Source organism: Lactuca virosa, chromosome 5 (assembly GCF_052849685.1).
Source record: "Lactuca virosa cultivar CGN04683 chromosome 5, Lactuca_virosa_CGN04683_v6, whole genome shotgun sequence".
In the NCBI taxonomy this organism is placed as follows: Eukaryota; Viridiplantae; Streptophyta; class Magnoliopsida; order Asterales; family Asteraceae; genus Lactuca; species Lactuca virosa.
Window position 1 is genome coordinate 399,857,066 of NC_136430.1, and position 72,089 is coordinate 399,929,154.

The following is a 72,089-nucleotide window of genomic DNA, read 5'->3' on the forward strand; positions in this document are numbered from 1 at the left end:
TGGGTGTGCTTTTTTCGTAAGTCGTAGGCAACGTACTTTACACCATGGCGTGGTATATGGGTGTTGCGGCGTGATGGCCAAAGTAGCTTGTTATCATAGATTTCCAACGCTGTGTGAAAAGAAGGTGACCGCGGGATCATTTAAGCCACCACGACATGGTAAGGGTAAGATCGCGACATGGTTTCGAGGCTGATTAAATGATTGGATAAAGTTCTCTCAAACGCACACCTAAACCCTCTAGAGCATACCTCCGATGATTTGAAGGTTGAAGGAAGTTCTTAAGGCAATTAAGCTTGTTTGTGGCAAGGTTTAGGCTTCTAAAGCTCCTAAGGTAACCATATTCACCATTTTCAAGCTTTTTAGGGCTTTAATGGTGGTTTATGAGTTTGAGCTTGTTATGTAAGATTTCTTCAAGTAAACTTGTTATTAATGGTTAATCAAGTGTTTGGAAGCTTAATACTTAGTTTTTACAGAGATTTAATGGTTTAATTCTTGTTTTGATCATTAGGGTTTGAAACCCTAGAAATTTAAAATGGTGAAGTGATGTTTATGTGGTATAATCTAGTTAGATTAAGTGTATAAAAGCTTAATTGGAGTTGTTTAGCAAGTATTCGGACAAAGTATTGTCACGTTGGAGATTTTACCCAAAATATGAGTTTTTGGTTGAAATCTCTATTAATGTCTTAATGGTTTAAGAAATATGTAAAGGGATTAATGTGCATGAATAACATTGGTTTTGGAAAGGAAAAAGTTGGAGTCCTCCAAGAGAAACTTTGAAGAAGTTGGAATTAGGTTGTTATTCTACTACAAAAGGTGAGTTATACTATCATTTTAGAGTATGATAATGTGAAGTAGATTCATGTTAAAGCATGTGGAGATGTGTATGTAAATGTAGATTAAATCATCATTATATTGTGATATGTTGGTGTAGTGTGTTAGGATTGATTACGAACACAAATGATTAAGAAAATAAAAGCTATAAATGAACACAAGATGTAAATAAAGTATGTTTGGCTCGATTTAGTCTGAATGGGTACAAGAGTGAACAAGAGTACAATAGAGAATTCATCTAGTGTTCGAACATTACTCTACTCTATGCACCTACCCTCTTTATAAGGTACATCAGACTCACAAAAAGTTACAAGGACTAAACATGAAATTATCGAAATAACAATGCCTTGTAAAATCTAAAGAGTGTCGAAGTCATACAGCATTCGACACTTTACAAACTCAAAGTACATTCAACTCCTCACTATAGACATTTGACCCTAAAAATCCCCCCCTTAGTGAGAGTAGTCGAAAGTTAAGCAATCATCTTTAAAGTCTATAGAAGTTCTCTTTGAATCTCCATATACCATATAAATTGTTTTCCGAATCTCAGCTTTGTCTTCATTGTCATTCTTCTTGCAATTGTTGATTCGAATAAGGAGATTAGTATATTGAGAGTTTGTGTACCTCTCAAGATCACTAATTTGAAACAAAAACTTTTTCATTCTCCCTTTCTTGTTCTTTCCAAGATACACAACACCAAGAGGTTGATGAATAATTTCACCATCTTCATAATCATCAATATTTAGCTTTACCCTTAACAAAGATTGAGGGACTTTTGATGGCTTCTTAACAGCTGTGGCAAGATTAATATCCGTAATTGCCAAGTAGTCATAGTAGTTGTCAAGAAAGACTTTGATATGAGCAAACCCAATAACAAAATCATCCTTATTGGTCTCTTTTATCTTCGACACATCCACAGTTCTCAAAATCTTCGTGACCGTGATCAAATCATTCAAGTTCATCAATGGAAAATACGCTATTGTGAACCAAAAATCAACGTTATTTGCTCTTACAACAAAATAACGACAATTTTGTAACACACCTTCGAACACGCTATCACGAATAATGATCATCACTTTTATTATATTCACTGGAGACCACACCTCTTCTTCATTCTTCCCTATGAATGCGTGAAAGCGAATATTCAACTTTCTAAATTCTTCCTTATCTTTGAAGTTGTCTACAATATTGAATTGTGAAGAAGTGAACAACATATGATTGATCGGAAAGTCAAGCTGATTACAATCATAATTTTCTGTGTCGTAGCTCTTCTTTGGCACTTTTCGAAAAGCGTCATTTAATCCAATAGAAACAATATATTATATTGTTTCATAACACCACTGCTTGTTGAGATCACCCTTGTTCAATCCAGGTGGATCATTTGCTCTTCGCCTTAGAAAGCTATTTATCTTCCTTTGGTTTTCGATTTCGATGGCTAGTTGCTTTTTCTTCTCTTCTTCTGATAGAACAACTAAATATGAATTCCCGTTTATCATTTGGATCAACATTCGAAGTTATGTTAAGGATTAAACTCAAACCTCCTGCTCCTTCATTTATCAAGATTCCTTTTGTCAAAGTTCTCGTTGTTGTTGTTGTTGTAGGTGTTGAAGTTATGGGCTTCATTGAAATATTTGTTGGGATTTGAGTACTTATCACCTTTCCTACAACAACTCCAGAATTATCACCTGTATCATTCGACGAACTAACACCTCTTTCCCCTTTTGCTCCCCCTTGCGACACGTGCATTGCATGAGGAGCATTTGTTGGAAGTCGAAGAACTAACATCCCGATCGGATCCAGTTCAACCTTAATGTTTGTCTAGATATTAGAAACCATTTGAGAAATGGATTCTAAAGAAATCGTCGATTGAGCTGAAAGCATGGTTTTGATTTCGGTTAAGAACTCTTCAACTCTAGCAAATACTTGAGCATCCCCTTTCACCTTGTCTTGAAGACCAACCGTGTAATCTTTGTTGAAAGAAGTGATGTCTTCAATCAAGTGGGTTGCCGCTTCAGCTACCACATCCACCTTCTTATGTAGTGTCGAAAAACTTTCAGCAAAAATTTTAACTTCAGATTCCAACATCATTCGAATATCAGATACCTGAGTCTGTAAACAGACTTTCGTTTCCTCAAGCTGTTTTGCAAAAATCTCATGACGTTCTTTTGAAACATCATGAAGCTTAGAAACTTCACTAGTAAGATTGTGAGAATGATTGAGAATTCGTTCCGCGTTTCGTTTGTCAACATCATCTATGAGAGATTGCATTCGAGACTCTTGGGCTTTGAGAAGAGAATAAACTTCAATACTACTTAAAGAATTCTTGCTTCCTGTATCAGCCAAGAACCGTAATATCGAATTCATCTTGGAATTTAATTTTTTGAACTGTTTTCTTGACATGATCATTGTTGGGTTATGAGCATTCTAACACTCCTAAGTGTACATGCAACCCTAAATACCTTGGATCTATGTTTTCTCTATTATACATACAATTATGAACATCCAAGGTATTATCCTAATCTAGCATACAAAATAATAAATATAACAAGATAGAATACATACCTCTTTGATGTAGAATGTCTTCATGAAGCTTGAGTGCCTAGTGCCCCAAGTGTGACACCTCAAATGGTTCACACAACACCAAATACACTTGGAATAACTTGATAGAAACTTGAACACTCCTTGAAATCGTCTAGCCCTCACACTCACACATTAGTGCACGACTTCTTGAGCCATGGGATTCTTTTATATGGTGGCTATTAGGGTTACACCATGTAACTCATAACTTTACCCATTCCTTATGCTCCATGGATTTTAACCTCCATGGAGTATCCATGGGTCACCCCATGGACTTAGTCCAACATAAGGAATCTTGGATCACAAGCCCACATATATAAGAATGAATGATTTACACAATCAACCCATATATTTAATTAGTCTCCTTTTGATCACTTAATTAATTCCAAATTAATTCTTGATCAATACTAATTAAATAACCTTATTAATATATTAGAACTTATAATATATTAACCAACCTTAAGTGTTATTTCTCTCATTATAGTCTATCCAAATGCATGATGCCATGCAACCCAAATGGACCATGCCGGGTCGGGTCAAGTCTTACCAATTATAGTTATGGACTTAGACATTAATCCAACAGTCTCCCACTTGGATAAGTCTAAAACTATTATTGCGTATGACTTCAGGAACCGATCAACAATCGTAGCTCTCAAAAGCTTCTGTCGAACTCTGACCTTGTCGATGAACTCTGACATTTGTCAATGACTTGTCCATTAGATAAGGGATCATATATTCCTCCATTCTAGATATCATATGGACTGAGACATGGATTATCAATCATTCTCTCTGTCCATTTGTTGTTTCCCGATTTCCGACTCATGATGACTGACTGATTGAACAAATCAAATCAGTCCTGGCTTGGCCAAGCACTCACATGTATCATCTTTAAATCATCGAGGGGCCCACATATATCGCTTTTATCCCGAAGGTAAAAGGAATGGATAAACTTCGACTCATATGGCTTGTTCTACTACTTGTTGAATCATACACAAAGGCACGTTTTATAACATCGAGTTACCAATGCGGTTTCATGCAATCAATGTACAACCAACTCATAGTAACAACTCATATCTCTAGGTTTGAAGAATATAAGATATTATCATCTCATGATCACTCGTGATAAAATCCATGAAGTGATTCAAATGAGTGCGGGTTAAATCCAATACTCAGAACTTATGAGCACTCATGAGTGTTGTAGCACAACTTTGTCCACTAACTTGGACCTCTACAATCCAACCCATGACAGTCTTGATTCATATCTACTTCCAACATATGACCGACTGTGGATGGTTTTGAATAACTTAGTCATTCCGGAAGAATAACCTAGTTATTATGGAAGTCAAAACATGCAAAGTGAAACACAAGAATAAATGAATCTAATATGGTATCAAAACCTATGAATATAAATAAAACACTTTCTATTTATCACCATACTGATTACTCATTATTCATTGTTTCGGTTTTATCAACTTTATACTTGAATTAAAACACTAGGTGTCCCATGCTCCAAGCATGTACACTATGTTTTCTAAACAATAGCTTTGCCATACACCAAGTATGCACTCTATGTTTGTCTACGATCCTTACTTTTGTGAAATAAACCAATTGACCAAACTTTCAATGATTCTAATTTCACACTCCCAAATCGAAATCTGTTAGATTTTAAACTTAAATGCACTACCCTCTTGCAATGAATGTGTACAAAGTCACAAAGAGTTGTCAACAAGCATTACAGGGTATTCCAATGAAGACCTACTCCATGGACACAAAGCCTTATGTTCAAAGTATGCATTGCTTTGAACATGCTTCTTGCACTAAGTTTTTTCTAATCTTACACAGATTGCTTCCATCTATGGAGACAACTCTAAATTCCCATTTTGACTACCACTTCTGAATAAGAGTTGACTCTTTTCAGACTATGCCAATATGGTCCTTCCAATATTAACAGTATACTTCCAACTGTCCTTGAGCAACCAATCTTTGGTAAACCTTAGATTGTCCTCGACAATTGCTTAATCACTTTAGTCATATCCAATTCTAGACATTGTTCCCCTTAATGCCCCAAGGCATTTGGAAAATTCAGAAAGGATAAATATTATAGCACATGTAATCGATCTTGTACTCAAAGTAAATGAGACACGATTCATGATGTTTCACATAAAGACATGGTTCTAGACCAGTCTTTTGCCATAGTAATTTTTTGTTTGCCATATTCTCAAAATTTGACTATGAAAAGGGATGCCGTAATCATAATCAAATTTTGAGAACGCAATATATAGAATTTTCTTAAGTTGAACCAATCCAACATGAAATTCATATATATATTCTTGACTAAAGGTGATTAAAATATCAATATAAGCTCTTTAGAATGATTATAAACTCAATCTAAGCTTTTTAGAATTGAAATGAAGTATAATTTTCTCTCCCTTAATTATAGTAAAACAACTTTTTCAACCCCTGCAACCTCACGAATTGAAACTTTTGTTTTCTATAATTAACCTTGCTAACTTGCAATACTTATCATAATTATCATGCTCTCACTAACATGATGATTATTAGCATAACACTTATGCTCCCACTAGCTTTGACATGTATCCAGAAAACAGCTGGACCTCTAGAAGTCAATACTTTATTGACATTCTTACCAAAGTTCAGATTTCTGATACTAGATTGCTTTGATAAGACTTTATCAAAATCATACACCTTATCTTAGATAGATCACATGTGTGTCTAAACAATTTTAGAACTATGAAAAGGGATGCCGTAATCATAGTCTCAATTATTTAGACCATTGCCATTTCTCATAAGTCCATGTTAGTGTGCCGGTTAACCACGCACGCTCCACCAACGACTTTGAAACTGCAAATATCACAATTGCTATCTACTTAAAATCTACTTAGTGAAAGAATTTCCTCACCATCACTTCCATGAATCGGAGAGAAACCTTATGATACTTAGATTTTATGGTGTATGTGTTCTTATCCATGTGAATTTTTCAAACCATAATCACAAGACTAGGTTAGTGACAAATCCTAACTCATATGGATTGAACTTATGCAATCTTAACCTCTTGCCTCCTGGCAGCACAAGGGCCTGCCATTGCTTCCAAGTAGTTATACAAACAATTGAGAACATGTAGAACTCAAATATATATAGCCAACTTAACTGGAATAGGCACAGAAATGTCAACACGATAGGTTATAAACCTCTAGTTGTATGCTAGTGATGAAATACATGTTTTATTCTTGATTACTTCTTGAAACCCTTTCAGGATCTTTTAGACTCCCACTGTCTCCTTGACCTATAAGACTTTCTTGCCAAATATTCAAGAGATAGTGTGGATTCTAATCAAGACAAACACTTAACACAATTGGCCTAAGTTGGTCTCTGTTTTATCCAAAACATCACAACTTACCAAATTCAAATGTACAAGAGTAAAAAACCTTTTACTCTTACATTTCACTAGTGTTAATAAACCTTTTTTAAGATGTGTCACTCAAGTTACATTTGTGGTGGGCTTGATCAGTGCACAAGAATGTGTACTCGATCCCTTAGTCCTTTACTTGACTCACACATCCATGTGAACAAGTAATTAGTCTTAATTTTCCAATGCTTGAAAGTTCTCATTCATCATACTATACAACTTGCATGATACCAAGTTTCGGTCCAATTGAACCTTGGGTGATGAGAATCTTTCCTTATTTGGTAATATTAGACACTACCACAACCGAAAGAATCAAATCCATTTTTCCAATATTGCTATCAATGGAATCTTATAAGCAACAACTTTTCACAAATGCCATTGTAAGGATACTTAAAATAAATAAAATCAAAACTTTTTCTTTTATTTTAAAACTTTGCGGAAAAACTTATCCTTACAATCCATATGAAAACCTTGTTGTTATCTATTCCTAAGCAATATAAATATCATAACTCTTAAGTAATAGCCCAAAATTCTGATCACTGAACCATGCGATTGAAATCCATCTTCGCGATCAGAATCAGCATGTACTTAATAGAGTTAGACAATGGACTTTACCTGAAGTAGAGCCAAACTTATTGACTTTAACATCCTTAGGTAAATTTGGCAGCTTCGTAACCAATGCCCCTTCCTTTGGCAATAGTTACCTATGGACCCTTGATAATGGGACTATCTCAGACTTCGCCTCTCTCTTTACCATTGGGTCAACCGAGTTGACTATGGCAGATCCCTTTCCATTGGGAAGAGAGAGCTTTACTGGATATCCAATGTCATCATTGTCAATGTCCATAGCGTTTTAGGAAGTTGATCTTAGCAAATAGATAAGATCATTAAGGGTCTTGTCTTAGTCTGTTTCATAGGATTCCCAAAAGAACTCACTATGTGACTTAGAAAGTAGTTGAGCCACCAACTTTCTCAAGACTTTGACACCGAACTCTCCCGGCTTGTCAATATGTGACTACATCTCCAAGATGTGATCACACCTAGACCTTGCCTTGCCAATAGGGCTTGAGTGACCTTAAACTTTTTAGGAACTTGTGGGTTAGGGAGAATAATTGGAGGAGGTGAAAGAAGTATGATATCCATGGGACATCATCTTCATTTAGGAAAGTTTGTTTCAAGAGATTTGGGAAGATCATAAATGTCTAGACCAGACATCTTTTTGGGAGATATTCAAGATAGTTGATTTAAAGTCCTTAATATGACACCCAATATGAAATATTAAGGCTAGGACCCAACAAACTATTTTATAACTTAGAAGAGGGATGCCGTAATCCAAGCTATAAAATATTTGAAGGTAGGTGAATGACGATTCACCAATTTCCACCATGAAAAACGAAATAATTTATTAGGTTTTAATTGGATTTGAAAGTCCTAGATCTTTGAGATTCATTGAACTGTTCAAAGGCATGTTTCAATCTCGAGTGTGCCCTTCAGGTTTTGTGACTGGGATGCCGAGGATCACAAAACAAGGTGTGAATAACCATGCAAATATACTTGGTACCCTTAATATTTACCCCTTAATCAGTGTGCCGGTGAACCACACACGCTCCATCGATACTATGATAAATATTAAGTTACCCTTTGCCTACCTTGTTAAGTCCAGGTTAGTGTGTCGGTTAACCACACACGCTCCACTAACGACTTAAGCAAAGTGCAAAGTGTAATTTCATGGGTTAGCACCAAATTCACATTTTCCTAAGTAACTAAGATTGGGTATTAATAAGAGTTTAGTTACTTAGTATTTATCATTAATACTTTTAATGAAAGGAGAATTATAGTCCTTGTCCTACCCGTTCGGCTAACGACCCTCCACCAGTCAAGGAAGCGGTGGGTGAGAGTGGACACCCATTAAACTGCCATTTTATAGGCAGTAACCTTATACCCCCCTTATAGACCGGCTTCGTGAATGAGGCCTACTAACGGTAAGACTGACTTTACTCTTATACATATATATAAATATTATTAACTTATAATATTATAAAGTATAAGGGTTGAATTTTAACTTTTAAAATTCTAAGGGCTAACTTGGAATTAAAGTATTCATAAGTGAAAACTTTTCAAATTCCAAAACTTGAGGGCAAGTTTTGAAACTATTCAAAACTAATTAATTCCATAACTTATGAGTTTAAAGTAGTTTTAATTAAAAAAACTCTTCAAGTTCCATAACTTGAGGACAAGTTATGGAAGACTTTAAACTAATTAATAAAAAAAATAACTTTTTTTTTATTGTAACTTATGGAACTAATTAAGGTTACACTTTTGTTTTTTTAATTTAATGAAGAGACTCTTGAACCTCCATAACTTGAGGACAAGTTATGGAGTCATAAAACCATTTAATTAGAACTAGACTCTTCATTTTGTAACCTTTGCCAACTTTTATGAGTTTTATGATTCTTAAATGTGACTTTTCATATAACTTGAGGACAAGTTACAAAAACACACTTTGGAATCAACTCTTAGATTAAAATGGATTGAAAACAACTATTTCTATTAATCTAAGAACCTCATAAGAACAAGATAATTCAAATCATCAATCTTCAAGAAATTAGCATGAACATACAAACTAATACAAATCTTGAAATTATGACAATTATCTTAGAAATTGGATTAGCATGAACATTACCACATCAAAAACAAGTTTATAAGTCCAAAAACATCTTAGGGTAATGTTCCTAGTCCAATTCCAGCCAAAACAATCGAATATATGCATCCAACTCGATTTTTCAGCTACTTTTGCAAGTATAACAAGAAAACAAGCCTAGGCTCTGATACCACTGTTGGGTTATGAGCATTCTAACACTCCTAAGTGTACATGCAACCCTAAATACATTGGATCTATGTTTTCTCTATTATACATACAATTATGAACATCCAAGGTATTATCCTAATCTAGCATACAAAATAATAAATATAACAAGATAGAATACATACCTCTTTGATGTAGAATGTCTTCATGAAGCTTGAGTGCCTAGTGCCCCAAGTGTGACACCTCAAATGGTTCACACAACACCAAATACACTTGGAATAACTTGAGAGAAACTTGAACACTCCTTGAAATCGTCTAGCCCTTATACTCACACATTAGTGCACGATTTCTTGAGCCATGGGATTCTTTTATATGGTGGCTATTAGGGTTACACCATGTAACTCATAACTTTACCCATTCCTTATGCTCCATGGATTTTAACCTCCATGGAGTATCCATGGGTCACCCCATGGACTTAGTCCAACATAAGGAATCTTGGATCACAAGCCCACATATATAAGAATGAATGATTTACACAATCAACCCATATATTTAATTAGTCTCCTTTTGATCACTTAATTAATTCCAAATTAATTCTTGATCAATACTAATTAAATAACCTTATTAATATATTAGAACTTATAATATATTAACCAACCTTAAGTGTTATTTCTCTTATTATAGTCTATCCAAATGCATGATGCCATGCAACCCAAATGGACCATGCCGGGTCGGGTCAAGTCTTACCAATTATAGTTATGGACTTAGACATTAATCCAACAATCATTTCATCAGGAATATTCTCCACCCTTGGACCAAACTGAAGATCAACAAAAGACACCATGACAGCGTCATCATCAGATTCATTTTCATGTTGTGACTTTTCAGTGGATTGATATGAAAAGAGACTGGCAATAGGTTCTTGAATGATACCAAAAAATGTTGGTGATATAGTCGAAAGTGGAACGAAAGTTGGAATGGGTGATAATGGTAGTGGTAAAAGTTGTGGTAAAGTTGTGGTAAAGTTGTTGAAGTTGCAACTGTAGATGTGATAGTAGATTCATTGTTGTGTATCCATTCATCGATATTAACATTTGTGCCCTTATTAGATAAGTCCACAATGATGTCTGGAGTTTCGACCTCCTCCTGACTGGACTCGGTATTCGAAACCCCATATGGTTTGATAATTGGCTTCTCACGGATATTGGTGTTTTGTTGATCACTCAAATTGATGTTTGTATCTGTATTAGATACGTTTACATTGACATCAGGATTCCTTGTCTCCTTGAAATTCGACTTGAAATCCCTTCGAGGTGAACCAATATACGAATCCTCGATTTGAATATCTGACTTTTCACTGTCACTGTCGACTGTCGTGCTCAGTTCCGATTATCACGTTCTCAAGTGGAACTTGAACTTCATGTTTCTTCTTGTTTAACTTTTGAGCCATATCAATAGATCGATGCTTCTTAGAGGCTGGTGATCCAGGAACCGTTACTTCATGAAATAGAACACCCCTCATGGTAAATTGAGCTTTGCGAACCTTCTTTGGACCACCTTGAGAAGAAATAAGATTTGAAGATTCAACAGAATTGGGCTCAATACTTTCGACTATAGGTTCTTGTGTAGTTGTCTTGACTGGAGATTCAGAAGGCTTCTTTGTTGGGTTCTTCGTTCTTTTAAGAACCCCAGTTTTTGTGGGTATTGTTTCTTTGACAATTTCCTCCTCCACTGATTGTGGTATGTCAACTAGTTTCTTCTTCTTTGAAGCCTTTGAAGCTTTAGATGTTCCTTCTACCCCCTTTTATGGAAGAACCCCAGTTGGATGAGAAGTATCAATAGCGCCAAGTATTGCACCCGTAATTGATTTTTGGGATCCACAAGCTTGAGCATCGAATCGAAAATTCGAGCAACATTTGGAAAAACATTAGAATCATCCAAAAAAACCCTTGGAGTAGCCATTGTCGGAAACTCATGAGTTTCGACATCATATGGAACAAGAATATTCTCTTTAATATAAACCTCTTGTAAAATTAAGCTCCAAAATCGAGCATTCAAAACACCATTTGTTAGATTCGTGTGTGAGATTGAGGTTCCAAAATCTTCCCAAATATGTGAAGCATAATCCACATTCAGACCATAATAAAATCCTGCTATGACTGAATATACTTCAAGCTTAGCTTTGTCTAGCCCAGAGCTTCTTCCTGTTAAACACCATAGTACAATAGCAAACAAAAAGCTCCAAATACAAGGAAGACTAGACTTCTTAAAATGACTGATTCCAGTGAGAGTCAGTTGATGCCCCATTTCATTGAACATATAAACCACCTGATCATTCGTGACTTCATAGAATGTACCTGAAACTGGTAACTTCAGAATTTAGGCAAATTGCTTCCAAGTGAGCTTGTTGGTCGTTGAATTCGAGAGCTGAAACGTAACCACCTTAGTAGTTTTGTTGAACACTGCAGTTGAAGCAGCAATTGAAAGCCATTCCATCGAAATTGCAAACGAGGAGGAATGTGCAGTCGATAATACAGATTTGTTCAAAGTTTGAACAAGCATCCGTAATGCCTCCGGGTATTGATCAAGGGATGGAACTAGACGAAGATTAGTGGTTTATATCTTCATCATCGGTTGCGAAACTTCTTCATCATTAGTAGTTGTTCGATAAGCATTGTGATGAGAAGCAGCCATTGCAAAGAACTTTGGAGAAATTTAGTAATGATGAACAGTTAGGGTTCTTTGAGGTTTGATCAAAGAGCATAAAGTTTGATAAGGAAATAATCGTCTTCCTTTTATAATCTGTGATATTTTTTAATTTGAACCGTTATGCAATAAGACAGTGCCACATATTGTGTTGGTTACTTAACCGGCATCGTAAAAAACTCTATGTCATAAAAGTGATCATCACGTTCTCCTTGATTTCCGTGAAAATCCTGAACCGTCACATCCATTGGATCTTTCGCTGTTCCCAATTGGATAAGAACCGTCACAATTTTCATTCCTCAAACAAGTACACCAAGTAATTCGACACCAAGGTAAGATTAATCCTTCGACATGGAGGCTGGGCTCATTCGCGTTTGGGATTTGGAAGCGAAATCATATGCCATACTTTGTAAAATCTAAGTTTCGAGTTAGTAATACCCAAAACCTCAAGGATTTCAGTGTTTTTGTGTGCCAAAGAAGAAGATAGAAGCAAATAAAACAAAATGTGGATTTTGTGATATCAAATTTTCATTTGATACGAAAGAAAAATGATCCTGGGCAAAGATCTCTTCATTCGACATCAAGAGAGATGTAGAATTGCTTGTGAGGTATCCCGTGAATTACAATAGAATACGCATTAATGAGCATCGAAGGGCTTCTTTTGTTTTGGTTTCGAAGGCGGCTTCAATTTTGCACAACGACATAACTTAGCATAAGTGTGATTCAATTGAGAAAAATTACTTGGATGACCAGTGTAGTCATGAACAAGTATGGTTAGAATGAGATTTTAAATATCGAAATGGTACTAGGAAACATTTGTTTCGTGAAAATCTTGAACATTGTTGTTCACCGTCAATTCTTTGATAGTTAGGTTTGTTGGGTTTCACCATCATCACCGAAGAATGACTCAGGATCATAAACACAAATTTTTGACATATCTACATTCTAGTAGGTTTCGACCAGAGATGTTGAGGATATGTAGTGAAGTGTGTGATCGTGAATTTTTTTTTGATGAAAAAGATTTGGTGAAAGAACTCATTGTACCTCTGCTAAAAATTTTGACCAAGTAGAAAACTCTTGACTTATCATGAGAAGAGTAAGGTAGCGCTTCTACTAATGTGAATACAACCTGATTGGGAAGAAAATTTCGTGTGAAAATTTTCATTAAGGTTTCGAACACATAGAGTCTTTGAGGCTTAGAGGACAACATGCAACATCATGCTTCTAGGGACACTTAACTAATAAATAATTTCGAGTAATACCTGATCCCTTGATAAATATGTTCATTTGGCATGCAAAATAGCATCATGTTGTTACAATGAGATTTCAACAACAATATTTTTGGATTTTTGGATTTATCAAAGAAAAACAAATTTAAGAAAATCTTTTTGAATTATTTGATTTTTGAAAAAGTAAATACAAAAATAAGAAAATCTTTTTGGATTTTTGATTTTTGAAAAACAAATACAAACATAAGAAAATCTTTTTGGATTTAGATTTTTGAGCAAGCAAATACAAAAATAAAAAAATCTTTTTGGATTTTTGATTTTTAAAAAGCACAACAAAAACAAAAATAAACGAACTGAATATGCTACCTAGATGTGTTCGACCCATAGTCTTAGCAGTCGTCAAAAATAAGTTGAGCGTCGAAAGTCTGTCACCAGACGCGAACTCGGAGCCTAAAAACTCCAAAACTCATTGATTTTGCAGGCACTCTGTGCTTCAGAACAAGATACAACATGGTATATTGATAGTGCTTGTTCCATGCACATGACTGGGTAGAAAGACTTTCTGCGTGATCTAAAGCTTGCTCCTAACGTTGTTTATGTGACATATGGAAACAATTCAAATTCACAAATCTGAGGTTATGGCGTCTTTACCAATGGGTATTTCTCTGTCTCCAATGTGGCGTATGTGGCTGATCTTAAGCATAACCTGATTAGTGTAACTCAACTCACTGAAGCAAACCGAAGAGTTGAATTATGCAAAAAGCATAGCTACTTTATGATATAAGACCGAAAAGAATGTCTAATCAAATCAGATCGCATCAAAAACATGTATCCATTATACATCAACATGATCATCGGAAAGCCTTAACTTTGTGTTCTTTCAAAGGTCATTCCTAACGTTAGTTGGCTATGACATCGGATGATCGCTCATCTCAACTTCTGATACATGAATGATCTTGTTTCTAGTGAAATGCTTCGAGGTCTACCCCTCCTCAAATTCAAATGATCAGCTCTGTGATGCGTGTGAATGTGGGAAGCAATCCAAGAAAGGTCATCTTGTAATCATTGAAAAGTCAATTTTTGAACCATTAGAACTTCTTCATATTGATCTTTGTGGACCATCCACCGTAGAAAGTCGGAATCATAAAAAGTATATTCTTGTGATTGTGGATGACTACACAAGGTTCACCTGGGTCTTCTTCCTTAGGCTAAAATCAAAAACAACTTCTGGACTTATTAACTTTATTAAAAGAATTGAAGTTCTTGTCAAACTACCTGTTAGAAGAATCTGAAGTGACAATGGCTCTGAATTCACCAATGTCACCATTGAGAAATTCCTCTTCGATAAAGTCATCGACCATAATTTCTATGCTCCATACACTTCTCAACAAAACGGTGTGGTTGAAAGAAGAAACCGAACTCTCGTTGAATCCGATCAATCGATGTTGAACTTTGCAAACCTTCCTCTCTATCATTGGGCTGAAGCTGCGTCCACTGCCTGCTTCAGTGAAAACCAGAACATCATTAATCACCGTCTTAACACGACACCGTATGAAGCCATGAATGGTCACAAGCCAAGTATCTCATTCTTGCATGTTTTTGGTTTCAAATGCTTTATCAAAAACAACTGTAATCAACTCACCAAGTTTCAACCCAAAGCCGATGAAGCAATCTTTCTGGGATACTTATCAAAATCCAAAGCCTACAGAGTTCTGAATCGTCGAACTCATATACTTGAAGAAAGCTTTGATGTCACTTGTGATGATATTTTTGTTCAGAACTCTGGTCCAACCCATGTCACAACTTACATCATGGAGTCTGATGCTCCACCTCATGGGTCACCGAGTTCCCAAATTATCCATGAAGTCGACTTCGAAAGCCTGTTCAGATCATTAGAAACTACTATTGACTCGAAATCCTAATCAAGACCTTCCTCATCAGCTGAAGCTCCAATTTCTCAAAATGTATCTGGTCCGACACCCACCTTTCCTCCATTTGATTCCGATCCATTTCAACCTTCTTATGTTGAGGGGGAGAATAGTCATCCAACCCTCGAATCAAATGTTGATGGATTTCAAGATGCAACAGATCAATTCGATGAATTTGATCCCATTTTGAACAAAAATGAAGACGATGCTAACTTCTTTGACTTTCCGAGCGATGACGGTGTCGACATATCCGGTTCAGAAGTTCAGGGGGAGTATCATCCTCAAATTCAAATTGTTCATGGGGAGCAACACAACCCCATTATTGATATCGAATCATCCGTTGCATAAGAACTTCCGAGATTACACATCTGGACAAAGGATCATCCTCCAAATCAAGTCATTGGAAATCTCAACGCTAGTGTTCAAACTCGTTCTGCTACCAACATACAAAATGAATGTCACTTCTCGGCATTCATATCAATGGTTGAACCAAAATCAATCAAGGAAGCTTTAGAACATGCTGATTGGATTATGGCCATGCAAGAAGAATTAGCAGAATTTGACGGAAATCAAGTGTGGACTCTTGTCCCTCCTCCTCAGGATCACCCTATTGTTGGCACAAGATGGGTCTTCTAAAACAAGCTCGACGACGCCGAAGTTATAATCAGAAACAAAGCAATATTGGTGGCCAAAGGATTTACTCAGATCAAAGGACTCGATTACGACGAGACTTTTGCTCATGTTGCTCGTCTTGAAGCCATCCGAATCTTTCTCGCTTATGTAGCTCACAAAGTGTAACGCCCGTGTTTCTAGGCTAGGCATTAATATTGACGTGATAGTCTAGGTTAACCTTTGTAACTCATTTTGAAGAAATGAAAAGGAATTATGTGAATATTATGTGAAAATTATGTGTTTTATGCTTAATTATTAGGGTTTAATTAATTAAGAATAAAAATAAGCGTCGAAAATAAATATTAGATAAAGCCGATATCTATTAAGAAAGTTGTAGTGGTCGTGACAAGGATTACGAATATATAAAGAATACCGAAATCCGAGTTATAACGAAGAAGTTATGACCTGTCGAAGTTTCGCGACAAAACCGGCACGGTGTCGAATGACGTAAAAAGTGAGTTTTTGATAAAATACTTTTTAGCCTTAGTGATCTAAACGAAAGTCGTAGTGTTCGTTAAACCGATAGTATGTATAAAAAGAACGTCCAAATCTGACTTCGTATGAGGAAGTTATGATTTTTCTAAGTTTCAGCTTAGCAGTAGACAGCTAAAAACTCGAATTTTAGATCGAGTGATTTTTAGCCTACACAACCTAAACGAGAATCGAAGGTCTCATCAATAGTAGTACAACGGTAAAAAGACTGACGAAAACGGACGTCGGATGAAGAAGTTATGAATTTTTAACGGATTTCCTGTCCCGGTCTGTTAAAAATAATAATATAAAAATTAAATTCAAAATTAGCCAACGAAGTCTAAACGGAAGTTGTAGAGCGTAATTTTACCTACGCGTGCATATAAAGAACGTCAAAAACGGAGCCCGTATGCGAAAGTTATGGATTTTAGAAGTTTTGGCACAAAAATCGAGAAAAAATGCCAAATCCGAGAAATTTCGCAAGGTTTGACTTCGGCCACGTCACCCTCACTCATAACGCGCCACGTGTCCGAAAATGCTGAGTCACCGAGGCCAGCTGGCGAGGCGTGTCGGCTTCCCTCGCATCTGAAGTGCGGTCTAGTTGGAGTCCGACGCGTGCCTCTCCTGACGTATCCGAGCTTCGCATGGTGCGCCACGAACCCAACCCTCAGACCTAGACCTCGGTCCAATCAGAGGCCAACAGCTCATCCCTCGCATGTGCGATCCATCTGCGTGCCTTCGCCTCCTGCTGCCACGCGCCTTCGCTGCTGACTCACCTTTCTTAGCCGACCTTCGGACCTCGCCTATAAATAGAAGGCTACGAGCCTTCCCAGGTAACTTTGGAAATTTGCCACCTTTCACCCTTAATTTCATATTTTAGCTATTTTCACTTCCCCCAAAGCCCCGGTATTATACCAAACACCCGGAACACGCCCCGAAGTACCCGAAGACCCGAAAAACTTTATATTTTCGGTTTCAAAGCCCGACCCTCGCAGAGCCCGGTTTCTCAATAAAACTCTCGGTTTTATTAGAAACGATCGTTTTAGGAAACGAAGTGTTGCCCGATTATCAATAAATCATGTGAGTGTGTAGTTACTTTCACCTTACACATAGATATGAAGTATTTTATATAAAATACCTGTTGTGTGAATATATATTGTTTGTTTATTTGAGATGGATGTTGAAGGAATGATTTATACAGGTTTTTAAATAATTTAAACTGTATATGTATTTTTATCTACAAAAATGTTGGGTAAAACATGGGTAGATGAAATAGTGGGTGTGTGAAGAAAGATGAGTTGGATAAATGAGATGATCAGTGATATAGATCATGAGTTGAGGGTGAGTGGTGAATTATGAGAGAATCACTTACCTAAACGTTGGCCCCCGTCATTCAGCAGAGTATGAATGACAACCATGGACTATTCTAGATGATCTGTGGAACACTAGCAGGCTCACAACCTGTAAGTGTGTGAACTATATGTTCATCAGCTGTACTCTAAAAACCCATTGGCATGTATTGCAGGGGGGGATTCCCGTGAATAATATTGTCGATAAATAAGAGCTATGGACTTAGCACATGTTGTATAAACCTTGGCAGCTATGGACTTAGTGCCTGTTGTATAAACCCTGGCGACGATGTGACTTCGTGCCTATTCCTTAGGATGAATCCTTAGGAATGAGTGATAGTTGATTCTTAGGGTATATCCTTAAGAAATAAATAATATAATGGGGTTGGGGTAATTTGGTTGATTGATTGATGTTTAAGCATAATAAATTTATTTATTGTAGGTTGAAAACCCTATATGCTCACCAGGCTCCCAAGCCTGACCCACTCAGCTTTTTATTATTACAGGTAGTGGACTCCGAGCATAGTCGGATGATGATGAGAGATTTTTGGATTATAGGCCAGTAGTTGTAAATAACTGTTGTAAGGCTTATAATGTCTTGTTTATGCTTTTGATCTGTATCGGAACATGACATCCCGAGGTTTTGATATAAAAGTAAATTATATATTTCTTAAAGAAAGGTTTTGATAAACTTTTATCATGTTTTGTTTTGGGGACCAATTTTACAACATCTTTTAAAAGGATTTCTCTGATTTTATTTTAAAAAGCATAAATTAAATCGGTCTTTTCTGGCCGAGAAATTAGGGGATGTCACACAAAGGCTTTAAAGTTTACCAAATGGACGTTAAAAGAGCCTTTCTCAACAGTGAAATGGATACCAAAGTGTATCTTCAACATCCCCTGTTTTTGTAAATCTTTCATATCCAAGCTATTGTTACAAACTTCAAAAATCTGTTTATGGCCTCAAGCAAGCTTCACGCGCCTGGTATGACACTCTCACTGATTTTCTGAAGTGTTTTGGTTTTCAAAGAGGAATTCTTGATCCTACATTATTCCGAAGATCGAATTGAAACCATCTCATGTTAGTCCAAATATATGTTGACGGCATCATCTTTGGATCCACATATTCAATGATGGTTGTTGATTTCACAAAGTTAATGGTTAGTCGATTCCAAATGAGCATGAATCATGAATTAAGTTTTTTCATCGGACTCCAAGTCAAGAAAACGAACAGAGGAATCTGTATTCATTAAAAAAAATACATTTCCGAACTTTTGAAAAAATATTTAATGGACACTTGTGCCTCTGCAAAGGTTCCAATGGGTTTCAGACACAAGATCTTCTTGGACCCATCAGGTGTTGCTGTTGATCAGAAGAAGTGTAGGGGAATGATTGGATCGCTACTCTACCTTACTGCAAGTCGTTCGAACATCATGTTCTCTACATGCCTGTGTGCTAGATTTCAGGTTAATACAAAGATGTCTCATCTTCTAGCTATCAACCAAATATTTCGATATCTCAAAGGAACAAAGAACCTCGAAATTTGGTATTCGCAAATGGAAGTTTCCTTTTTCAGGCATATTCTGACTCAAACTATGGAGATCTTCAACCGGATAAAAAAATCACTTCCGGAGGTTGTCAATTTTTTGATGGAAGATTGGTTAGCTGTTCATCCAAGAAACATAAATGTATTGCGCTCTCAACAGGTGAAGCAGAATACATCGTTGCTGCAAGCTATACTTCGTAAGTTCTCTGGATGAAATCTCATGTAACACCCGTCAAAATTAGGTCAATAACAATCACATGTGATTATACCAATCATGTAATGTGATTTTGTCAAAACCGGTAATGTAGTAAACTCACTATGTATTTCATGATAATTCTAATATAAATATGAACTTTCATACATACTTTATAGTATAAATCAAAGTATACGTCCATACGATTCCAAAAATATAGAGAACATCTAAATCTGACTTCGCGTGAAGAAGTTATGATAAACCAAACACTATAAAATCTCTATAACAAGAGGAATTTAAAATAGGCTTATAATTAGCTATTGGAATCTAAAAGATAGTTGTAGTACTCAGAATTACCTACGCATGGATATAAAAAACATCAAAAACGGAGTTCGTATGCAAAAGTTACGACCTTCCGAAGTTACAGTTGTCTTAGAGCATGACACGTGGCAGGAAACCCTAGCTGTCTGGATTCACGACGTGAACATTAAATTCACGACGTGAAAGTAGTCCAGGACACATTTCAGAGCTAGAAACCACGTGCGAAGTCTACGGGAGTGAGGCGTTGAATCCTCACAACGTGAACATAAAAGACACGACGTGAAACTAGAATCGTGACACCTTCCGAAGCTAGGACGCAAATGGCAAGTCTACGAGATGATGCAGCTCAGATTCACGACGTGAACTTGTCTTGGACAGCCTATAAATAGCAAGTCCGGCCTCTTCTCTTCTTACCCCTGAATCTCCTCTCTTTCTCTCCTTTGCTGAAGCCCTCTTGCATCCCGAGCCCAGTGATCGCGAACCGTTGAACGTTTTCAGATAGATACTGTCAAAGCACGCTGCTAAAGTGAGTTTCACGGCCCCAATTTTAAATGTTTTCGGGGGAAAACGCATGCTAAATATTGTATTTAAGTTAATATTATGTCTATATGATAATATATTTGTATCAACATAGATAGTTATATTAACCGGGATATAGTTGTTTTGAATCTGATATTTTGAAAACATACAACTATCGTAAACTTGTTAGCATAATATTATACTAGTGTAGACCCTGAGTTATACTTGGGAGTTCTATATATATGTTATGTGCGATATAGTTCCATAGTTATACTCGGAAGTTCTATATGTTAATTGATAAGTATGTTGGTATTGTTGGTTTTATGTTAAGATAAAACCTGGTATGTTATATGTTGTTATTGTTAGTTTTATGTCAAGATAAAACTTGGTATGTTATATATTGTTATTGTTGGTTTTATGTTAAGATAAAACCGGGTTTTACCTCAAGTTATAGCTGTTGTACTGCCTAAAGTATTATGAACTTAGGAGTAATGTTTAAAAGCATAGTCTAGTAACTTAGGGTTTTAGACACGAATATGCTTTGTTGTTAGAGTTATATGAAGTCGACAAAGTCTACATGAGCTACCTCATTCATCAACTAAGATTGAGAATCTTAGTGGAAATCCTCTGACTTGTAATCGTTAATCCCGTGTGAGCGAGTAAGTTGTGTATGGATCTATGTAGGTTAACACCCCATCCGTGGTTGTTGGCTACAACCCAATCGGTTTTACGGTGGACTATAGATTTATGCGGGTGTACGATCCCACCCGTGGTTGCTAGCTACAACCCAACGGTCTGTGGGTGACGAACTGTCCTATTGATTGATATGGACCCATCGTCGATGAAGCGTACGGGGGAAGTATTTACCTTGGTGGAATCCTTTATGGCACCAATGGCGGTTTTATTGTGGCACCGATGGAGGAACCATTGGTGGGATATCTTTTAATCAGAGGTTTGTATGTCTAGCAGCGGTTACAGACTCATGGTAGAACAACTTTAGAAGCAGTATACTTTGTCGATATACAAGTATGAATGTTAAGTATAAGTTTCTCAAAGACTTATACTCTAAGTACAAGGAACTTGTAGGTATACTACTTGCTCATTAAGTAGACAATTATACCTAACACACTTACTCGTATAGAATTGAAATAGATTTATACGTAGCGGTTTTACTCGTATACAATTGAAATAGATTTATACGTAGCGGTTTTACTCGTATACAATTGAAATAGATTTATACGTAGCGGTTTTACTCGTATAGAATTGAAATAAGATTTATACGTAGCAACCTTAGTTTGTATGGGATTACAATCATTTATTCATAATATGTGAAACTTATAGGTATATCACTTATTTAATAAGTAAACCATTATACCTAATATATATACTAAATGTTGGAGAGTCAAAATTATACTTTCAAAACTATACTTTTGAACTTGAGAAAAAAGTGTTATTTTATATGGAGTCAAAACCTGTGAACTCACAAACTTTATGTTGACGTATTTTAAAATGCATGTGTTTTCAGGAAGTTGATACCTATGATACAAGAAATGACGTTACACTGCCCGGTGTTTCCGCCGCCGGCCGGGGTGTGACATCTTAGCTTCTGGAATATGGTTATCGATTTCAACAAATTCCAATCTATTGTTACTCTCAAAGTGTAATTGCGATTTCTCACAATCCAATTCAGCACTTCATGACCAAGCACATCGATATTCGGTACCATTTTATTAAAGATCACGTTTTAAAAGGAAACATCGAACTCGTTTTTGTTCCATCTGATGATGAAATTGTTGATGTCTTTACTAAGGCATTAGACAAAACCAAATTTAATGGGTTTCTCAACAAAATGGGACTGATGATGCCTGATCCACAATTCTTCCAAGAGGTTTGTACTCTCTGATGGAAACATTAGAAAGTAAAATAATTCCAAAGTCAAATTTATTTCTCCTCGGAATCGTTTCCTCACGGAAACTATAGGATCATCATATGTGTCTTTTTGTCTAACCTCTTCTTCTAGTTTTTAAGTTGTTCAACTTTCCTCATCCCTTGAAGCTTCTGAATGATTTAGTTACATCGGTGTACCTGCAATCATCTCATCTCAGAGTTTTTGTCAAATCAAGTGTGTTATAAAGTTCATCTCGGAATTCAAATCTGAAACAGTAATTTGAGTTCATCTCTTATCTTCTTCCGAGCTCTGTTCCTTCAATTCTCGGAATCTCAATCTTTTTAAACTAGTCCTCTAAGATCTTCATGCATTTTTACCTCTAATATTCAGTTTGAGACTGTTCCATCTTGAACTCTATACTATGTACTAATGATGTGTTCATATTCCTTCCGAAGTATCTTATGACATCTCATTTTGGAATCTAATTGTTTAGAGATCCTCAGTCGTAAAAGAATTTTTAGGGTTTCATTAAAGTTTTTAATCCGAAATGTTTTCTCATTTATATATTAACGATAATTTTTCTTGATGATTATCCTTTAATTCTTAATAAACGTGCTTTGGCACACGTTCCAATAAAGTGCATTACAAATCATAATTGAGACGACAATTTTCTCTTTTGGAATAAACGGACGTACCATCTTTTGTGTGCTATAGTTGTTAAGGATGTCGTTTTCGGCAATACATTAAATGCAAACCATTTCGTGTTCGGGTATCATCATTACTTTCTTCGACCCGACCCTAAATATCCAACCTATAAAAGGATTTTGAATCCTAATTGTTCCCACTTTTCACTTTTGCTATCGTCTTCCTAGAGCCTTTCTATCTGTACTCTGTTCTTCGAGCTCTCAAACATTCATCAATGGCATCTTCCCAAACTGATCCGCCAGTTTCCAATCCTACATCATAGAAGAAATCTTCAAAGGGTTCCACCTCATCATCATCCACTGAGTTCATACTTAGGGATACTACTCAAATGTTCTCACTAGATCCTATGGGTTATGATGAATCCATCTACATCATGATCGAGTTCATCTCTCATCATCTTATAGCAGTTCCTATCACCAAAATCCCAAACCATAAACTTCCTCTTCGAATTCTTCACAAAGCCTTTGAACGGATCAAGATCGAAAACGACGTACTTGAAGAAAATCACCGATGACAAAATTGTTGCTCTCCACAAGAACACCTTCCTCAAGGCAATCGACATTCCAGAAAACCCCAAGGGTTTTTGTGTTCAAGAACCTACGACTGAAGAGTTTCAAACGTTTCTTAATCAAATCGGGTATAATGAGGAATCCAAGGAAAAGGACTATTCTAATGCACCTAATCCTTTGAGGATTATCCGACAAGCATGGTGGTACTGACACCATGAGCAAAGACTAGTTGTACATTATGTACAATATCTATTCTGGATGAGACAACATTGTTAATCTGACCAAGGTGCTCTGGCAAGACTTTTAGAAGTTTTCCATCAAAAGGAAGCCTAACGAGATCTCAAATCCGAGATTATGGGCTCTGACGCTTTAACAGCTGTACGATGAAAGATTAGAAGCCATTCCTCTCAATTCTGATCTCAACGAGGTATACTGTTCCTTTAAGGCTATAAAAACTTATAGGTTACCGAACCAATTTATCTTTCGGACCTATCTGTCGTTTTTCATAACATATGTTGGTTGCACTTCCATCCGATTCATTATATCTCAAACACCATCTTGAGACTTCGGTTGTGTATGACCCCACACAATCTACCCCAGTCTCGGATAATCAGCCTTCGGATGTGAACAAACTAGATTCTACTGGTGGACGTAAGAAGGAAATGGCCAAACGAAAGGCCTCTCAATCAAAAGTTAGAACCAAAAAGAGAACCAAAGCCAGTGGATCCTCTAAAAAGGATTCACATATTGGCATTTGATCTGACTCTGGATCACTGCCTACCCTTCCTGTCTACTCTTCCAAAGTACCCTTCGGAGTTTCAATATCACATGCACACGCTCACGGGGAGTCGGCACATAATCTACCCCCATCTCTCCCAAAAAGATGGTTTTCGTATTGAAAATAGTCCATTGAACCCCCCTAGGACACACCCATGAGTCTTTTCGAAAAATCCCATTTGATTCTACACTTGCATAATCAGGGCCCCCTGCCTCTGATGTTGGGTTTTGAGCAAACTAACACTCCTAAGGTGTTCATGCAACCCTAGAAACCTTGGATCTATGTTTGTCTAAAATACATGCAAAATAATTTTTCAAGGTTCATAACCTATCTAGCATACATGGGGTACTTTTAAACATAAAAGATACAAGAAGAATTACATACCTTTGTTAGTGAGTTGATTCCTTGGGAGTTTGAGAGCCAAGCACCAATAATGTGAATGCCTCAAATGGAAATCACAAATCACCACAAACTTGGAAAACTTATGAGAGAGCACTCTAATACTCTAGAAATCGTCCACACCTTATGCACACACACATAGTGTCTTCTCAAGCACCATAAGCCTCTTTATATAGTGTAGATGATTAGGGTTATGAACCATGCAAACCCTAATAACCCATGTCTTTTCCTATTCCAAGGATCCATGGGTTAAAAGCTCCATGGATCATCCATGGACTCCCATTCAAGCTTAGCCCATTTCCTTATGAGTGTTGGCCCACACTATATAAGTACAATAGCCCATTATTTAATTAGTCACCTTATGATCACTAAATTAATTCATAATTAATTTAAGATCAATACTAATTAAATAATACAATTTCATATTAATATATTATAACTTATAATATATTAGTAGGCCGCAAATATACTCTTCTCATAATGTTATCCATATAAATAGTTCGGGTGAAGTGCAACCCAAATGGACCATGCCGGGTCGAGTCAAGTATATACCAAATAAGTTATGGACTTAGACACCTTATCCAATAGTATCCCACTTGGATAAGTCTGATAACTGTATTTGCCTATATAGCTTCAGGAACCAACCGACAATCGTAGCTCTCGAAAACCCTGTTGAACTATGAAGCACCATTTTAGATAAGTGATCACATAATCCTCTGCTCTCATGATATCAGCCGGACAAATACATGGAACAATGTCTTACTTGTTGTCCAGCAGTTTGTTTCCCGATTTCCGATTTGTTTGACAAAGAACTTAATCGAACACATCAATTTAGTTCTGACCGGGCCCGGTATATAGGTCAAAACAAAATCATCGAGGGGCCCAGATATCGCTTCTATTTCTAGAAGGAACAGATAAACTTCGACTCATATGCTTGTTCTACTACTTATTGAATTGCACACAAAGGCACGTTTTATAACATCAAGTTACTGATGCGTTTACGTGCAATCAATGCACAACCAACTCATAGGTAACAACTCATATCTCTAGGTTTGAAGACTTATATGATATTACCGTCTCACGATCACTCGAGATAAATTCCATGACGTGATACAAGTGAGCGTGGGTTTATTCCAATAATCATAACTTATGAGTACTCATGAATGTTGTAGCAACCATTGCTATGGCTAAACACCTTTAGTCATCTACAATCCCAATTCATGACAGTCTTGATTCATACCTACTTCCGACATATGACCGACTGTGGAGAGTTTGAATAAACTTATTATTCTGGAAGTCAAAACATGCAAAGCTGAAACAATAGTAAATAATTGACAATGATAGCAACACCTTACTCATAAATAAATCACAACTTTTATTCATCATCAAACGTCGATTACATTTTACAAGTTTCAGTAATAACTATCTAATCTGTAAAACTAATATCGTCCCTCAGCCCGATGCGTCTCGCATGCTGCAAATGCTTCACCCTCATCAGTCCCTTCGTAAGGGGATCCGCAGGGTTCTCATCTGACGATACCCTCTTTGCCACGAGGAGTCCCTCTTCTATCTTGTGTCTTATGAAGTGATATTTTCTGTCAATGTGTCAGGATCTGCCATGATCTCTTGGTTCCTTGGCTAAGGCAACCGCACTATTGCTGTCACAGAAAATCTCCATAGGCTCCTTAATAGCTGGTACAACTCCAAGGTCTCCGGTGAAGTTCCTCAGCCATATCGCCTCCTTTGCCGCTTCACTCGCTGCTATGTACTCTGATTCACAAGTCGAATAAGCTACAGTCTCCTGTTTGGAACTCTTCCAAGTGATTACCCCTCCATTTAAGGTAAAGACCCAGCCCGACTGAGAGCGGAAGTTATCCCTATCAGTCTGAAAGCTAGCATCACTATACCCTACTACTCTCAAGTCATCACTCCCACCAAGGGTAAGGATCCAATCCTTAGTCCTCCGCAGGTACTTGAGAATATTCTTTACCGCAGTCCAATGAGCCTTGCCAGGGTTCCCCTGATATCTGCTGACCATGCTCAAAGCGAAGGCCATGTCAGGACGGGTATAAGTCATACCATACATGATCGAACCAACAGCGGAAGCATAAGGTAATCGACTCATCTCAGCTATCTCATCTTCTGTACTCGGGCTCTGAGCCTTGATCAGTTTGGCATTGCTTTGGATCGGTAATTCTCCTTTCTTGGAATTCTGCATGTTGAACCTTTTCAACACCTTATCCAAGTAGATACTCTGACTAAGTCCAATTAGTCTTTTACTCCTTTCTTATAATATCCTTATCCCTAGGATATAGGCAGCTTCTCCAAGGTCCTTCATAGCAAAGCACTTCCCAAGCCAGGACTTAACCTCCTGCAAGGTTGGGATGTCATTTCCTATGAGTAATATGTCATCCACATACAGTACCAAAAAGCTAACTATACTCCCACTAGCTCTGACATACACGCATGACTCATCTTCACTTCTTGAGAAACCAAACTCTTTGACCTTCTCATCGAAACAAAGATTCCAACTTCGAGATGCTTGTTTCAATCCATAAATGGATTTCTCAAGCTTGCACACTCTATTGGGGTACTCTGCACTGACAAAACCCTTTGGCTGATTCATGTAAACATCCTCAGCCAACTTTCCGTTAAGGAAAGCGGTTTTGACATCTATTTGCCATATTTCATAATCATGAAATGCAGCAATGGCTAGCATAACCCTAATAGACTTAATCTTTGCTACTGGTGAAAAGGTTTCGTCATAATCAATACCCTGAGTCTGAGTAAAACCCTTCGCAACCAGTCGAGCCTTATAAGTGTGCACCTTCCCATCCATGTCGGTCTTCTTCTTGAAGATCCATTTGCACCCGACTGTCTTATGGCCTGGTACATTGTCAACCAAGTTCCAAACTTGATTGTCATACATGGACTGTATCTCGCTGTCCATAGCCTCCTTCCATTTAGCAGACTCTGGGCCCGCCATGGCTTCCTTAACACTGTTAGGTTCATCCAGATTTACCAGTGTACTGTCACTGATAAATGTATCACCTTCCGTAGTAATATGAAATCCATAATAAAACTCAGGTGTGTTCCTAACCCTTGTGGAACGCCTCGGAAGTATAGACTCGTCAGCTGGATCAATAGGAATTTCCTCCTCAAGTTGATTGCTAGTGTCTGAGGTTCCTTCACCAATTGAGTCTTGAATTTCTTCAAGGTCAATTTGCCTCCCACTGTCTCCTTGGTTTATAAATTCTCTCTCTCGAAAGACCCCTCTCCTAGCCACAAAGACCACATTCTCACTGGGTCTGTAGAAGAGGTAACCAAAGGATTTTTGTGGGTAGCCGATGAAAATACACCTTTCACTTCGAGGTTCGAGCTTGTCATGAGTCTCGCGCCTCACGAAAGCCTCGCAACCCCAAATCTTGATATGGTCCAAATTGGGAACTTTCCCGGTCCACATTTCATGAGGTGTTTTGGCAACCTTCTTTGTAGGGACTAGATTAAGGATGTGGGCGGCAGTCTCTAAGGCATACCCCCAAAAAGAGATTGGTAGCGAAGCTCGACTCATCATAGAGCGAACCATGTCCAACAAAGTTCGATTACGCCTCTCAGCTACACCATTCAGCTGTGGTGTCCTGGGAGGTGTCAATTATGAGACAATCCCACACTCCTTAAGATAGTCGAGGAACTCAATACTAAGATACTCACCACCTCGATCGGATCGAAGCATCTTAATGTTCCTGCCCAATTGATTTTCTACTTCCTGTTTAAAATCTTTAAACCTTTCAAAAGTTTCTGACTTATGTTTGATTAAGTAGACATAACCATATCTACTGAAATCATCAATAAAAGTCTCATAATAGCGATTAGCATCCCTTGTGGCGGTTTTGAATGGTCCACATACATCAGTATGTATAAGGTCCAACAAACCCTCACCCCTTGCACAAGTACCAGTGAAGGGTGATTTTGTCATTTTTCCAAGTAGACAAGAATCACAACTATCATCCGAATTGAGGTCGAACGACTCCAAGACTCCATCCTTTTGGAGCTGGCCTATGCGTTTCTTGCTTACATGTCCAAGACGACAATGCCACAAAGATGCTTTATCCAAGCTAGTAGAAGAATCAATACATAATACATTATTTCCTAAATTATCTACAACCGATACAGCTTCATACACACCATCACAAGGTAATGCTTTAAAATAAAGAACATTATTAAAGAAAGCATTAATACTACCAACTTCATTATCAAAAGAAAAAGGTAAAACCTTGTTTGTACAAAGCATGAAAGGAAATAATATTCCTCGTCATTTCAGACGAGTACACACAATTATTCAAATCTAACTTTAATCCACTATCTAGCAACAAAGTATAAACTCCAATCTTGGCAACTGGTGCAACCTTCTTGTTCCCCATGATTAAGTTTATCTTTCCGTGCTCCACATCCTCACTTCTTCTTAGGCCCTGCAAGTCACAACAGATGTGAATACCACAACCTGTATCAAGAACCCAAGAATTAGAATATGGTGAGTTATTAGACAATATAGTGTAAATACCTGCATGGGATGGTTTCACTTTCCCATCCTTGACATCCTGCAAGTACTTTGGGCAGTTTCGCTTCCAGTGCCCCTTATTTTGACAGTAGAAGCATTCAGCATCCTTAGGGATGGCAGAAGGAGTGATAGAACCACCTTTGGTTCCAGATGAGGAGCCTTCAAGGGACTTTCCCTTGGTACCCTTCGAAGGGTGCTTCCTCTTCTTCCCTTTGCCTTGCCCGATAGCCAAAACAGGGGTAGTAGTAGGAGTAGGAGTAGTAACCGACTTACTCTTAAGACCACTTTCGGCAGTCTTCAGAAGTCCTTGAAGTTTATTGAGTGTGACTTCCTCCTTGTTCATGTGGTATGTCATACGAAATTGATCATAACACGAGGGCAAGGAGTGCAAAATGATATCAATTGCCAACTCCTCATGGAAGTTCACATTCAGTTTCATTAGACGGTCCACATACCTTTGCATTTTCTGCATGTGGCTCGTGATTGGTTCGCTATCCTTCATACGGGTAGTGATCATGGAGGAGATTATTTCATACCGCTCTTGACGAGCACTCTGATGGTACCTTTCCATCAGATCTTGATGCATCTCAAAAGGGTAATAGTCCTCATAGGACTTTTGGAGTTCAGCTGTCATGGTGGCCATCATGATGCATGCCACCTTGGTGGCATCTCTTTCATGTGCCTGATACTCAGCGACCTCCTCAGGAGTACCAGTGGACTCATCAAGCTCCTTTAGCTCCTTATCGAGGACATATTCCTTGTCCTCGTAACGAGTGACCATCCTGATGTTCCGGCCAATCCATGAAGTTGGAACCATCAAAGATGACCCTCCCACAAAGGTTCATGAGGGAAAAGGAGCCAGTAGGGTTAGAGCCCGAAGCATTGTTGTTGGAAGACATCTGAAAAGAAGAAAACAAGTTTAGATTAGATATATCGAATCCTTAATAATACACCCAAATGTAATATTAAGGCTAGGATCCAACACAATATATTATAACTTAGAAGAGGGATGCCATAATCTAAGCTATAACATATTTGAAGGTAGGTGAATGACGATTCACCAATTTCCACCATGAAAACGAAATGAATTATTAGGTTTAATTGGTTTTGAAATTCCTAGATTCTTTTGAGATTCATTGAACTTTTCAATGGCATGTTTCAATCTCGATTGTGCCCTTCAAGTTTTGTGACTGGGATGCCGAGGATCACAAAACAAGGTGTGAATAACCATGTAAATTCACTTGGTACCCTTAATATTATCACCTAATCAATGTGTCGGTTAACCACACACGCTCCACCGATCTATGATAAACATTAAGTCACCCTTCGTGATCCTTACTAGTCCAAGTTAGTGTGCCGGTTAACCTCACACGCTCCACCAACGACTTGGTAAGGTACAAAGTGTGAATTTCATGGGTTAGCACCATATTCACATTTTCCTAAAGTAACTAAGATTGGGAATTTATTAAGGGTTTAGTTACTTTATAATATTCATTATACTTTTAATGAGAATTTAAAGTCATTGTCCTACCCGTTCGGCTAATGACCCTCCACCGATCAAGGAAGCGGTGGGTGAGAATGGACACCCATTAAGTTGCCATTTTATAGGCAACAACCTTATACCCCCCTTATAGACCGGCTTCGTGAATGAGGCCTACTAACGGTAAAACGACTTAATCTTATACATATATATAATAATTAACCATTAATGTTATAAATAGTGTAAGGGTTGAATTTTAACTTTTAAAACTCTAAGGGTTTGGAATTAAAGTATATTAAAGTGTGTGTAACTTTACAAATTCCAAAACTTGAGGACAAATTTTGAAACTATTCAAAACTTTTCATTTCATAACTTATGAATTAAAGGTTCATAAAATGAAGACTCTTCATTTTCATGTAACTTATGTGTTTTCAGTGTGCATAAATGAAAGTGACCTTTGGAATTCCATAACTTGAGGACAAATTATGGACTCCATTAAAACACATAAATGATCAAGAATTATCAATAAACAATTTAGCAAATAATTCCTATGATCTAACAATAATTCATAAGAACATGAACATCATATCAAAAATTCCAAGAACATATGAACACATATCATCATGCAATTTTGATATAAGCCATTGTAAATGGATTAGCATAAACATTACACCATCTAGAACATGTTTTATAACACCAAAACAGTTTAGGGTAATGTTTCTAGTCCATTTCCAGCAGCAAAACTCAAAAATCTGCATTTTGAGGCTTCTACTCGTCGAGTGCACGAACCTACTCGACGAGTAGGATGAATTTACTCATGGACTCGGCGAGTCCCCCCATTGACTCGGCGAGTTCATGCTGCAGAATGCAGAAAACTTGAGTTTTTCAACAAGTTTGCAACAAGTATCAAACAAACAAGCCTAGGCTCTGATACCACTGTTGGGTTTTGAGCAAACTAACACTCCTAAGGTGTTCATGCAACCCTAGAAACCTTGGATCTATGTTTGTCTAAAATACATGCAAAATAATTTTCCAAGGTTCATAACCTATCTAGCATACATGGGGTACTTTTAAACATAAAAGATACTAGAAGAATTACATACCTTTGTTAGTGAGTTGATTCCTTGGGAGTTTGAGAGCCAAGCACCAATAATGTGAATGCCTCAAATGGAAATCACAAATCACCACAAACTTGGAAAACTTATGAGAGAGCACTCTAATACTCTAGAAATCGGCCACACCTTATGCACACACACATAGTGTCTTCTCAAGCACCATAAGCCTCTTTATATAGTGTAGATGATTAGGGTTATGAACCATGCAAACCCTAATAACCCATGTCTTTTCCTATTCCAAGGATCCATGGGTTAAAAGCTCCATGGATCATCCATGGACTCCCATTCAAGCTTAGCCCATTTCCTTATGAGTGTTAGCCCACACTATATAAGTACAATAGCCCATTATTTAATTAGTCACCTTATGATCACTAAATTAATTCATAATTAATTTAAGATCAATACTAATTAAATAATACAATTTCATATTAATATATTATAACTTATAATATATTAGTAGGCCGCAAATATACTCTTCTCATAATGTTATCCATATAAATAGTTCGGGTGAAGTGCAACCCAAATGGACCATGCCAGGTCGGGTCAAGTATATACCAAATAAGTTATGGACTTAGACACCTTATCCAACATCTGATTCTAAGCTTTCCAAAGTTGGAGCAGTCCCTCCTACTTCGAAAGCCCCAACCAGTCTGATACCTGGTTCAAGTAAAGTACGATCGGGTATTTTTGACAAACTGGTCTGATTTTGTTGACAAGGCTCACTCTAGACATTCAGAGCTAAGAAGAGCACAAGTGGAGTATACGCTTATTTCAATGTGTGAAAGAGCTCTTCAAAGTCGTCTTGCATTCACTTTTCCATCTGATGAAGAGATTGATCAAGTATTCCATCCTTCCGAATAAGCTCAGCAAACCACTACAAGAAATGTTCCCGATCCCACAATTGTTTCGAATGATCCTCCTCCGACGTTCTCAAGCGAAGAATCTCCCAAGCCTCCCTCCGATGAAGAACATTCAGATGATGTAATGTTTGATGATGACAACACATCTGTTGGTGCAATTCCGATCCTCACATCTTTCAAAATGTTACATAAGCCTTCCTCCTCCAAACCATCCTATGATTTCGGTTTTTTCTCCTCCTCGGAAGAATCCAAAGAAGAAGAAGAAGTAGATGTTGATGCCAACATGCAAGGCAATCAAGGCAAAGAAGATGAAGGCAATCTAGCTAATTATCCCAAGCCTTCCGACCCTCAAGATGATGCTAATAATGATGACGATGATAAGAAGTCTGAGAGTTCTACCTTGGACACAAGATCTTTGGATGAAAACATTGCAGATCATTTTGCCTTGTTATAACTCTGAGACAATGTTGCATATGCTGTTTCCAAATTTGACTCTCTCGACAAGATCGTTGCACAACTTGATTCCAAGATTGATCAGGAGGTTACAAGTCTCGACTCCAACCTTGAACTCGTTCTCAAATCTCTCTCCGAGATCAAAGACGCTGCCCCCTCCGAACTCGATCGAGCAAATCAACTCAACCAACTCATTTCCCTCCGGTTCAAGCACACTCTAGAAGAAGCCGAACAAAAGTACAATGAAAACCTCGATCATCACATCTCCACCACCACCACCACTATGCTTAAGATTCATGACGACATGATTAGTGCTACTAACGAACTCAACAAGCAGACTCATGTTCATCATAAGAAACAAATCCAAAGACTGGAAAAGGAGATTCGAAAAAAGGATGAAATGAATATAATTATGCAGCAGGTTCTCATCAAGCCGATCCGAGCCACCTGGAATATTGTTGATGTTCCGAATTATAAATTCGGTGAGATGCTCATCATTATTGATGAAACTTTTTCCCATCTTGAAGCTCAAGCTCCCATAGCCGACGCTTATGACTCTCTCTCCAAACAGATCAATATGATCTTTCAATGGGTGTTCAGACGATTGATTGAACTTCAAAGTAGTGCCAGACTTGCATTGGATGTTGGGCCTTCCAATGCAAGAGGGGGGGGGGGGTGAAGGAGCTACTGAAAGAGAAAGACTGATTCAATGGAAACCTGTCTCGGAATTTGTGCTCCGAAATGAGTCGACCGACGAATAAATACTCAAGGTTGAAACTAGTGAACCTCTTGAGTCTGGTGATGGAGAAGATGAATATCTGGCTGAAAATGTTATTTTAGGACTTCAAGCTATCAGGGAACAACCTGTAAAGGTCCTTCGGATGCAGATAAGCTCAAATGGTCCTCTGTTACGTGGCCATCATCGTTAGCATAAACGTTCAGACGAAGCCGAGGTATGGAAAAAATCAAGACAAAGCTAACCATCGACGCATTCCGAGCTACTCAATCTATTCTTCCACCAATCCCTTTTCTGAGGATCGTTCAAATCGATGAAGGTTCTCCCACCCAGAAACCTGATGATCTCCTTGAAGAGCCTCTATTTCCTCCTCGACCAAAATTCATCATCACCGAATCTTGTCAACTAATCATCTCTGACTTGAATGTGCCTCCACAAGACAAAGGAAATAAGGTTGCTACTGAATCAGAAAGCCCAGTGAAGACGTTTTAAAAGTCTGAGGGTGGTCTCAAGAACAAATAGATCAAGCTTTGGAAGAAAGCATAAGGATTCAAGCACTGAAATACAATCCGAATCCGATGTTGGGCATATCTCCTCTTTTTCGAGAAGGAGTTATTCACGATATACACTTTGTGCCCTTCATGTATTATGATCTTCCAACACTGGATGCCGATGAAGTTGATCTGCCAATCTCTCCACACGGTCAACTCTACATCAAGTACGCTCCACTTCATTTGAATGATGATCCTCAAATAAATCATCAGGACAGAACGTGAGAGGTTGAGAACCTTCTACTCCATCAACACATGACCCCAAAAGGAAGTGTGGTCTCGGAAGCGGATTAGTAAGATCGTCGGATACATTAACAATGTTCAAAGCAAGTTCGATCTTAACTGTATGTTGTACAAATATTATGTCTCTCGAAACAAAGAATCAACCATCACTCTCACGGATGCCGACTTCCCTTCAATTAACCCAAATGACATTCTCACCATTGTTGCTCACTACCGAGATCACCAATCAAGTCATTCGAGCATCAGAGCTTACAGTGCTGCAATCAATTTCTTGAAGAACTACGTTGCGGAGTCCTGCAGGTCTGACATTGAATTTGCTCACCTGTTCAGAACCGAGAACGCTTTGACAAAAATCACTTTTGAACTGCCTGAAGCACAAATTTTGGCAAAAGGCCCCATTGAAGAACCGAAACTCGGCTATGTCTATCTCAAAAAGAAGACTAACCGAAAATAATTCTTTAGAGTTCTTGACAAACATCTTGTTCCAAAAAAGATCCTTCAGAAGTTCATTTCCAATGCTGTAAAAAGTGATTCTCCTGAGCATGTCAAAAAGAAGTTCATCGAACATCTCAAATAGTATTTGGAAGTCCGAAGCTGGCTACACAGTGCCTATCTCTTTGTGTTTGATGAATCCAAATGAGGAGTTGATTTATTGCTAAGTTCACTTAGGGGGAGATTGTTGATACATAAAAGTGAACCTCTAGCAATCCGAAGTCAAACTAGAACCGAAGTACAATACATTCGGAGATGTGAAGAGTTCCGAAGTTAAGCTTCTTCTAAGATCAAGACTTATTTGAGACATTCCTAGTTTTTGATGTGATAGAGTCTGTACAAGCATTTAATGCCCATTGTCATTTTTATTGATTGTACAGTTCATGGGACAAAATCGAGTAAATTATGTGTGTCAGCTTTTCTTACTTATCAGATTTACATTCTCCATGCAAGTCTTGTACTTTTTCTTATTGTCTCTCCTTTCCTATTCAAGGAGATGATTTATCCATGCATTGTAACCCTTAAGAAACAATATTCTCTTCACATCAAATACTCAATATCTTGCAAGTCAAATCTCTTTCTCCATCATTCTTCTTGTTCTTAAGTTATCTTTACTTTGCTCATACTCACTTTATTTTACTTAAATATTTTGTTGAATACTTTATTGATTTTCAATTCAAGACAAGACTGGTTTACCAAACTTGACTGGACCAAAATATTAGCAGTAGACATTGATCTTAATTTAATTCAAGGTTTGAGTTTTCAAACCTTGTCTGCATAATAAGTCTTGCACTTTCACTCTCTACATGTTCTTGTCTGATTAAGGCTTTGAAGTTCATGGCACGACCCGAACGCCTGATAGGGTCTAGCAGGCTAGGGGTCTGACTCGTGTTGGTTTTACTTGGTAGTCTTGTAGATATTGGCAAGACCATGGGGAGAGCCCATGACAATCACAGGGGTGTTGTAAGACTACGATCTGTCCCGTAGCATTCACTTGGTCGAGATAGGTCGTTGCTAAGTGTTGTAAGACTACGATCTGTCCCATAGTATTAACTTGGCTAAGATAGGCTATTGCAGGAGTGTTTGTAAGATTTTCGGAGGTCCACAACATTCATATGATTGAAATAGGTCGTGGGCTGATTTGGGCCGGGCGTGATGTAAGACTACGATTTGGACCGTAGCTTTCACTTGGGGTGACACGGAGCTGTTTTCGTTCGTGTGTTGATTGGTTAGTCGTTCTTTGTTTGGACTTGAGGGTTATTAGAGCCATGTTGATGTATAGGTTAGGATAGCCTTTGTCGGTCAAACTCTTGGTTGGAGTCTCGTTGTACGAGCGTGTGAGAGGTTGTCAACTTTAGCAGTCAGACGAGGATTCTATATTCTGGTTTATTATTAGGACGACATGGGACGGGGAAGATCTCGGACAGCTCGAATTTGGGATTTTTTTCGGTCAATAGGATTGATGTATAGGTTAATGTAGCTTCAATTGTTAGGGCTCATGTTTGGATTTGCCTTTGTATTCGAGTGTAAGGTTCATGGCATCAACGGTTGGTCATGGAGTCTGTTTTTAGTTATTAGTAAGACGATGTCGGATTAAAGAGGTTTTGGTCGGCTCGGATTGTGGAATTTGGTCAACATGGTTGCGGTTCGAGTGGTTCTGTCTATCTAGAAGTCGGGCATAGTATAGAGTTTTCATATTTTGGATGAAGTAGTTAGTCTTTCTCTTTGTAGGTTAATTGTGGTGTGTTGGTGTTCATTTCTTCGTTGGGTCGCGTGATTTTTGATAAGTTTTGGTTCCGTAGCGGTGTCGGAAGGTGGTCGTCTATTTGTGGTGATTTTTTCAATGCTGTATTGGATTTTGGTAGATCATGCGACGTCAAATCGTGTTGTAAGAGTAAGTTGTAAGGACAGATTTCAAGGACGAAATCTAGTTTAAGTTGGGGAGAGTTATAACACCCGTTTTTCAGAATGGTTTAACTAAACACTTAACGGGATCAAAGATGGAGTTTTTGGGAAAAGCTCTACGCCACAACGTGGCGCATAGATGCCCAAGTCGTGGCATGGCTTAAATGAGCGTGTTCTCTTGATATGCCCCATGACGTGGCAAGAGAAGTGACATGACTTGGCGACTGTTTTAGCCTAAGGCCATAATTTTAGGCGTTCTCCCATATTTAAGCACCATCTCCCTAGGATTAGAGCATCCTCTTTAGCCTCCAACCCTTTAAACTCGAAACCCTAGTCCCCCTTGGAAGTTTTGGCTCATTTTGGTGTTCTTGGTGGACTTGGAGAGAAAGAGAAGAAGTTTCAATGCAAGAACCAAGCAAGCAACTCCTCCCCATCATTGAGGCCATCTTTTGGACCATGCGTAAGGATTCAAGATCCAACCTTTTTTATTCTTTGTTAGTATATCTCAGGTTGTTTTGATTATTTAGGTCCTTTGATGAGTTTTGAATGGTCCAATGAAATAAAGTTTGCAACTTTAGGGTTTATCTAGGTCCCTTGATCCTTATTTCTTAAAGGTCTAGGTTTTGGATGAGATTTGTGGATCTTGCTTGGAATTTAGGTCATTTCTCTTTATTATGACATAATTGAGTGGAGGAAATGCATGGGTTATGCATGTCCATAAAGTTGATATTTTTATGAACCACTAGGGTCCCTAGAATCCTCCTAGAAAGTTTAATCTAAGGGATTAATAGATTAAGATCTTATGCAAATAATTTGTCTTCAGCTAGTACCCACGACGTGGCCATTGGTTACACCCCAAATTTCAACCCAAAATTTTCAATTAAAACTTTAATTTTTTATTCAAATCACAACTACAATATCTTAAACATTTATCAGAGTATCATTTAAAGGTTATCATGTACACAAGTCCCTATCGATGCGATGCAATCGAGTCGTGCCCCTCCTTTATTATAAGAAACCTGAAACAATTAAGCCATAAATCGTAAGCACAAAGCTAGACCCAGTTGGTCATCACAGATACAACTATTCTACCACACAGGCTCATACAAACATGCAAGAGTCAGAAAGACAGCTAGCATCCTACATACATAATTTAGTGAGCTGGCATTGGTGTCTTCGACTCACCAGCATAGGGAGGAGACTCACCTGAATCGAAGAACCATGAAACACTACGACACGATCCATTTTCTGCACTGCTTGCACCCACAAATCCACTAATACTAGAACCAGATAAAATCTTAATTAATAGCCCAAAACCCTCAAGTTTGACCCAAGGTCAAACTTGGTAAAAAAAGTCAACGGTCAACAGAAGTCAAAGTCAACAAGTCAAACTTCAGGCTGAGTACGCCCAACGTACTCAACTCGTACGCATGGTGTAATCACCATCTAGGGACGAGACTCCTCACGAGTACGCTTTGGGTACACCCAACGTACTCGGCCAAAAAGCACTTTTCCATTAAGTGCTTAATCTCTTAAGCCCTTTCATCCAACACTCAGATCTAGTCCCACAACATCATTCTAAGTCATAAAGTTTCCGCCTTTATGACTTTCCATGTCTAGAAAAGGTCCAAAAGCCAAAACCTTAACTTATTAATCCATTAAGACATCATGACACTTTCATGGAAGGAATAGAAGGATCAAGATCACATTTTTATGATCCTAAAAGCTCCATAATGGATAAAGTTTCCAACTTTATCCATTAGAATGGTTCAAACCACCAAGATCTAGCCTTTAAGTATCAAAGGGACCAAAAGTGCATCTTTTTCAACTTAATCCATTAAGTCCAAGTCTCCAACCTTCAAATCTGAATCACAATGATGTTTAGATGGATAAAGTTTCCAACTTTATCCATAAAAAGGTCACCAACTTTCAAGATATAAAATTTATGAACTAAAATAACCAAAAGCTCATAACATCCAAAACTAGCTAGATCTAACAAATGCATCATCAAGATTCAAACTTTATACCTTTAGAAGAGAGATCAAGGTGAACAAAGTCCGGATCTATAAGCTCCAATGCGACCAGCACTTCTCCAAAGAGTTCCTTCTTCTCCAAGGTGCACCATGCATACTCCAAAGCACTCAAAAACACCTTCTTTTAGCTCACAAGGCCCAAAATAGGGTTAGGGTTTCATGGGAGGGTGTCGGAGGTGGAGGATGAGAATGGAGAGGTTTTGGGGGAGTTATGGAGCTTAAATGGGGCTCAAACCAAGAAAATAGGGTTTGGACACTGATTGCGTACGCCCAATGTACTCCTGGTATGCCCATCATACTCAGATTGTCCCAGTACGCCCAACGTACACCTCCCTATACGCCCGACGTACTCAGTTTAACCCAAAACCGTCCAAACTTCAAATGGTCATAACTTCTTCGTTTCAACTCTGATTTCGACGATCTTTATATCCACGGAAAGGTATTAAGGAGCTCTACAAACCTATCTAATTACTTTTGACTTAAAACATATTGAACTAAAATCCATAGTTCATAAAATAAGTCTGAAACACTACTTTCCCATTTTACCCTTTGAATCCAAAGCACAAACCGAACTATTGGATCACATATCTACATTACCCATATCCAAATGGGTCTAAACCTTTCTTCCCCCAAAGCCCGAAGCCTTATGATACTTGATCTTCGGGTCACGGCCCCGAATTGTGAAACGAATCGAAACAGGGTGTTACACCATTTGGGTGCCACGACGTGGTGGATCAAGGTTTTGCGATTGTTTTGTCTAGAGTTAGCCACGACGTGGTGTCATGTCTGTCACGGCATAGAGATCAATTTATTCATGACTGATTTGTTTGTAACTAGAGTTTTGGATCGGGACTAAGTTCATTAGCCATGACATAGCCATGGACAGGCCACGACATGGAAGTTAGTTGATGATGATTTGATTGTTGACTTTGACCTTGACTGTTGACTTTTTGACATCGGTAGAATTTTGGTCAAATTTTTAGTTTTAGAGGGTATATTAAAAGTTTACCATGTAAGGTTTATTAGGAAGTTAGTTGAGATGATAGTTGTGGATTACATTAGTGAGGTGAGTTTTCTCACTATATTATGTAGGATGTTAGTTGTCTTTGTGATACTTGCATGGAAGAACAAGATGTGGCCCCTGTAATATGTATGAAATACAAGGATCTGGCCCCTAGAAATTGTTTGGAAGACCAGGATGTGGCCCATGGAAATTGTATGGAAGAACAGGATGTGGCCCATGGAAATTGTATGAAAGACCAGGACGTGGCCCCTAACAATTGTATGAAAGACCAGGATTCGGCATGTGGCAATTGTATGTAAGATCAGGATTTAGCCCCTAGCATTTGTATATAGGATGCTATTTGTCTTCGTGATACTTGCATGGAAGACCAGGATGTAGCCCATCACACTTGTACGTAAGACCGAGATTTGACCCTCGACATAGCAAGGAAATGCCATGATTTGGCCCATGACAGGAAGTGACTGTAAGACTATGATTCGGCCAATATCATTTACTATCTTATGTATGGTATATGGTATTTTGGGTAACTCACTAAGCTTTGTGATTATAATTTATGTTTCTATTGTTTTCAGATACTTCTGGTTCGAAAGGGAAGGGCTCGCCTTGATCGCACTGTATCCCATGGAGTTTTATTCCACATTGCCTGATTTTGATTTTATTCTGATGTTTTGCATAATATTGTTACTATGATTGTCTATTGGAACAAATGAACGAATAGTTTTGATTTATTTAATAAAGAACTTTTTACTCAATATTTTTAGGATGTTACAACTGAAACAGATTGAGTTCTCAAAGATAGTGGGTATCGGGATGATCAAAAAATTATCTATGCTTCACAAGTGCTTATGGGTCAAACCCCTATTTGGCAGGAAAGAGTATTCCAAATCTTAGGAAATTATGTCGAAGCAAATATGTATTGGGATGAGTTTATTAAGCGGATAAAAGCAAAGTATTGTGCTCCTCGCGACAATGAGAAGTTAGTAGATGAGTTCTTTCATTTGAAGAAATGAGAGCTGACTATAGAGAAATTTGCAAAGGAGTTTTCAGACATGATATTTTTCACTGGGAACATTCTCCCAACTAAAACAGGTCGTATTAGTCGGTTTGTGAAGGGTTTATCTATTTACTATGAGGTGGAAGTGAATAAGGTTGATGCTATGGATGATGCCATCACGGCTGCTCAGAATGTAAATGATATGACTGTTAGAAAGACTATAGAAAAGCAGATGGTGGGAGAGAAAAGGTCTCAAGTGGAGCAATGTAACACCCCAAAATTTTCCAAATTTTTAATAAATACATGGTTATGAAAACATTCGGATATTAACCTACATTTAATAAATAATGGTCCCACCAAAACATTTACAATTAATACTTTGGGTGTTACCATTAAGCATCATAGAAACCATAGAAAACAAATATGAATTACATCATTACCATTAATAAAGAACTTGACAAGCTCCACTTTCTTATCTATTTCTTACTTCAAACTTCCATCTATCATCTTTACTCCTTAAGTATAACCCGGGATACATGGAACTAAAAAGAGATATGTAGTATAATAATGTCTCGTGAGATACGTGGGTTTGTGACCCAAAACATTTATCATAATTTTATCAACAACATTTCATTATGCAAAAAATATTTCAAATAGACATTTTCCCCATTCCATTCCATATCAAAAGACATTTCTTTTCACATTCCATTCTTTTCTTTCATTAAGGGATAATTCCAGTATTAAACTATTGCCATTTTTATATTTAGGGTCTATCAATACCCCCAAGTCTATACCAAGGTAAAAAGAACAAAATCAGTTCACCCTAGCATCATTTCCATTAGGCAATCTATCTCGCAAAAGGGTAGCGCCACTCCGATAGATTCCTCTATATCTCGTTACAGGGATATCATGGCTCGAGCAATATACTATTTTCATTACTTTCCATACTTTACACATTCCATACGTGATTATCATTTCTTTTCACGATTTACACATTTCATACATTATTATCATTTCTTTCCATGATTTACATATTTCATAGGTTAGTATACAAATATTCATTTCAAAAGTAAAGCATTTATATTTCAAAACATTTCAAACACGTTATCACAACATCCTTTTTTTCAAAACATTCTTTGATTTCAAAACGTTCTTACTTTCAAGACATTCTTTCAAAACATTCCTTTCAAGAGTTTTTAACTTTCATTTCAAAATGTTTCATATATCAAAGCATTGGTATTTCAGCATCTTAAAAATAATTTAACCATGTACCCCAAAGTGATAAAATGGAAACATGTACTCACCTCAATCACATGTTGGTTAGCTAGTCCTCTTCTAGTTCCTTCCCTTAGAGTAACACTATAAAATATTACCTATATGCATGTAGGTGAAAGTCAATAAAATGAATAAAATACCCCTCATGTGTTCTATTACTAAGTTTTATTGATTTAAATCATTCCTTATGAAAAACTATGAATGTAGGCAAATATGTGCGTAAATCCAACTTCATGTGTAAAAGTTATGAAGAAAACAAGTGAACCTCTAACAGAGACTTCCACGGTCATGGATATTAAGGCATGAAATATCTGCGACCATGTTTTCATGTCTGCACACACACACACATAACACGATTTTTCTCAAAGTAACACTCTACTTTGCATAGTTCTTAAAGACCCTTTTCCAAATCACTTTGTACCATTTGTATAGGTTCTCACTCATAATTAGGAGGTGTTTTATCATATTAAAACACTCCACTTAATCCATTAAGTGCTCATTGAAACCTTTTAAGAACATAAAGATACTCAAGCTTTAAATGGAGGGTTAACTAGTCTATTTTTCAATTGCACATTCTAAAACACACATAGTTTCTTCCTAACTCATTAAATACTCATATGAAAGTTGTCAAGTATATAACACCACCATTATGGTACACACATAAACTAACTATGGAATCCTCAGTTCCATTCCATGTTTCCTAAATTTCCCTTTGCGCCAAAACAATCACTATAGCTAGAACTCTACCAGCATCCATTCATGGTTATGTTTAAATTTTATCTCTACAGTGTCAATTCATGCTCATGAATGTCATTCACTTCTAATATGCCAGTCATCATGTAGTTATCAATATATATTTCCCAAAATGACCTTATGTGTACAAACTCCACGGATTCATCCAATAATCAATCAACACTTAGTATTTGCATCCAAATAATTCTAATAACATCCATTCATGGTTATGAACTTCATTTGCTCAACAAATGTATCATAATACATAAAATACATTTGTGTCATCATATTTTACCCAAATCCATGTTTATGCAACATTCTACCATTATAGATGTGTTTAAGCATTCCAATTGGATTTATTGTCATCATACATCATCTAGGTCATAGAATGCAATACAATTTCATCATCAATTGCAGTATCCCCAAATTAGATTTCTAGGGTTCATGGATCTTTTTACCCAAATCATCAAATCCATCAATAGGGTGATTGTATAGATTAGAACCATGGAAATCACTTAAGGGAGGTTAGAAAACCAAACCCTAATCATTGATTGAAGCTAAATTCAGAATTGGTGTTCAAACCCAAACATGAACTCAAAAATAGAATTAGAAGATGAGAAATTATACCTAGTAAGCCTTTGATTCCTCTTCCTTTTGCTTGGATGCACAAAACTCCACTTGAATTAAACCGTAGATGCTAAAGAGTGAAAAAATCGCCATTATTCCTTTTGGTTTTATAAATCATCATTGAAAATGAGTGAGGGGGAGGATAGTGCATCTTATTTTCCAAATGTTTACCATTTGGTCCCCCATATTTGCTCATTTTGTCAATTTCCACCGTAAGCTCATATTTTGTGTTTTTAACTTAAGTTTTAACATAATAAGTCCTTCTACATTCATTATATAATTGTAGTCCCTTCCATTAATCGAGTCAACACTTTGGTCAACTTACTTTTCGAACTTGACACTTTTGGCCTTCCCACTTTTAACTTTCTAAACTTCATATCAATTAAAGATATGATTAACTCATAATGATTTAATTGTAAAAATAATCCTTCACTTAGTTACTTTATTATTTTAAGAACCTGGTCTTGAAGATTGAGATGTTACAAGCAAGGTGGTTCCAAGAACAAAAGTTAAGTGTCTGGTGGGAAGTTCAAAGAAGGAGGAGATTCCTACCTACAAAAAGTGTGAAAAGCTACATTGGGGTGAGTGCAAGTTTTGTAGAAAAATGTGCTATAAGTATGGAGATCTTAACCATAAGTCTTATGAGTGTAAGAAGGAGGTCAAAGATATGGAGTGCTACTCTTTCCATGAAAAGGACACATCATCACAACTTGCTTGTTGAGGAAGAATGAGGTTGTGGTACCGAGTGAAAGTAAGAAGGAGGAATCAATAAAGGTTAGAGCTCATGCTTTCCAGCTGACATCCATGGAGGCGAAGGAAGCGCATGGAGTGGCGTCAGGTATAATACTTGTAAACTCCTTGTCTGCAAGTGTTTTATTTGCTTCATGTTTCGATTATTCATTTTGCATCTCTTGAATTTCGAAATAAATTTAGTAAGCCTTAGTGTCATTAGAAGAAACTTATGCGATAGAAGTAGTATCTGGAGAGCATGTTAGTATAGGCCACGACTATCGAGATTGTTGTGTAAAAATAGATGGAGAAAAGTTTGAAGCCATCCTATTATTGATTGGAGTGAGAGGGTTCGATGTAATTCTTGGGATGGATTGACTTGAGAAGAATCACACAAAAATTTCATACAATAGTAAGTTAGTGTTGATTAAAGCTCCAAATAGAAGAAAGATAATCATATACGGAAAAAGAAATCTACGAATGCAAAGTGTGATCACAACAACTAAGGCTTATAAGTGTGTAAGAAAACATTGTGAGTTGTTTTTAGCGTATGTGCTTGATTCGATAAAGGAGAAGAATAAGTTAGAAGATGTTGAAGTAGTTAGAGATTTTATGGAGGTTTTCCCGAAGAGCTGCCCGGTTTTCCGCCAGAAAGACAAGTGGAGTTTACCATTGATTTAGTTCCCGATGCTAGCCTGATTGTCGAATCTCCCTATCGATTAGCTCCTTCATAATGCAAGAGTTGATGTCTCAACTTCAACAGTTGATAGATAAAGGTTTCATCCGCCTGAGTTTATCATGGTGGGGTGCTCCGGTGTTATTCGTGAAGAAGAAAGACGATTCAATGTGGATGTGTATAGATACTATCAAGAATAGGTACCCGTTGCCAAGAATAGTGGATATGTTTGATCAATTGCAAGGAGCAGATTATTTTTCAAAGATCGATCTCCATTCCGGATATCATCAAGTTCAGGTGAAAGGAAGTGATGTTGAGAAGATGAAGTTTAGAACCCGATATGGTCCTTATGAATTCCTTGTGATGTCGTTCAGTCTTACAAATGCTCCTGCAAGGTTCATGCATCTCATGAATAGAGTTTGTAGGTCGTTCGTTGATAAGCCAGTTGTCATTTTTATTGATGACATTCTTATTTATTTGAATATTGAAGAAGAGCACGAGAAACATCTACGTGAAGTATATCAAGTTTTAAGCAATGAGAAGTTGTATGCTAAGTTTTCAAAATGTGAATGTTAGCTTCGAGAAGTTCAATTCCTTGGGCACATCATGGCTCGTGTCAGAATTATGGTAGATCCCATGAAGATCGAAGCAGTTATGAAATGGGAACCTCCGGATATGCATACTGAAGTGCATAGTTTTCTTGGTCTAACAGGATATTACCGTCGTTTTATCCAAGATTTCTTCCGTATTGCTAGTTCCCTTACTAAGTTGACAAGAAAAGCGGTGAAGTTCATTTGGGGACAAGTGCAAGAAGAAGAGTTTGCGATTTTGAACATGAAATTATGTGAAGCCCCAGTGTTAGCATTACCTGATGGGACGAAATATTTTTTTTGTTTATAGTGGTGCTTCAGCAAAAGGTCTCGGGTGTGTTTTGATGTAGCGTCGTAAGGTGATTGCATATGCTTCCCGACAATTGAAAGAGGCCGAGAGGAGATACACGACACATGATTTGGAGTTGGAAATGATAATCTTTTCTCTAAAGATTTTGAGGCAGTACATGTATGTTACTGATGGAACTCGTAGGTTACAAGTTCTACGTACATGTAGATAATTCAATTAAAAAACTTAAGGGTATATGCAACCTACAGGATCTATGTCTTTACACATTAATAGCAACATACTATGGAAATATAAGAACCGTATGCCATAATCGAAAATTACAAGTTAGGGTTACATACCTTTGATAATGTTATCGCAAACAATATCCGTGATTCCTTTGTAGAACTTCAGAAAGCTTAGCCCCAAAAGTATAATGGCTCACACCCAAACCCTAGAAACTAGAAGACTTTTGAGGAGAGATGAGGATATATGAGATTTTCGGCTATAACTTCATAAGAGAATAGATGGCCCTGAAATATAAGGGTTAGGACCCTTTACACAGATGCATGGAAACCCTAGAAACCCTAGATTTGAACATAAAGTAATTTGAGGCTTCCAAAATCCATAAAGGGATCCCCAAAAACATCCAAGCATGGAAGGTTCTAGAATCTCTCAATTGCTTAACTATTAAGCAATTATAAATAAGCCCTTGTACTTCTAATTAATTCTAATTTCCCCCAATTTAATTTTGATCAATATTAAATCAATTCTAATCAATTTCTAATTAATTTATAAATAATTTATTAATATAATAAAGTAACAATTAACAAATTATTTCCTCTTTCTCCAAGTGTCATTCTATAATATTTCTAGTTACGAGGGCAACCCAAAAAAGACTTTGATTTTAATTACAAGAATACACCAATTTAGTTATGAGCTTATACACCTTAATCCAACAGTCTCCCACTTGGATCAGTCTATAACTAAACTGCCAGTATAACTCCGAACCAAACACCAAAGAGTGTTTTCCAAAATCATTGTCGAACTCTAATTAAAATCAGACATTGGACCTATGATACGTGATCAACTACTCCTTCGTTCTTCATGATATCGTATGGACATGAGACATGTATTATAATCAATCTCATTGTCCAAAATTCTGTTTCCCGGTTTCCCGATTTATGATGACGTCATTATACTACTGATTGAACACATCAATTTAGTCCTGGCTGGGCGCAACATTATAATGTCAACATTAAATCACCGAGGTCCCTAATATATATCGCTTTTTCTTGTTTAGGGAAAAAGGAATGAATTAATTTGACTATATAATCATACATTTTACTTACCAAATCATACATAGAGTTAGTCTTTATAACACCCAGTTATGAGATGCATTTGAGCAAACCAATGCATAAATGATATGTAAACAATGAACTATATATGTCTACTTTAAGAATAGTAGATCGTCTTAAAATTACTCGTGATAGAATCCATGAAGTAATCTCTAAGTGTGAGTTTATCCAATACTTAAATCCCTATTTCAAGTACTAATGAATATAGTAGCAACCATTATGCCATGCTCAACCTTTTGAACAATCTACCAATACTTCATGACAGTCTTAAATCACTACTAGTTCCAAGGTATGAACGATTGTGGAATTTGAATAATAAAATTATCCACGAAGTAAACATGCAAAATGAAATGCAATAATAAGTAATTGAAGAGGCAGAACCAATACTCATAAATAACTTTCTATTACTTAATCAATAAAACATTTTATTTTGTTACAAAGTTTCAAACTATCAACTAATCACTAAAACTAATGTCATCTCTTAAGACAATGCTCCTAGCATGTATGACATGATTGACCTTGATCAATGCCTTAGTGAAAGGATCAAGATGATTATCCTCTGATGATATTCGTTTCACCAATAGATGCCTATCTTCAACCCTATGTCGGATATAATGGTATTTCCTTTCGATATGCTTGGACCTTCCGTGATCTTTTGGTTCTTTGATTAAACAAACTGTGTCTTCATTGTCACAAAAGAGTTCCATAGGTCCTCAATAGTCATAATGACTCCAAGATCCTCGATGAAATTCTTCAATGAAGCTGTTTCCTTTGACGCTTCGCTCACTGCGATGTACTCTGATTCACAAGTAGAATCAACCACCATTTTATGCTTGAAACTCTTCCACGTTACTTCTCCATCATTCAATAAGAATACCCAACCAAATTGAGAATGAAAGTTGTCAATTTCTGTTTGAAAGATGGCATCACTATAACCACTCACTCTTAACGTATCCTTGCAACCACGAACTAAGAACATATCCTTGGTTCTTCGCAAATACTTAAGAATATTATTGACTGTTGTCCAATAGGCTCTGCCTGGATTATCCTGAAACTGACTAACCATGCTTAAAGCATAAGACACATCAGGACGAGTACATCTCATAGCATACATGATCGATCCTATAACAGATGCATATGGAACTCGACTCATGTCTTCTATTTCTTCATCAGTAATGGGACATTAAGTCTTACTCAATTTAACAATATAATGAATGGGAAATTCCCCTTTCTTGTAATTTTCCATATTGAACATTTCAATACTTTATCCAAGTATGCACTCTGGCTAAGTCCAATAAGATGTTTTTTTTTCTATCCTTGTAAATCCTTATTCCAAGAATGTATGTCGCTTTTCCTAAATCTTTCATAGCGAAACATTTCCCATGACAAGATTTTACTTCTTGCAAGGTTGGAATATGTTTTCCTATGAGCAGTATGTCTTCAACATACAATACTAGGAACGTCACTACACTCCCACTAGCTTTGACATATACGTAGGACTTATCTTCACTCCTAGAGAATCCAGACTCTTTGACTTTCTCATGGAAACAAAGATTCCAACTATGAGATGCTTGTTTTAATCCATAAATGGATTTATCGAGCTTATACACCTTATCATGAAATTTGGCATGTTCTGTCACACCCCCAAACCAAGGATGGCGGAAACGTCCGGGGTGGAGGACTTCATGTAAAGTATCACAACAACGAGTATAATAGTGCTCAAAGTAAATACAACCATCATAAATATAATTGAAAAGGTTACACCATAGTATATGTTTACATGTTTCAAAATCAATTACATTATGATGACAAAATGAACTGTTTGACGAATTAACGTCCCATCCTCAAAATGCTGTTGTTTTCCCGTTTCACTGATTCCCAGAGAATACAAGTAGTTTTAAAAAATGTCAACAATTAAGTTGGTTAGTTCATAAGAGTTTTGTTTGAGGAAGAAACCGTTTTCCTTGTAAAAGCGATAGAGTATGATTTCCAGAAAATCCAATATTTTCTTAGTTAAGTGTGAAATGGATGCTCCTATGTTATGCGATAATGAACCCTAGAAAGACCCGTAGATTTCTTCTATAATCACCCAATGTATATAAGTTATATAAAATTTAGTTAAATAAACCGTTGAATATAATGGGTCTGCCCTAGGTCCACAACCAAACAAGGAACAGGAGATGAGGCGGGCCCACCAATTCTAAGTCGATTTCAATTCAATTTCATATAACTCTAACATGTACACTTAGCAATTATAGCTGAAAACTAACAATTCTAACGATATGTAGTTTTATTATCTTAAAAACCATTTTTGTGTAAACCCGATACTTTGTATTTATACCCCTTTTTGTATAAACCCGATACTTTGTATTTGTATCCCTTTTGGTGTGAACCCGATACTTTGTACTTGTACCCCTTTTTGTGTGAACCTGATACTTTGTATTTGTACCCCTTTTTGTATGAAAACCCGGTACTTTGTATTTGTACCCCTTTTTGTGTGTAAACCCGGTACTTTGTATTTGTACCCCTTTTTGTGTGAACCCGGTACGTTGTATTTGTACCCCTTTTTGTGTGAACCAGGTACTTTGTACTTGTACCCCGTTAATGAAAATCCTTTGTAATGAGTTTGAAATGTAAATGCAACATAAACTATACCTATTATAGTTTATCAAAATGTTTGTAATGTATGCAACCTAACTATACCTATTATAGTTTAGCGTGTTTGTTTGTGGTGTATAAGAACCCTTTTCTATGTAAGTCGAATGTATAGCAAAAATATAACTATGTTTATCATGCTTTGTTTTGTACTAATGGTAATGATGGAGGATTCTTAAAATTCAGTGAGTATTTTCTGTTATATAATTATACCACAACAAGAAACACATGCAAAATATGAAATTCTCAAAGATTAACACTTTGCTCAACATGTTACAAAGTGTGATGGAAGTTATAAGTTGTTATCTAGTTTTTGACCTTTTTACACTGTTTTAGAAAAATCATATAGAGTCAAAAACTGAATCCGTAAATTCTGAGAGTTCACAAAATGTGTCTAGTTTATTCATAATTTTTATTATGATTTTTAGAAGTCTTTAACATGTGTTAAAATGTTCATATTCACAGACTGGTCCGAATGCGTTTCTGAAATGATAGGCAGTTTTGTAAAAATCACCATAATTCGTAGAAAAATCGTATGGAGATGTGCAAGTAGTCATTTTAAAGGTATAAACCTGAACTATGTTCATCTTAAATAGTTTTGAAGGATATTAAGTTTAAGATAGTCAAAACAGTCCGTGAATAAGACTCAACTTTTCTGATGAAAGCTGTTGTTTGAGTTTAGTTAAGTTTTTGGCGTTTTAACTTGTATTCCCCCATAAAACTTGAAGAAAACATGAAAATATAGGGGTATGAGCTCACCTTGAGTGATTTCAGTGGATGGATGTTGAGGAAAGGAAGTGTTCAACTCAAGAACACTTAGAAGATTGCTTGAAGATTCGAAGTTCTAACACAAATATGATGAAGTTTGTGTAAGAAACCTATGATTTGAGTAGAAAGGAGTGAAATAATCATATGGAGGATGATAATACTTACCAAAAGTAGAAGAAAAGCTTGGAGAATAACCTTGAATCTCGAAATTTAGAGAGAGAAACTGAGAGAGAATGAAGTTTGTTCTTTGGTGGAATATGAGAGAAATGTGAGGAGAGAGGGGAGTTTTCCAGCCTTTGATCAAGGACGTGGCTGGAAAAATGATGGAAAGAGTACAATGAAAGGACTAGGTATGGTGGAAGGACAAAGGCTGGTCATTGAGTGGGTATGGGTGGTTGCTTGTGTCATACACTAAAGTAAAGTCAACACTCCACCCATAAATCTTACCTACTAGATTTTATTCTTAGGCAAGGATTTTCCCCAAAATATAATTAAAATATGAATATTTAGGGTTTATTATGTTAAAATACGAGTTTGGGTGAAAATCCCGCGTTAAAATCACGAAAACGAGCTCAAAACGCTAAAAATATTGACAACCGGGTAGAAATTGCTAAAATCCGAAATTCAGGGCCGAAGGTGCGAAGGTTTGGCTCCTTAGGAGCATAGAACCGAAGGTGGGGTTCGGTTGTATATGAGAACCGAGAGGTCTCGCAGGCGACTCATCAGAAGGGACCGAAGGTAGTCTTCTCGGACCGAAGGTAGCCTCTCGGACCGAAGGTTAAGTTCGGTTCCTTAGCAGGTTCGGTTCAGGAGGTGGTTTCGGTTCTCAGGAGGTTTCGGTTCCTTAAGGGAGGTTCGGTTCCTTAAGAGGGTTCGGCTCCTTAAGAGGGTTCGACTCCTTAAGGCTGTTTTTCGCGTAGACTTCCATTTTCGAGCTGTTTTCGTCTAATTCGAGGGTCGGGATGCCCCGAGTGATTATAAAAAGTTGAGAGAGATTTTGAGAGAGATTTGGGAGAGATTTCACACACTGGAGAGATTTCTCATACAGAGAGAGATTTAGGAGAGATTTCACACACTTGGAGAGATTTCTCATTCAGAGAGAGATTTAGGAGAGATTTCACACACTTGGAGAGATTTCTCATTCAGAGAGAGATTTGGGAGAGATTTCACACACTTGGAGAGATTTCTCATTCAGAGAGAGATTTGGGAGAGATTTCACACACTAGGAGAGATTTCTCATTTAGAGAGAGATTTGGGAGAGATTTCACACACTTGGAGAGATTTCTCATACAGAGAGAAATTTGGGAGAGATTTCACATAATTGGAGAGATTTGAGGTAGAGAGAGATAGAGTGAAAGAGATTGGGAGAGACTTCTTTTGTGACCTTTTTGAGTGCTTGGCTTCGTAACGCAAGGTTTGTACATCCCGTTAAGTCTCGTTATGGTTGTTATATGCCCCCGAGGGTTAAGGAATAACGTTTTATCGAATAGTTTCATCACTTGCCCTAATTAGGGTTTAGAATTTCCGAACACGTGAAAACTCTAAGTGATACTTTGTATTAGGATTGCGAGTTGTACAATAAGAAACGTAATGGAAACCTTAATATACAAGGGTTAGATGAGTTGGCCGGTTCGACTTGCTGACTTTAGCTGACTTTGACTTGGCCAAAAATTGACGGTTGTCACATGTTCAAACCTTATAGATGATTTATGTAGACATCCTCAGTAATCTTCTAGAAAAATGGTTTTAACATCCATTTTCCAGACCTCATAATCATAAAAGGAATCAATGGCAAGAATTATACTAATAGACTTGATCTTAGCTATCGATGTTAAGTTCTCATCATAGTTAACACCTTGGGTTTAAGTAAAGCCCTTTGAAACCGGTCTAGATTTGAACGTATACACCTTACCATCCATGTAGGTCTACTTCTTGAAGATCCATTTTCACCCTGCTATCTTTCGACCAGGTACATGATCAACGAAGTTCCACACTTGATTATCATACATGGATTAAATCTCAATATCCATTAACTCCTTCCATTTAGTAGCCTCAGGTCCTGCCATCACTTCCTTGTAGTTAGATGGTTCTTCCAGATTTACCAGTGTTTTATCACTGATAAACGTGTCCGCATTTGAAGTTATACAGAGACCATAAAACTCAGGTGGCATGCTAACTCTACTATATCGACAGAGAGGTAACAAATTGTCAATAGGCTTAACTGGAGTTTCATCCTCAGGTTGAGTTGTACTTTCACTTAAGGTTCCTTCATTGGATGACTATTGAATTTCTTCAAGATCAATTGCACTTCCACTATCCTATTTGAAGATGAGCTCTCTCTCACGAAAGACTCATCTTCGATCTATAAAGACCATGTTTTCACTAGGTCTGTAGAACAAGTATCCAAAGGATTTTTTTGGATAACCAACGAAAATACACTTGTGGATAACCAACGAAAATACACTTCTCAGCTACAGGTTCAAGTTTGTCATGAGTTTATCATCTCACAGGAACCTTACAAACCCATACCTTGATATGTGCAAGTGAGGAATGTTTCGCTGTCCACATCTCATGAGGTGTTTTGGCAACCTTTTTACTAGGAACAAGATTTAGGATATGGGTGGATGTGTCTAAGGCATACCCCCACAATGATATATGAAGATTGGCTCGACTCATCATGGAACAAATCATGTCAAGCAAGGTTCGATTGCACCTCTTAGCCACACCATTAAGTTGTGATGTTCTAGGAGGTGTCAGTTGTGAAACGATTCCACATTCCTTTAGGTAGTCATTGAACTCGATAATAAGATATTCTTCACCTCTATCAGACCGGAGCATCTTTATCATCTTTCCCAATTGATTCTCTACTTTGTATTTAAACTCTTTGAACCTTTCAAAGGTTTCTGATTTATGCTTGATTAAATAGATATACACATATTTGCTGTAATCATCAGTAAATGTCACGTAGTAGAGATCAACATCCCTTGTGGCATATTTAAAAGGCCCACATACATCTATACGAATCAGGTCTAACAATACTTCACCTATTTCACATGTTTCGGTGAATGGTGACTTAGTCGTCTTGCCTAATAAACATGACTCACATTCATCATCTGACCTTAGGTCAAAGGATTCCAACACTCCATCCTTTTGGAGTTGGGTGATGCATTTCTTGTTTATGTGTCCAAGACAACAATGCCATAAGCATGTTGTATCTATACCATTAGATGAATAAATATTAAATACACCATTGCCTAAGTTATCAACACATATAACAGTTTCATACAAGCCATTACAAGGAAAATCTTTGAATATAAAAACACCATTCTTATAAACCAAAATAGAATCATTGTCATTATCAAAGGAGTAGAGATATCCTTATCTAATCAAAGCATGAAATTATATTTCTAGTCATATCAGAAGAATAACAACAATTTATCTAAAACTAAACTAATCATAACTCTACTCATAAACTTCAACTTGATCTCTCCAATCAATGCAACAAAAGACATGTCTCTAGTTCCATAAGTGGATTGATCTCTTTGACGCTTAATATCTTACTCTTCAGTTCATGCAATACCAATAATATGTGAGAAATGAACCATGTCTATTATCAAAGTTTAGTGAATTTAGTAGTATGAGAAGTTTAGCAATTACCTGAACTGGATTCGGTTGCCTGAACCGACTCATCCTCAACATTCTTTAGGTATTCGGGATAACTCCTTTTCTTATAGTCTTCCAGTTTCATAGCAAGGACAATATGCTTCCATTGAATCATGGTTCTAATCAATTTCTTGGTCAACCTTTCTGTTGGGTCTCTGATTAGTTATTTCACTCGCTAGCCTCTTATTTTCTTTGAGGAGAGAAATTACCTTTTTCTCAAGGTCACTACCATTTTCAATAGCTTTGGAACGGGTCATGGATTCCATTTCGATAACTTTTTCCTCTTTAGCCAGCAATAAGCTCTAAAGTTCCATGAGTGTGACCTTGTGGTTCTTTAGGTTAAAGTTTGCTACAAAACTCTTGTAACTATCTGGGAGTGAGATTAGAATCATATCTATAGCAAATTCTTCAAGACACTTTCCACCCATTTTGACAAGACTATCAATATAGTTCGTTACTTTGCCCACATAGGTACACAGCAACGTTCCTTCTTTGTGATTGCCATTAATCAAGGATTTGGTGATGTCGTGTATTCCAAGCCACATAAGGATAAATAGAAGGGATGGTTGTTCAACAAGAATATGGGGTGATAAGGCAGGAAGAAGATGTGAAGCGGCAGAAACATTGTTGAATCCAAAAATCTTCAGTAAGAGAGAAGTTTCCACCAGTTGATATGATTCCTTAATATTTTAACCCAATTAATATTCAAGTCTAGGATCCAAAATAAATTTCAAAATGAGAAGAGGGATGGCATAATATAATTGCAAATTTATTTAGGTATGTAAGGTGCATTACTAGTTTCATTCTAGTATGAAATTCCTTGATCTTTTGAGCTTCATTGAATCTTATCAATGACATGTTTAATATCAATTTATGCTCTCCTATTTGTGACTAAGATGTCGAGGATCACAAACAAGATGTGAATAACCATGCAAACCCGCATGACATCCTCGAGGTCATTTATGATCTCACATTGATGTATTGGTTCACCATACATGCTCAACAATTATAATTTTCGATTTGTGCCACCATTTCATATTTATAGTCTCAAATTAGTATGTTGGTTAACCACACACGCTTCATTAACGACTCATAAAGAAACGATGTGTTTTTTTTTCATGGATTAGCATACATTTCAATTTTTACTAAAGTAACTAGAGTGAGATTTTGTAAAAGGTTCTATTACTTTGTATTATACTTTTAATCTTCTTTATGTCCCTTCAAAACAGTTCGACTAACGACCCTTGAAAAGGACACCCATTCAACGATCATTATATAGGTCCTTTCCTTATACATCTCTTATAGTATGGCTTCATGAATGAGACCTACTATTGAATTGCCTGACTTTTAGTTATACATATAATATTAAGGTTTTATATGTTTAGGGTGTATTTTAAACTTTTTAAAATTTCAAGGTTTAAATATTAATTATTTAAATTAACTATTAATTAATTAATCTTTTAAACCCATATATGATTTATCGTTCTCCTTTATTTAATTAATTAAATTTATTAAATCATATAATCCAATTATGAATTTTATATTTATATTTTGATTAACTTTTAATTAATTTAATATTAAAATCCATAAAGGATAATAGTAATCAATTATTTTATAATTAGGATTAGGTTTCCTTATTTAATGCCTTAAATTTAGGATTAGGGTTTTAATTTCACAAAGCATCATAAAAATCAGATTTTTATAGTTAAAATATCATATAATGGCCAAAATAAACCCTACACTCGAATTAGGTAAGCCAAACACCAAAAAACAAAATTTCAAAAAAGCGTGGCGCGCCCTGCAGATTTTTTTTGTGTTTTCGAGGTTTCATCTATTATGCACTTTTAATTGTAAGACATGCCTCTGATACCAGTGCTGGAATTCATAGGTTACAAGTTCTATGTACATGCGAATAAATCACTTGAAACACTTAAGTGTACATGCAACCTAAAGGATCTATGTCTTTACACATTAATAACAACAAACTATTAAACTAGAAGAACCCTATGATATAATAAAAAATTACAAGTTAGGGTTACATACCTTTGATATTATTATAGCAAACAATATCCTTCATTCCCTAGTAGAACTTCAGAAAGCTTAGCACCAAAAGTATGATGCCTCTAATGGCTCACACCCAAACCCTTGAAACTAGAAGGCTTTTGAGGAGAGAGGAGGAGAGAGGAGATTGTCATCCATAGCTTCATAATGTAACGCCCCGTTCCTGGTACGTATTTAATTTATTAAATGTCTTTTATAAAGAGCTACTCGGCGAGTAGTAGCCCTAACTCGTCGATTAGATGCCAGGTTGGGCGCGGGTTTTAAGTGATCTACTCGGCGAGTCCGTGCCTGGACTCGACGAGTAGGCCAGTCTGGAGGAAACCCTAATCCTTAGGGTTTGTACCCTATTTAAGCGTCCTTATAGCCCCCATCCCAGCCTCCAGCACCCTTAGAGCGTTTACCCCTCAAAACCCTAGCCTCCATTGGTGAGTTTGAGTGATTCCTTCTTGATTTTGAGTGTTTTTGTGTATTCTTGGAAGAGTAGAAGTGAAGGAAAGAGAAAAGGTGCAAAGGAGAAGAAGGAGATCCAGAAGCTAGCTTCCATTTGCTACTTCATCTGGTAATAAATCCTCTACCTTGTTCATTTTCCTAGTAGATCTTCATGTATGCTTGTTTTGCCACTTTTGGGACATTTCAAGGTCCAAACTCGAGATTGGAGCTCCCTTAGGGTAGTGAGCTATAGATCTGGACATCATTGAGCCCCAGGAACTCAAAGTAGCTACCTTTATGCAAAGCAAGGTCTTGTTCCAAACCCTAGGTTCCTATTTCTAGCTTATTGTGGTGTTTTAGCTTCATACCTCTATGCATGCACGTAAAGTTGGCAACTTTACGTGTTATATCGGCCCTAGAAGCTCAGATCTATGAATTGGATGCACTGAAATCGATTAGAATCAACTGTTTAGTAAGGACATGCATAGGACTCGACGAGTTGTTCTTGGACTCGGCGAGTCGGAGCGCAAATCCTCCCGATTTCTCCGATTTTGGAATTGTGAGTTGAATCAGCGAGTGGAAGAGGACTCAGTGAGGTAGAACAAGGATCTGGAAGTAGAGGGACTCGGCAAGTCCACGTCCCAACTCGGCGAGTCGAGTCGCGAGTTAGAGAAATGTGAGTCCGGGAACTCGGCGAGTTCATAGTAGGACTCGGCGAGTAGAGTCAACCAGGGAGTTGACTTTGACCAGGAAGTTGACTTTGACCATAAAGTTGACTTTGACCAGGGGTAAAATAGTCATTTTACCCTGAAATTAGTTATCAGTATTTGATTTAGTGTTTATGGGATTTGTAGCCGGGGAATTCCGGGGCAGCAGTCAGACAGTCTCAGATTTAGCACCTCAGCAGCCAACGTTACGAGGTGAGTTTTCTTCCAGTAGGAACGGGTCTACGGCCACAATGCCGACCCGCTTAGTTAGCAGTAGTTCCGGACTTCGGTCTGGTGCAGTAGTTCAATGTGCTTGATGTCTTTGTGATTCAAGTATGTCTTTGTGTTATGTGTTCCGGACTTCGGTCCGATACAGTATGCAGTATATGTGTTTATGCTAGTAGTTATGATTATGCTATGCTATGTTCAGTCAGTTCCGGACTTCGGTCCGATGCAGAGGGAAAGGCCCTGGTTAGTTCCGGACTTCGGTCCGATGCAGTTTCCGGACTTCGGTCCGATGCAGAGGGCAAGGCCCTGGTTAGTTCCGAACTTCAGTCCAATGCAGTTTCTGGACTTCGGTCCGATGCAGAGGGCAAGGCCCTGGTTAGTTCCGTACTTCGGTCCGATGCAGTTTCCGAACTTCGGTCCGATGCAGTGGGCAAGACCCAGTAGTTGCTTTATATGTTATTGTATGGTATGTGGTAGTTTGGGGGAGCTCACTAAGCTTTGTGCTTATAGTTTCAGTTTTTGGTTTCAGGTACTTCCGCTTGTAAGAGGAAGAGCTCGGGATGATGGCATGGCACACACCACAGCTTCAGTTATCCTGGGAGTTTATTGTGATATGTTTTGACATCAATTGATTTGATAAATTTATTATGACATTTTGAGACGCATGATCCATGGATTTATCTTTTTAATATTTGATATTATGGTTTAGTAGAGTTTTCAAACGAAAATTTTTGGATTGTATTTTTGGGATGTTTCAAGTTGGTATCAGAGCCTTGGTTTGAGGGATTCAGGCACACTTTCGGGTGTGACTGGACTCAAACTAAGGAAATGGTAAAAGATTTTCAAAAGAAAAATGTTTTCGAAAGAATTTTTGAAAAAGAAACTTAAAAAGAAAACGGTTGTGAGAAAAGGAAAAGGGTGTGGTGCATGCGATCAGCCGAGCTCAAGTAAGTACTCCCAAATTACCCATACAAGTTTATGTTATAATTATCAGTTCCAGTTTCAGTAGAACAACATGCTAGAATAGGACTAAGGATCTAGGAGGATGCCTTATGTGCCTGTTATATGTGTTTCAGCTTATTGAGAATTGCATGCTAGTATTGAGTAGACAGCAGTAGGATACCCTGTTTAGGTTATACCTGATAGTATGAGCTTAGCATTGTATGCTAGTACAGTTTCTCGTTATGAGGATAGATTTGCTTGAGTACTTTCCTGTGTCCGAATGTTGCTTGCTTCGTGCTTTGTAGGAGTCGGAGTGATGGGAGTTAGCCATTAGGTGAATACGTCACGTCACATGTGATCAGGGTTGAATAATCTCAGAGTGCTGGATTTGGCCCTATTGCGCAGCTCTTGTTTGAGTCTAACCGTTGTAGGGACGAGTCTTTTACTCGAAGGATTATCTGAGCCTCGTCACATGTGATGGTATTCAGGTAATGGCTAATTGGTATTACAAGGAGGCCTTCAGCAGCTGAGGACTGGATTGGGTGGAGTCAGAGGTTTCCCTAAGGTAAGCCTAGGATGAGAGTAGCAGAGATCAGTAATAGTATAAGTGACTTGGTGGAGTCGAGGCATGTCACACCCCAAAACCGGAACGGCGGAAACGTTCGGGGGTGGAGGACGTCATGTACAGTATCACAACAATGCAAAGTAGTAAACAAGCAACAACATCATCCATTGCATTAATAATATAATTTAATACAGGTGTGTTTTGTCAAGTTATATAGACACCAAAAATATACATCAAAATAAAAGATGAGTCTTGAACGAGCTCCATCTTCTCAAAAACCTGGCTCCGGTACCTGTCTACTGGCGACCTGAGAATACAAGTTATTTTGAAAGAGTTTATCAGCTTTAAAGCTGGTGAGTTCATAAGTATATTAGTGACTGTATTTATTATGAAAGTGTTTGTAAGTCTTGTTATGTATAAGTTTAGTAAAAGTTTGTAATTGTTTGAACTCTCCTAGAAAACCCTATGTTTCCTACTAAAAGTAGCCTTCTACCAAGGCATCTAGTATCTGTGTGTGTGTCTCTTGTAAGAGTGTGTATTTTCCCAAATCTGACTATCATTAACCAAAAATATAGTTTTTACATTATTGTTTATTGTGTGAATATCACAAAGTAAATGTAAAGGGAAAATGAAATAGTACTGTAGTGTTGTATTAAGTAACTACTGCCGTACTAATTACTTTAAACTAATTATTATTTAAAGTACCATGTGATCGGCCTGTATCCTGCTACCGACTCTATAGAAAAACGACGATGTAAGACGTCGTAAGAAATGACGTTTGGCACCCGTAGACTTGCAAGTCCCACTGTAGCGAGCAGCAAGGTGTAGGATAATCAATCCAGTATAGATCTATACACAAACTCATACGCTCCCCATTTAAGGAGATTCTGGATACAAAACGGGTCATGACAGGTAGTGCCATGCCCCCGTTAAGTGGCTCACAAAACTGTAAGTAATGTATATGTATATGTATATGTATATGTATATGTATGTGCTAGTTGTATTGTGTGTTCTTTCTCTGTCTAGCCTGTATGTTTTGTTTCTCATCACTGTGTATTATGTTTGTTTCTCATCACTATGTATTATGTTTGTTTCTCATCACTATGTATTATGTTTGTTTCTCATCACTATGTATTATGTTTGTTTCTCATCACTATGTATTACTCATGAATGAACTGACTCATTGTATGTTTCATTGTTCTAGTAATAGTATCTTCCTAAACTATACCTATTATACTTTACTAGTAATGTTGTTTGTGTATATGAACATGTTTGTATACCTTTGCTACCCAAAGGCATTGAACTGAATGAAAGAAGTAACCTTTTATATCTATACACATATACATGATATATAACTAGGATTCAAACGACCTTCGAACAAATAACCCGAATACCCTAAGTCCACAACCAAACAAGGAACAGGAAGTAAGGTGAGTTATCAGTCCTAAGTCCTTTCAATCCTACTTATATAATTATATCCATATAGATACACAGAATATAAGTTAAAAGAGTTTAATAAAAGTATTTGATATGTAAAAGAGTTTGTAAAACAGTTTGAAGTAAAACAGTTTGATAACACAGTTTGAAAAGTAAGAAATCCACTTGTTTGGTAGTTATTAATCACATGTGATTCATATAATAATTATAATAGTTCAACTTGTATTCCCCCCCCATAAAAGCATTTAAAAACATTTAAAAGGTTAATTAAGGGGTATGAACTCACTTGTAGTGGGTGGTTTGGATGAACGGAATGTATAGGATGCTAGGTGTCAAGTGAAGACTTGTACACACACGATGATCCTAGTTAACATATAATATCACATATATGTATCCAATTAGTCTTTAAACAACTAACTAACAAAGTTAAGACATCTTATGACATGTAAAACACCTTATTTAAGTGCTATAAGTCCCTAGGATTGCATCTAAGTGTTGTAGGACATTGCTATTGAGTTTAGGGTTCAAGGGAACCCTTTATTGTAGTTTACGGTTTTGTGACCATAACTCATTGAGTTTACGGTCGTAAACCCATGAGTTTACGGCCGTAAACTCATGTTTCTTTGACCATCTTGTGTTTTGAAGCCTTAAAGATCACTAGAAGCATTCCTACTTCATGTTTAAGCCTTAGGAAGAGATTAGGGCACCATTTCACTCCTTTTAGGAGTTTACGGTCCTTGGACCATTTCCCTTTGGGTTTACGGCCGTAAACCCAAATGGTTTATAGTCTTTTGATGGTTTCAAGTACTAAGCACATCAAGGAAGGGATCTAGGCTAGTTTCCAAGGCTTAGAAGGGACTAGGGCACACTTTGGCACCCTTTTTAGGGTTTACGGTCCAAGAACATCTTGGACCCTAAACACCTTTGATCCTTGGTTTCTTGGGTGTTTTCTTGATGTTTAGAAGTGTAACAAGCTCTATAATACTCTAGGATAGAAGTACTTACTAGGTAGAAGTTTGAAAAGGTGCTAAAAGTCCAAGAACACTAGTGTGTGTTCTTGGTGGAACTTGAAGATCTACACTTTTGGAATGATTTCACGGATGGAATCATGTTAGATCACTAGATTAAGTAAGATATCAACTTTTTAGGGCTAGAAACACTTACAATGTTGAAGATCAAGAAGAAAAGTCGATGATACTTGAGAGAGAATTGAGTTTTTGATCTTGAAATTGTGAAAAGTGATAAATAATGACTAAGTGTCATATTTATACCCTCTTTTAGGGTTTACGGCCGTAAACACATTTGTTTAGGCCGTAAACTCCAAACTCTTGGGGTTTTGGAATTATATTGTTGCACAATAAACCCTAGGGCATCCTCTCTCCTGTTATCTCCTGAAGTACTAATTTTAAAATACTCAAACTTATTCCAAAAAGCTTGAAAATTAGCAGAAACAGTTTTGACTCCTATTGAAGTGAATGGTTGCACAGAATAGAAATTTCGGGTTGTCACATCATCCCCTCGTTAGAAGGAATTTCGTCCCGAAATTAGAATTTAAGCAAATAAGTAGTTACAATATAACTAAGTAAAAAGACGAGGATATTTTAGTTTCATCTGATCCTCTCGTTCCCAAGTGAATTCAGGTCCTCGCTTGGCGTTCCAGCGAACCTTCACTATCGGGATACGGCTTTATTTCGTTTGCTTGACCTCCCGGTCCATGATCTCTACAGGTTCTTCCACGAAGTTTAGGCTCTCGTTGATCTCGATATCGTCGAGTGGGATTACAAGAGTCTCGTCGGACAGACACTTTTTCAAGTTCGAGACGTGGAAAGTAGAATGTACGTTACTGAGTTCGCGCGGTAAGTTAAGTTTGTAAGCTACAAGGCCGATTCTTGTGAGAATCTCGAAAGGCCCTATGTACCTTGGATTTAGCTTTCCACGCTTTCCAAAGCGTATTAAGCCCTTCCATGGTGAGGCCTTCAATAGAACACGATTGCCCACCTGGAATTCCAACGGTTTCCTTCGTTTATCAGCGTAGCTTTTCTGTCGGTCTCTAGAGGCTTTCAATCGTTCACGAATCTGAACGATCTTCTCTGTCGTTTCCCGAATGATCTCCGGACCTGTGAGAGTGCTTTCAGGAACTCGTCCTTTAGCTAACTGGGTATCACCCACCTCAGCCCAACACAGAGGGGATCTGCATTTTCGGCCATAGAGGGCCTCGAATGGAGCAGCCTTTATGCTCGTGTGATAACTGTTGTTGTAGGAAAATTCTACAAGGGGTAAATGAGTATCCCATGCTTTCCCAAAGTCGATCACATAGGCTCGCAACATATCTTCCAAGGTTTGGATAGTCCTCTCACTTTGCCCGTCTGTCTGTGGATGGTAGGCCGTACTCATGTCCAACCTAGTTCATAGGGAACTTTGTAACGACTGCCAGAACCTCGAAGTGAATCTACTATCTCTGTCTGAGATAATGGATATGGGAACACCGTGCAGTCGTACAATCTCCCTAATGTAAGTTCTTGTAAGCTTCTCCATCTTGTTTGTTTCCTTGATAGGCAGGAAGTGTGCGGACTTGGTCAATCTGTCGACGATGACCCATATGGTATCAAGTCCACCCGTTGTCTTGGGAAACTTGGTTATGAAATCCATAGTGATCCGCTCCCACTTCCATTCCGGTATCTCTGGCTGTTGTAGTAGACCGGAGGGTTTCTGGTATTCGACCTTGGCCTTGGCGCAAGTAAGGCATTTACTCACGAAGGTAGCAATCTCTGCTTTCATGTTAGGCCACCAGTATAGCTTTTTAAGATCCAGATACATCTTATCTGAACCTGGGTGGATGGAGTAACGAGTGTTGTGCGCCTCGTTCATGACCAAGTCTCTGAAACCACCGCGTTTCGGGGTCCAGATCCGATCCATGAGAAAATAAGCTCCGCCACCCTTAACCTCCCAGTTCTTATCCATCCCTCTCAGGGATTCACCCGCCCCATTTTCAGGTTTCAAAGCGTCGAGCTGAGCCTCCTTAATTTGCGTGGACAAGTGTGAATGGATAGTCATAGCCAATGATTTGACTCTACGACCAGAATATTCTTTCCGACTTAGGGCGTCAGCTACTACGTTGGCTTTACCCGGATGATAACGAATTTCGCATTCGTAATCACTGAGTAGCTCGACCCACCGTCGTTGTCTCATGTTGAGCTCTTTCTGGTCGAATATATGTTGTAGGCTTTTGTGGTCTGTAAAGATTGTGCTCTTTGTACCGTACAGGTAGTGTCTCCAGATCTTCAGAGCAAACACAACTGCTCCTAGTTCAAGATCGTGTGTGGTGTAGTTGACCTCATGTGTCTTCAGCTGTCTCGAGGCATAGGCGATGACCTTACCTCACTGCATCAGAACACATCCGAATCCTTGATTCGACGCATCGCAATAGACAACGAAGTCTTCTATCCCTTCGGGGAGGGATAGTATTGGTGCGGTGCACAGGGCTCGCTTGAGCGTTTGGAACGCTCTCTCCTGCTTCTCTTCCCAGTCAAAGGCCACGCCCTTCTGGGTCAGTGTTGTAAGAGGCTTCGCAATGCGGGAAAAGTTCTGAATGAACCTGCGATAGTAGCCAGCGAGGCCTAGAAATAGACGAATTTTTGTAGGCATCTTCGGTGCTGACCAGCTCTCAATATCTTTAATTTTGGAAGGGTCCACGTGTATTCCCTCTTCGCTAACCACGTGCCCTAAGAATTTGACTCGTCGGATCCAAAATTCGCATTTCGAGAACTTCGCATAGAGCTTCTCCGAACGAAGTGTTTCTAAGACCTGATGAAGATGTTGACTATGTTCCTCCTTACTACGAGAGTAGATAAGTATGTCATCGATGAAAACGATGACGAACTGATCCAAGTAAGGACGACACACCCTATTCATTAAGTCCATGAATACTGCGGGCGCGTTTGTTAATCCGAACGGCATCACTACGAATTCGTAGTGCCCATAACGAGTTCGGAAGGCTGTCTTCGGAACATCCTCCCCTAGCACTAGTAGTTGGTGATATCCGAATCTTAAGTCGATTTTTGAAAAGAAGTTCGCCCCTTGAAGTTGGTCAAATAAATCGTTAATACGAGGCAAAGGATAACGATTTTTGACGGTCAGTTTGTTGAGCTCCCTGTAGTCGATGCACATACGAAACGATCCGTCTTTCTTATTGACGAACAAGACTGGAGCTCCCAGGGTGAGAAGCTGGGTCTTATAAAGCCCTTGCTGAGCAGTTCGTTAAGTTGACAGGACAGTTCTTTCATCTCTGCAGGTGCTAGACGATAGGGCGATTTGGCTACGGGGGTAGCCCCTGGAACTAAGTCGATTCTGAACTTGACTTGACGTTGCGGAGGTAATCCTGGGAGTTCTTCTGGAAAGATGTCGGGAAAGTCGCGCACTACTGGAATGTTCTGAATGTCTTTCGTTTCTTGGCTCACATCGACCACATGAGCAAGGAATGCACGACATTCCTTTCACAAGAATTTCTGAGCTTGAATGCTCGAGATGATACTAAGGTTCGTGCCGGGTTTGTCGCCATAAACTACTAGAGTTTCGCCAGACGGCAGATTAAGGCGTACAGCCTTCTCGTAACACATGATGTCGGCACGATGAAGACTCAACCAATCCATGCCGGTAATGACGTCGAAACTTTTAATTGAGACCGACATGAGATCGATTGAAAAAGAATGGCTATCTAATGTTAAGGTACACCCTATGAATATACTGCTAGTGCTCTCCGTCTTTCCATTAGCCATTTCTACAGTGAACGGTTCTTTGAGTGTTCGTGATTTTTGCTTAAGTAAATGAGCAAATTTTTGGTTCACGAAACTCCTCTCCGCTCCACTATCAAACAGTATGCATGCATAAGAGTTATCGAGGAGAAACGTACCAGTGACCACTGTGGGGTCGGCAACTGCTTCCTCGTGGCTTATGGCCAGAACTCTTGCCACTCCACCGACATTCCCTGCCTTCGGGCAGTTCCTTTTGTAGTGGCCTACCTCGCCACAACCGTAGCAAGCTTGGCCCACTCCTGTGCCGGGGACTTGGGTGATTGGCCTCGCCGGAGCTTTGCAGAAACAGGCAGTGTGCCCCTTCCTGTTGCAGTTCAAACACTGCATTTCCCGGCAGGCTCCTACATGGTGGAAGTTGCATTTGTTGCACTTAGGCAAACTTCCAGCGTATTGCTTTACCGGAGCAGCAGCGGCAGGTGCTATCGCAGCATGAACTGCCACGACCCGCTGCTTTTTGGCAGCCTTTGTCTTTCTCTTGTCATCCCAAAACTTCCGCTTGGAATCAGCGGTTCTGGCGGGTTCTGAGATGTCCAGGGTTGTTGTTGCGGACGGGGTACGAATCCCATGGTCTATAAGCCGCTGTGCTAATCGTTTGGCACTATCGAATGTAGTGGGGTTTGAAGCCAAAACATTGCCCTGGTACGGAGGCACCAGCCCCCATATGTACCTTTCGATCTTCTTTCCCTCTGTGTGAACCATGTTGGGACAGAGGGCCACCAGTTCGCAGAACCTGGCGGTGTAGGAGACTATGTTGGAGCCCTTCATGGTTAGGCTCCATAGTTCTTCCTCCAGTTTTTAGATTTCGCCCCTCGGGCAGTACTCTTCAACCATTAGTTCTCTCAGGGCTTCCCAGCCCATAGAATTTGCCACTATTAGGGATAGTGACTTGACATGGCTATTCCACCATGTCAGGGCTTTGTCTTCAAAGGTGCAAGCAGCGAATTTGACCTTGCTCCCCTCTGGACAGGAGCAGATTTCGAAAACCGATTCGGTTTTCTCGAACCATTGCGAAAGGGCAATGACTCCGCCAGTCCCTCTAAAGGACTTGGGCTTGCAGTTTGTGAACTCCTTGTAGGAGCACTCTCTCAAGCGCACAGGGATTTCACCATGAGTAGATAGGACAGGAGTTCCTTCCCCAGTGGAACCCGAAGAATGATATTGAGCCATGGCTGTAGCCACAGCCGCAGCTACAGCAACATTCAGGGCTGCCGTGTCGAATTGAGGAGTAGGTGGTGTTGCAGTTATCGGGGGATCGCGTCTTGTTGATCGGCGTGGAGGCATCTTTCAACTATAAGTTTAGAAAGATGAAGATATTGATAAGAATTTAATAGGAAATAGATAAGAATGACTCATGGACTAACTCTCCATAGTCCAACAGCACAATTGAATAGCACGATTGAAGGATGATCTAGTATTAACAGATGATAGCATTTGGATATTAATTTCCATGAGATTAGATATCTGTCAATAATAATGGGATTACAGATGTAATGAGTTCGGGAAAGATGACCTAGAAGTAGGTCTTACATCAACCAAGATGGAAAATTTTGACAGACTACTACCTAATCAAGACCTGACGGGTCTAAGATTTACAAAGATAGGAAATTAGACTAGAGTTTTTACACTAACTAGGTTATATCCAAAAGAGAAGTCGATAAGACTCTAACGGCGACGAGAACTACTAGAGTGAGTTCTTGACTCCGACAGAAGGCGTTCTATGTCTCTCACGCGCCTATCAGATCTTGCTTGCTGAGCTCGAAGTTCCCTGACTTCAGCTTGGGTTTCAGCAAGTTCCCTCTGCAGAACTGCATTGCGGACCTGAGTCCTCTTATGAGCAGACTCTAGCTGGCGAATGCGGACTGTGTTAACGCCAGAGTTGGCGTCAATCTCCACGACTCGGTCGATAGCTGCTCGACCTTGCTCAGTGTTCCGAGAAATCCTTCGAACCATGATGGGTAGGACCCTGTCAGCTGAACCTCCCTCAGTGAGGTTGTAGAAGCTTCTGTCTCCATTGTAGGGAATGGGTTGACCCTGTTCCTGACTCCATCTATTCAAGTTTGTGGCCCACAGAGGTGCGGGTCCTTGAAATGCTGGACGAAGGTTCAGGTTTGGGTCTTGAGCAACTGGGGGTAGGTTGTTGACTTCTGGCTCTGAGTCAGAACCATCAGAAAAGCCTTCAGCTTCGTGATCATCCAAAGGGATTGGGTGATCATCTTTCGGCTCTTCTCCCAGCCATCCTGCATTGCCGTTGTTGGGGTAGTACGGGTCTACGGGGATATGGAATCCAGCCTTGAAATCTACGCGAGAAATGGGATAAAGAAATAACTAAATAGACGAAATAATTAGATAATTATAAGATGATCTTTATCAGTTACTTCAACATTTGCGTAGTGCATACCAGTCATATGTAACCAAGACAGGATAGACCTTCGAATAAGCGACCCTAACTCTAAGCCCACAACCAAACAAGGAACAAGAAGTAGAGCAAAGATCACAGATTCTAAGTCTATGATATCCTAGATACATATAACCTTAGCGTATCCACTCAGCAACTATTGATGTACTAATAAAGGCCTTTAGTTCTCAGATAAGTAATTAAAGTAACACAAAATACTCCTATAGTATTTTAAGTTTATGTTCTGTTCTACTGTTCTTGTTGTAGTAGTGTTGGTAAGTTTTTAGACTTGTTGCAACCTCACAACCATACTTAGGCACATGCTAATCACTCCTCGGATAATGTAGTTGATCAGACTACATCTTCCCAGGGTTGACCATATATCTCTAAGTCTACTTGTGCTGTCCAACAATCGTAATACTTTTGTTCTGTCCTAGTGACACTGATTTTAGTATGAATGCAGGAATGTATACTTAGTTAAATATTTTATTATTTAAAAGTATAAACTCTTTATCAGAGTATTTTAATCCCGCTGTGTTTATAGTTTGTATATCTTTTATGGGTTGATACACTCGATTCATTATAAACAATGCTGTGATACCAATCTGTCACACCCCAAAACCGGAACGGCGGAAACGTTCGGGGGTGGAGGACGTCATGTACATTATCACAACAATGCAAAGTAGTAAACAAGCAACAACATCATCCATTGCATTAATAATATAATTTAAAACATGTGTGTTCTGTCAAGTTATATAGACACCAAAAATATACATCAAAATAAAAGATGAGTCTTGAACGAGCTCCATCTTCTCAAAAACCTGGCTCTGGTACCTGTCTACTGGCGACCTGAGAATACAAGTTATTTTGAAAGAGTTTATCAGCTTTAAAGCTGGTGAGTTCATAAGTATATTAGTGACTATATTTATTATGAAAGTGTTTGTAAGTCTTGTTATGTATAAGTTTTGTAAAAGTTTGTAAATGTTTGAACTCTCCTAGAAAACCCTATGTTTCCTACTAAAAGTAGCCTTCTACCAAGGCATCTAGTATCTGTGTGTGTGTCTCTTGTAAGAGTGTGTATTTTCCCAAATCTGACTATCATTAACCAAAAATATAGTTTTTACATTATTGTTTATTGTGTGAATATCACAAAGTAAATGTAAAGGGAAAATGAAATAGTATTGTAGTGTTGTATTAAGTAACTACTGTTGTACTAATTACTTTAAACTAATTGTTATTTAAAGTACCATGTGATCGGCCTGTATCCTGCTACCGACTCTATAGAAAAACGACGATGTAAGACGTCGTAAGAAATGACGTTTGGCACCCGTAGACTTGCAAGTCCCACTGTAGCGAGCAGCAAGGTGTAGGATAGTCAATCCAGTATAGATCTATACACAAACTCATACGCTCTCCATTTAAGGAGATTCTGGATACAAAACGGGTCATGACAGGTAGTGCCATGCCCCCGTTAAGTGGCTCACAAAACTGTAAGTAATGTATATGTATATGTATATGTATGTGCTAGCTGTGTTGTGTGTTCTTTCTCTGTCTAGCCTGTATGTTTTGTTTCTCATCACTGTGTATTATGTTTGTTTCTCATCACTATGTATTATGTTTGTTTCTCATCACTATGTATTATGTTTGTTTCTCATCACTATGTATTACTCATGAATGAACGGACTCATTGTATGTTTCATTGTTCTAGTAATCGTATCTTCCTAAACTATACCTATTATAGTTTACTAGTAATGTTGTTTGTGTATATGAACATGTTTGTACACCTTTGCTACCCAAAGGCATTAAACTGAATGAAAGAAGTAACCTTTTATATCTATACACATATACATGATATATAACTAGGATTCAAACGACCTTCGAACAAATAACCCGAATACCCTAAGTCCACAACCAAACAAGGAACAGGAAGTAAGGTGAGTTATCAGTCCTAAGTCCTTTCAATCCTACTTATATAATTATATCCATATAGATACACAGAATATAAGTTAAAAGAGTTTAATAAAAGTATTTGATATGTAAAAGAGTTTGTAAAACAGTTTGAAGTAAAACAGTTTGATAACACAGTTTGAAAAGTAAGAAATCCACTTGTTTGGTAGTTATTAATCACATGTGATTGATATAATAACTATAATAGTTCAACTTGTATTCCCCCCATAAAAGCATTTAAAAACATTTAAAAGGTTAATTAAGGGGTATGAACTCACTTGTAGTGGGTGGTTTGGATGAACGGAATGTATAGGATGCTAGGTGTCAAGTGAAGACTTGTACACACACGATGATCCTAGTTAACATATAATATCACATATATGTATCCAATTAGTCTTTAAACAACTAACTAACAAAGTTAAGACATCCTAGGACATGTAAAACACCTTATTTAAGTGCTATAAGTCCCTAGGATTGCATCTAAGTGTTGTAGGACATTGCTATTGAGTTTAGGGTTCAAGGGAACCCTTTATTGGAGTTTACGGTTTTGTGACCATAACTCATTGAGTTTACGGTCGTAAACCCATGAGTTTATGGCCGTAAACTCATGTTTCTTTGACCATCTTGTGTTTTGAAGCCTTAAAGATCACTAGAAGCATTCCTACTTCATGTTTAAGCCTTAGGAAGAGATTAGGGCACCATTTCACTCCTTTTAGGAGTTTACGGTCCTTGGACCATTTCCCTTTGGGTTTACGGCCGTAAACCCAAATGGTTTATAGTCTTTTGATGGTTTCAAGTACTAAGCACATCAAGGAATGGATCTAGGCTAGTTTCCAAGGCTTAGAAGGGACTAGGGCACACTTTGGCACCCTTTTTAGGGTTTACGGTCCAAGAACATCTTGGACCCTAAACACCTTTGATCCTTGGTTTCTTGGGTGTTTTCTTGATGTTTAGAAGTGTAACAAGCTCTATAATACTCTAGGATAGAAGTACTTACTAGGTAGAAGTTTGAAAAGGTGCTAAAAGTCCAAGAACACTAGTGTGTGTTCTTGGTGAAACTTGAAGATCTACACTTTTGGAATGATTTCACGGATGGAATCATGTTAGATCACTAGATTAAGTAAGATATCAACTTTTTAGGGCTAGAAACACTTACAATGTTGAAGATCAAGAAGAAAAGTCGATGATACTTGAGAGAGAATTGAGTTTTTGATCTTGAAATTGTGAAAAGTGATAAATAATGACTAAGTGTCATATTTATACCCTCTTTTAGGGTTTACGGCCGTAAACACCTTTGTTTAGGCCGTAAACTCCAAACTCTTGGGGTTTTGGAATTATATTGTTGCACAATAAACCCTAGGGCATCCTCTCTCCTGTTATCTCCTAAAGTACTAATCTTAAAATACTCAAACTTATTCCAAAAAGCTTGAAAATAAGCAGAAACAGTTTTGACTCCTATTGAAGTCAATGGTTGCACAGAATAGAAATTTCGGGTTGTCACAAGGCAGTACTTGAGGAAAGTACGGATAGATGTGGAAGGTAGTATGGGCCCGTACTACTGAAAGCAGAGGATCCGTACTTGAATCGAGGAAGGCTGAGACGAGACCAGGAAACTTGTAGTAGTAGCGATCCATCGAGTTATATCAGTGTTTCTGACGTTTGTCATGATGTGTTTTCAGAATGGTGGTTTTATGCCCTAGGCCAGCAGTCGGCAGTTCAGGTGCCGGCGAGGGATCAGGATCAGGCTCGGGGTCCGAGCAACTAGATGAGCAGACCAGGGAGTTCCTCTCTTCAGAGGTTACTCGCACCATACTTGAGCAAACTCTTGTGATCTTCAGTTCGAGCAAAGAGGGTATTTTAGAGTTGATGGACGAGAGGTTGAGCACCTTCCGTGCTGAGGTGGCGGCCAT